General features: G+C 38.9%; 1 protein-coding gene across 1 annotated transcript; it reads left to right on the top strand.

Annotated features, from left to right (window-relative positions):
- The first annotated feature begins 47,317 nt into the window (after positions 1–47,317).
- On the top strand, positions 47,318–56,529 carry LOC138841396 (zinc finger protein ZFP2-like). The gene is given in 4 exon segments (XM_070042065.1): positions 47,318–47,513; positions 54,128–54,217; positions 55,141–56,488; positions 56,490–56,529. Coding segments are annotated over 4 exon segments (1,674 nt in total).
- The last annotated feature ends 3,331 nt before the right edge of the window (positions 56,530–59,860 follow it).

The following is a 59,860-nucleotide window of genomic DNA, read 5'->3' as shown; positions in this document are numbered from 1 at the left end:
TCTTTCTTCTGCAAGGCATATCTTACTAACCACCAGAGAACACACACAGGAGAGAAACCTTATGAATGTAACATGTGTGGAAAGTCTTTCGCCAGGATGGCATACCTTACTGTCCACCAGAGAACACACACTGGAGAGAAACCTTATGAATGTAACATGTGTGGAAAGTCTTTCACCAAGAAATCAAAGCTTACTGTCCACCACAGAACACACACAGGAGAGAGACCTTATGAATGTAACCTGTGTGGAAAGTGTTTCACCCAGAAATCAATGCTTACTTGCCACCAGAGAACACACACAAAGAGAAACCTTTTGAATGTAACATTTGTGGAAAGTTTTTCACCCACAAGGGATATCTTCCTACCCACCAGAGAACACACACAGGAGAGAAAATTTATGAATGTAACTTGTGTGGAAAGTCCTTTACCTGGAAGTCAACCCTCACTGTCCATCAGATAACACACACAGGAAAGAAACCTTATGAATGTAATGTGTGTGGAAAGTCTTTCACCCAAAAGGTGTACTTTACTGTCCACCACAGAACACACACAGGAGAGAGACCTTATGAATGTAACCTGTGTGGAAAGTGTTTCATCCAGAAGTCAAAGCTTACTCGCCACCAGAGAACACACACACAGTAGAGAAACCTTATGGATGTAACATGTATGGAAAGTCTTTCACCAAGAAGTCATACCTTACTTGCCACCAGACAACACACACAAGAGAGAAACCTTATTAATGTAACATGTGTGGAAAGGCTTTCACCTGGAAGTAAAACTTCACTGTCCATCAGAAAAAACACATGAAAGAAACCTTATGAATGTCATATGTGTGGAAAGATTTTCAGCTAGAAGCTCCACCTTACTGTCCACCAGAGAGCACACACAGGAGAGAAATTTTATGAATGTAACCTATGTGGAAATTCTTTCACCCAGAACATACACCTTTCTGTCCATCAGAAAAAAACCCACCAGAGAGAAATGTTATGTATGTAGTAGGCATGGAAATTCTTTCATCTGGAAGGCAAACCTTAACATCCATCACAGAACACAAGGAGAGAAACCTTATGAATGCAACCAGTGTGGAAAGACCTGGAGGTCACAGTTTAACACACATAAGTTGCTTCACACAAATGAAATAACTTAGGATTGTACCAAATGGGGAAAGTCTTTGATCTGTAAGAAAATTGAAATTGCAATACTGAACCAATACAGGATAGAGACCTTATGATATAGCAGATGTGGAGTCCTCGAACTACAAGACACAGCTCAGAGTGCATCACAGAACACCCAAAACACACAGAAACACAGACACATACTCTCACACACAAAGAGGAGAGAAATCATATGTAGGAAAAAATGGAAAGGTTTTCAAGAAAAAGTCCTAACTCAGTTTGCATCAGAGAACAGACACAGATGAGAAAATACAAATATATCAAATGTGGAAAGTCCTTTACTAAGTATTCATAGATCCAAGTTCATATAACACACAGCAGAGAAATCTTAAAAATATTACAAATGTGGAAGGTCTTTGACCTGAAAGGAATATCTCAGTGTTCATGAGAGAACTGACTCACATAGGAGAAAAGGAAGTAGTGCATGGAAATACACACTACAAATAGCATTAATAACAAACACACATGGACAAAAATACAAATTATTATAATCTGTGTAGGTTTTGCAGATGATTTCACTGACTATTGCTCAAATGTGTCACATATTCCTGAACCATTTCTTCCACTAGATTCCCGAGGATACATTGCCACACATGCTATTTAGTATTGAAGTTCCTGAGATTAAAGTTTACTACTTAGCAAATGTATGTCAGAATTTGCCATTAGTGATATTTCCAATACGAAAACCATAGTCACTGTACGTTTATTTTCACAACCAGCTTCTATCTTTTAATGTCAGTGAGTGCAAATATGCAAGCAGAGCAAGAAGAAAAAGGAAAACTGCAGGAACCACATCAAATGAGGTTAAACCAGAGAAAGATAATAGAATCTGGGAAACTCAAATTATTTTATGTTTAGCAACAATTTTCCTGTATAATGAGTGAGAAAAATGTCAATTTTCAGAGACACGTCACCAAAAGAAAACTGATCAGTAAGAAAATCTACTTCCCAGATAAACCATTTGAAGAAAAGTAAAAATAAGAGAAAAAATGGAGGAAAGAGAAGCTGAGAGAATGAAAGAGAAAAAGAGACAGAGAGAAAAATAGACAATGAGAGAAGAAAGAGAGAAATAAAGCTAGTGAAGCCACATGGTGGTGGCTCATGCCTGTAATACTAGCTACTCAGGTGGCTGAGATCTGAGCATAGAACTTCAAAGCCAGCCCAGGCAGGACCATCTGTGAGACTCTTATCTCCAATTAACCACTAGAAAACTGGAAGTGGCAATGTAGCACCACTGGTAGAGTACTATCCTTGAGCTGCAGAGTTTAAGTATAGCGACTAGGCCCAGGGTTCCAGACCTACAACTGAGAAAAAAAAGAAGAAAGAAGGATGGTAAAGGGAAACAAAGAAGGAGGCAACAATGCATGATAAGAAATGTTCTCACTATCTTGCCCATGTAATTGTAACCTCCCTTTATGGTATTTTCACAATAAATAAATGTAATACAAAAGAAAGAAAAAAAGCTAATAAACATGAAAAATAGAATGAATTGGGAAAATAGGAAAGAGAACTCCTATGAGAGCACCATAGAGAAAAACAGAGATTTCTATAAATACCATCAAACTCAGCCTAAGTTTCAAGTAAAACAAAGAGCACAAAGCAGTCCAAGAGTATTTACAGAGATTAAGTGAAGTACTTTTAGCTCACTCAGTCCTGTAGAATATTTGAAGTTATGTTTGACCACACTATTTCAGCAAATCCAGTAAAATTTCATTAGGATAGTTTAATATTACATATGAGGGTGTGATGTCTGAGCAGTTGCTAGCCATCCTTCACCTTCTATGAGAAGTCATCTCCTAGGTGTCACTGAATCACATAACTAGTGGGACAACTTTCTCTCACACTAAAAAAAGTAGAAACAAACTGAAGCATATCTGCACTTAACTTAGAATGACAGATTTTATAATCTGCTAAATCTCCAAGCCATCTTCAGCTTTTTTTTTTTTTTTTTTGTCGGTCCTGGGGCTTCAGCTCTGGGCTTTGGTTCTGTCCCTGTGCTCTTCAGCTCAAGGCGAGCGCTCTATTGCTTGAGCCACAGCACCACTTCTGGTTTTCTAGTGGTTTATTGGAGATAACAGTCTCACAGACTTTCCTGCCTGGGCTGACTCTGAACCCTGATCCTCAGCTCCCAGCCTCCTGAGTAGCTAGGATTACAGGTGTGAGCCACTGGTGTCCAGCTACATCTTTAGCTTTTTTAGAAACATGTTCCTGAATCTGATTCTTTTTTCTTTTCTTTTCTTTTCTTCAATCTTGCACACCCTTAGGTTCATAATATGGAATGTCAAACCAAGTGAGAAATAAAAGAATCTCACTAGAGATGCTTTCATTCTTTCTTGCTGTTGACAATGAATAAAGATTCTGGTACCATGGCTAGGAGCGAAGGCAAATAAGGGAGTCAGAAAAGAACCTGTGGGATTTTACCCTAGATGTTCCTGCTCAAAACATGATATGTGGGCTGGAAAAGCCTTCCAATGGGATAAGAATCATTCCTGTCTTAAGAAGAGGATTAAAGTGTCCACTAAAGATATATGCACGGGGGCTGGGAAGGTGGTTCAGTGGTAGAGCACTTGCCTTGTATGCCTGAGGCCATGGATTCGATTCCTCAGCACCACATAATCAAAAAGAAAAAAAGCTGCAAGTGGCACTGTGGCTCAAGTAGTAGAGCGCTGGCCTTCAGCCGAAGAGCTAAGGTACAGGGCCCAGGCCCAGAGTTCAGGCCCCACGACCAGACCCCCCTCACCCCCCCCCAAAAAAAAGAAATAAAAAACGAAAGCTCCTACAAAAGATTGTTGAAAAATTGAACCCAAAAAAGAAAATATGCCACTTGTTCATTAAAAGTAATTATCACTGAAATACATCTAGGGATATATAAACTATTTTTCTATTAAGGTAAAGATATCTTAGGATTCCATTGATTATTTGTACTCTACCTCATTTATTTACATATTCAAACACATGTATGTTATGAACAGTATTTTCACACAAAGTTATAGAGATAAAATATATACAACACATATTTTTTGTTTTATAAATATTTCAGTAATAGTTGTCATATGGCACATTTCCCTTTATGCAAATAACTAGCATACCTTGTACAATGACTTGCAATTTGAGTTTGAACCTGCTTTGGCCAAAGGTACATCAGTAATGATCACATAAACACAGATTGAGAAGTCCATCACTTGCCTAAGCAGTCATATTAAGAATCATGTCCATTCTGCTGGAGATACAGGGCCTAATAAAGATGCAACATAAAATGCTGGTCAGAGGAGTGACAAAATCCCAGTCAACCATCCCCAGCCAAGGCACCAGTAGATTGAAGTCTTATGTGTTACTACACAGTATTAACAGAAAATACACCCCAAAATGTAGATCCATCAAAATTAAAACCAACAAATTATATCCCTATGTGCTTTTCTTGTACTTATTGGTTGATTACACAGGATATTCTGTTATCGAGTAGTGATGTAGTTTTTACAATTATGTAGAATGGTAATTGTTAATATAAAATACATCACCTTTACAGTGACATATACAAAAAGTGAAAATCTATTCTTTTTTTTTAAATTTAATTTAATTTTATTTGAGAACATACTGTACCGAGGGGTTACAATTACATTGGCAGGATAAGGCATACATTTCTTACCAAGCATTGCAGCCTTCTCCTTTGTTTACCCTTCACCTCGCTTCCCAGCCTCCCCCCTCCCCCCCACCCAATCATACCCCCTCCCCCCCCACCTTACTTCATTGTTGGTGGGAATGAAAATCTATTCTGTATACATCATTGAGGTTGTTTTTGCTCAGAAAGACACTATGAATCTTTTAAAAGCAATACTTGCGCATTACTACTGGGTCTTTCTGTCACAAGAATGTTTTCTTACTTTGAAAAACTTAAAAGAATTTATTATAGACTAAGTGTTCACATTCACAATTCTTAAGATCAGGAGTGTTACAGATTTCAAGGTGGGGGCATTTTCTGTGTGTTTTGGGATTTGGAATGTCCTCATACACCTTAGTGACTGAACATTGTGCCTTAAAACTTTCAAGTTTTCTATTTCATATTATTTCATTAGAATATAATCTGAATTTTAAAAAGACAATTGTAACTGGGCTATCATGTCTAATAGCTGCAATCTATGGTATTCAGAAGGCTGAGATCTAAGGAAAGTTAGTATTATCCTCACTTTTAGTCCTCAGCTCCACCCAGGCCTGAGCTCCTCCCAGACCTAGAGTTCCCTCAGTACAGCTGGCCACTCCCTCTCTCATCTCAGACTCACCTGAGCAAGTACTTAACTCACTTCCTGCCCCCCAGATCCTGTTGCAACCAGAAGAGGGACAAATGCTTGTGCTCCCTCTACTGGGAAATATGGTCCTTCTAATAAACCTTATAATAATCTTTCTCCTGTGCCTGCTTGTGGTCCCCTGAGATGGACATGAAGAAACCCTACAAGGATCACAGATTGAAGCCAGGGGGATAGGAAAGTCTGAGAGACTTATTTCCAATATACTACCAAAGTAGTGGGAAGTGAAAATGTGGCTTAAGTGGTAGAACATTAGCATTGAACCAAATAATTTCGAGGTCAGTTTCCAGACCTTGAGTTCAAGAATCAGGACAGGCAGACACATATCAAGGGCATTGTATTGTATTCAAATTATATTTTAACAATTGTTTTTGGTATACATGTATAGGAAATCTCTCACATTGTTTTTGTTGGTGTGGGGTCTAAACTCTGACCCTGGGCACTGTCCCTGGGACCTTAAGCAATCTACTACTTGAGCCACAGTGCACTGCTGGCCTTTTCTGCTTATGTGGTTCAGAGGAATCAAACCCAGGGCTTCATTCATGCAAGGCAAGCACTCTACCACTGAACCGCCTGCCCAGCCAGTCTCTCTCATTTTAAGTGATGTAAAATACGCTAATTAAATTAGTGGAGAAATTGTAATTTGTCAGAACAGACACATCAATTGGAGTATATCCGTGCCAGCAGCATTTTGAAAGTTTCTAAAGTCATTGGAAGTGCAGAGGATGAAAAGAGGATCAATATGTTTATATAAGACATTTTCAAGGAATGTTTACCGTTCATTGGCTACAATGCACAAAAAGGAAGCTCATAAAGTCTGGTGAGTACCAGAATCTCTAGGTTCAGAAGTATAAACGCACAACTCCTGACTGTCCTTGTCAAGAAGACCAGAGGTTTGTGAGCCACTCTCTGGCACCTGGAGGAACAAGTGCTAATGGCAAACCTATGAGCCCATAAAATATCATCCACCGCAGAATGGGGAAAGATGGGAAGGGCAGACTCTGGCTAGGAGCCTCAGATTGCTACATGTTTCAGCTCCCAAGTTCCCCTGAAAAAGAGAAGCTGGGCTTCTACCTCTTGGCTCTGACTATGGAGTGCAAAGCTGTACTTCAGAGCACTTCCAGCAGCAAGGGAAAAGCAAAGTAACCCAAATTTGCAAACTAAAAACACGAACAGTGGGAAAAGCGGCACTGGTGCCTCTTCCCCTCACCCCCACCTCTCCTGATTTACCCCTTGAGATCTCCCCCCACACACTTTCAAAGGTCTATGCCCCGATAGAAACTACAATTCCCAGAATGCATGCACAATTCACCTAGAGAAAGTGGGCTTGTTACAGGGTTTTGACTGGCACAAGGCACTTGGTCCTAAGTGTGCAAGGATTCATGGGGACCTTTCTCTCCCAGCTGCGGAATCTTAGGTAAGTTTCTTGAAAATTCAGTTTACCAACATAAATATTGTGAGACCATTGAAAAACACAAATGTATTAGGAGCATTGCATAATTTGGCTTTTTAATTCTTAGTTATTTTAATATAATTAAGGTTATGAAATACGAAGTTTTTTTTGTTTTTGTTCAAAAAGTACGTTCTGCTGAATGTAAATTATGTCTCTGTTTTTCCTTAAAGTTTTGAGTATCTCCCCAGTCACTTTACAAAGGTATTTGCAGCTGGGTGCCAATGGCTCATGCCTGTAATCCTAGGTACTAAGGAAGCTTCGATATGGGGATCCATGTTAAAAGCCAGCCTGGGCAGGAAAGTTCATAAGTCCTATCTCCATGTAACTACCAAAACAATGGAAGTGGCCTTGTGGCTCAAGTGGGAGAGAGCTCACTTTGAGCTGAAAAACGCAGGTACACTGCTCAGGCTGGGTTCAAGCCACAAGATCGACCAAAAAAAAAAAAGTTCTTGCAGACAGTAAAATGATTGATTCTGGCATCATCTTCCCCTGTTCTAATATATATATTGGAATAAAATAACAGAATGTAAAGACAGATATACTTTATAATCTTTGAATTAAATTGATTTGTCAAATTCTACTCATGACTTTTCCAGAAACTCCCAAATTCCATCTATGAAATTTTAAGCAGTGTTTGGTTATTTGTGTCTGAAATTTGCCTTTCCTTATAAAGTTTTCCCCTTGTTTTGTTGTTGGTCCTGTGGCTTGAACTCAGAGCTTGGACACTGTCTGTGAGCATTTGCTGTAATGTACTTGCCTTTCTTTTATTAATTGCTTCAGGGGAGTAGTGAAAAGTTTCCTCCCAGGTGATTTTTAGAAAATGTTACTCCTCCTCCAAGACTCTTAAAAAAAATAGTTTTCTAGGTAGATCAGAATGAATGTGGGAGGAGGTAGAGTTCAGGGCAGGTCCATGTTCATATGAAGCTTCATTACTTGCTCCAAACCAATGTGTTTTTACTTTTCTCTTTTGCATATCCTATTTTGTTTTGATTGTCTACCTCTTCTCTGAACCTAGAAGTTCCTGTCAGCTAGTCTAGGCCACATATCTAGGGGTCCTCAGACTTGTCTTCCCAGACTGCATCCATTACACTGTGGAATAAATCTTTTGCCTCCCTCCCTCATATCAGACATTCTAAGCTTGTCTCTTAAGGGTTTGTTGTGATTGTTGATGATCCTTTCCACACATCATGATTTGGAAGGATTGTGTAGGAAATTTTCATGCCTGATATTCAGTCCTCCAGTGTAAGGGTTTTCCATCCCTTTTTTAGTGGACCTTAGCTATTCCTCCTGAAAATGGAGGTCGTGAGGCACATTTGGATGTATAGATGGCAACATTGGAGCACCTATAAAATATGAAGGAAGAATAATTCTTTCTTTCTGTAAAAGTTAAAAGTAAGTTCCTGGGAGGCAAGGACATCAGGATCAGGTAAAAATGGGTGCTTTCTAAACTAGCTTTGTCCCATAGTTGTCCTTGTTCTTGGTTACATTTTTCAAACATTCATTTCCAAGTATTATGTTTATTATACTAGTATAAATAGAATTTACTTCCTACATTATTTTTGAATTGTTCATTGCTCACAGACATAAGACTCATTATTATACAAATATTATATCCTCTTATTTCATTGGTTACAGTTATTGACTATTGCAGATCCTGAGGTAGAAGGTACAAGTATGGTAAGGTATTCAGGGATAGATTATGGTTCTGACTTCCTCTGGAGGAAAAGGTGAACCAATGGAAAAAGATGGAGCTTATGCATAACAGTTGTAGGATTCCTTTGGCAGGAGATGTTGTGCATCTCTCTTGGGTTCCACTATGCTCAGCGATTCCCATGGTTGTGATGATCCATCGCCCTGGAGGGCCTGTGGATTTCACATCTTGTCCACAGTTCTGGTGGTAGGAGTCTCCCAGTATGTAAGGCAGGACTGGTCTCAGAGGAGTGTTGTGATTAGTGGTATCTTGCTGGCTCCCATGTTTGTCTGTTTGTGTGGACAAGCTCACCCTGACATCTTGAGGCCTATTTGAACTAATGCCTCTCACCATCCCATACCTCTGTTCAGAGACCTGTCCTGTTTCATGGTTTTGTATCATTTACTGTGCAAGCTTGTGTTATGCATCCATACAGGCTAATAGTGGGCTGGGTATGGTTTTCAAGGGTGGGGTGGTGTTTCATGCCTCTTGCAGGAACAATTATGTTCTCACTAACTGCATGAGTAATCCTAGCTTACTATGCAATCTCCTTAACTTACATTGCATGTTCAGTTGATAGAACCATGGTATAATAAGTTTGGGTCTTGGTTTGCTTTTGAGGTTCAGAGGACTCTTAGCCATTGCTGCAGATTTTGGGGAATATTGGTTGCCCTCATTATTGCTACCCTGACTCTTCTTGCTAGCACTACTGCTTCTCCTGTGATCCTTGTAGAAACCATATAAACAGCACAACATGTTAATGCTTTAGTTTGAAATGTTTCTAGACCCTTAGTATTCCGGTGGGAGTAGATAAAATGATTGTGATATGTTTTATGATTTGGAAACAGCAATGATGTATGTTGATAATCACATAGACCTGCTAAAGAGCCAGTTAAAAATGATGTGTCATGCTAATTGTCAATACATCTGTGTTATCCTTCTTAAATATGATGGAAATATGACTTGTACCAATATCCAGTTACATATTTGAGTAATCTTGCCCTCTGATCATTTAAGCTTAGGCATTATGCAGCTTCAGGGTCAGATATCTGGTATTGGTCACTCCACCATGCAGGCTTAGCTGTATCACTTCTCCATTACCTGCAGGGATTCACCTGGGGAACTAGCACTCTTTTTGCTATTTCTTAGGCATTTTCCTGGCTCTTGTTTTGGTATTTCTTTTTTCTTCCATTCTTCCTGAGATATATGATCTGCTGATTTTCCAGGTTCAGGCTGATAGACACTTGCTCAATTTACAAAATGAAAAAGGGGGAAGTGGTGCAGAACCTGAGGTGCCAGGAGCTGGCAAGGTGTGAGCAAAAGCTCCACAACCACGGACTCCAACCTTCAGGCTATAAGTACTTGCCCTTTTTGTAGGAGGGAGTGTTCCTTTTAGCTTCTGGGCCTGGAGGCTTACCTCTAGGTGTTTGGTGGACAAAGGTTGAAATAGAATGAGGAAAAATGCATACGGTCTGCACTTGTTGGCACAGTGAGTCCTTCAAAAATGTGATGCAAGCACTGGACATATCTAGAAAGTGTCTATAGCTAAGGTTATTGCTGGAATAAAGAGAGATTCATCATTGTCCTTCTCTCAGTCTGTTCCATTATCATCCTATTGCCCTTCCAGAGCACTGCTGGTGTTTTGGCTGTCCTGAAACAGTGGTAGAGTGCTTACCTAACACGCATGAAGCCCTGGTTCAAGTCCTCAGTACCACATACATAGAAAAAGCCAAATGTGGATTTGTGGCTCCAGGAGTAGGGTGCTAGTTTTGAGCAAAATTTTAGGGACAGTGTCCAGGCACTGAGTTCAAGCCCCAAGGCTGGGACATAAAAGAAAAGAAATGCAAGCTGGGTGCTGGTACCTCATGTCTTTAATCCTAGCTATTCAAAAGTCTGAAACCTGAAGATCGCAGTCCAAAGTCAGCCTGGGCAGCAATGTCTGTGAGACACTTATCTCCAATAAAAACCAGAAAACCAGAATTGGTGCTTTAGCTCACAATGTAGACCACTTCACTTGAGCTGAAGTGTTAAGGGATGGTTCCTAGGCTCACAGTTCAAGTGGCATGACCCAAAACAAAACAAAACAAAACAAAACAAAAGGATAAAAGAATAAAGAAATTCATCACAAATGTAGGCTTGAACAATGAAAACTATATTTCAGGGATGGGAAGGTGGTTCAGTGGTAGAATGCTTGTCTTGCATGCATGAGGCCCTGGGTTCGATTCCTCAACACCACATAAGCAGAATAAGCCAGAAGTGGCGCTGTGGCTTAAGTGGTAGAGCACTAGCCTTGAACCGAAGAGCGGAGGAACAGTACCTAGGCCCAGACTTCAGGACCCATGACTACCCAAAAAAAAAAAGAGGGCTGGGAAGGTGGCTCAGTGGTAGAGTGCTTGCCTTGCATGCATGAGGTCCTGGGTTTGATTCTTCAGCACCACATAAACTAAAATAAAGGTGGAAGAGGCGCTGTGGCTCAAGTGCTGGAGCTCCAGCCTTGAGCTGAAGAGCTGAGGGACAGAGCCCAGGTCCAGAGTTCAGGCCCCACGACTGAACCCCCTCCCCCCAAAAAAAAGAAAAAGAAAAGAAAACTACATTTCACAGGTACTCTTGGGAGCACCCCAGTTGTTACCTGATCCTTATCTCTTTTTGTCTCAGGAATTAAGTTTTAGGGAGGATTTTTTTTTTTTTTTTTTTTGGTCCTGGGGCTAGAACTCTGGGCCTGAGCACTTGTCCCTCAGCTCTTCAGCTCAAGGTGAGTGCTCTACCACTTGAGCCACAGTGACATTTCCCAGGAATTTAGTTTTAAAGAATGAAATTATTTTTTCTTCATATTGTTAGAGGTGCTTTTAAGTTGAAGCCTATACATTCAAATATGCTCTTTGATTCCCATTTTCATGAGGAAGAGTTCTGGTCCACAATAGAGACATGGAGAACCCATACACTGAACAACTAAAATCATATGTTAAAGTCTCCAATCCAATCTTTCCCAATTATTTTTTATGGAAGGGATTACAAAAAATCACAATAAACATCTAAGAGACAAGTGTAGGTTCTCTGATAAGAGAGAGGGAGACTGTTGTAGACCCTGGGGTGCCTGCCAGGAGCAGATAAAATGTGAGCAAAGGCTTCAGGGCCATTGACTCCCACCCTCAGGACTGCAAGTCCTTGCCCTTTCTTGGTTTGAGGAAGTGTGTGTTCTAGCTTTTGGCCTGGGGCTTTAATTAACAGGAGGCTTGGGTGGAAAAGATGTATTGAAATAAAATGAGAAAAGATGTGTGCTGTTTGCACTTTTGGGCACAGTGGGTCTAGACCAATATTACACAAGCATTTGAGAAATATAGCAGAATTGTGCCATCAGCCATCTCTCTGTCTCCTTAATTATCATCCCATTTGGCTCTCAGATCCTTGCTTGTGCTCTGATGGGATTGTGGCAGGAGACAAAGATTTACTGCATACTTTAATGGATAAGGTCTGAGAAGACAAGTCTGAGGTCCCCTAGATATGTAGCCTAAAGCTACTGAGAGGAACTGTTAGGATCAGAGAAGAGGTAAGAAGTCTAAAGAGATTTTCACATGCAAAATGAAAAGACAAAAACAGACTGGTTTGCAAGTGATTAAGCTTCACAACATAGCCTAGCCTAAACTTCACTCTTCTATCTCTCCTGCATTCATCATGACCCCCCTAACCACTATCTCTTTGAAGGGAAATGGAGGTGATGTGCCAGGTTCATAAGAATCCCTGTGTGGGAACTTTTCACTAGTTACCTGAAGAAAGTATTAAAGGAAATGCAAATAGAGCACAGCAAATGCTCACAGATAGTGCACAAGCTCTGAGTTCAAGCCATAGGACCAACAACAGGAGAAAACATAAAATCCTTAAATGAAATGCAAAATTCAGAAAAGAACAAAAACTCATTTGATTTAATAGATACAATTGGAGAGTTTCTGGAAAATTAATTGTTAGCTTTTGTGAAATCCAAATCACCAGAAGTATTATTCTGCATATTTACCTAACAATCTCACTATTTTATGCCAGTGTATACATTACAGCAATGGGAAGTGACCCAGGTATAAGTTTAGTGGCTGTGAATACCTTTGTAAAGTAAGAGGGGATGTATTAAAAGAAATTTAAGACAAAACAGAGATGTAATTTACATTCAGCAGAAGGTAGGCATTGAATAAACAGAAAGGTATAAGCAACGCAGTCACATAACCTCAATTTCATCATTAGAACTAAGAATCAAAAAGCCAATGTAGCCAATTCTCCCAATATATATCCATTTTCTGGTTGGTCTTATGTATTTCAAGAGGAAACAGTGGTTTTCAAGAAGAAACTGAGCTTAACTCCCACAGTAGGCAGAGAAAAGTCCCAATGCACACAAGCCCTCTTCTGACCAGGGAGTAGCAGGGTGGCACTGAGCATTGTGGGAATTGTAGTCAACATGGAGGATATTTTCTTTGAAAGTCCTGGGTTGTTTTTGTTTTTTGGAGGGTGGAGGTGGGGCAGAAGATGCTTTTGCACATGCGTCTTCCCGCCCACCGCATTTTAAGTCTGCCTCTTCCGGATTCTTTTCCTTTGTCTTGCTGCTGGAAGTGCCCTGAAGTACAGTTTGGTCTTCCATAGGTGGGAGCCAGGAGCCCTGCGCCCAGCTCTGTGCAGTGGAGCTTGGGAGCTGTAACTTGAAGGAATCTCAGGCTTTGGAACTGAAGTCAGGTAGGAACTGTGCAATTGCTGCGGGAGTCTCCCCTCCACGGGTTTCTGTTTCTTTTTCTTTTTCTGTTTGTTCGGTGGGGCGTGAACTCTGGGCGTGCAAGCAGCATTCCTGAGCTCCTCAGCTCTGAGGGAGAGCTTTATACTTGAACCAAAGGGCCTACTTCTCTCTCCAGTCTGGGGTTGATAATTTGCTTGAGGTTCAAATGTCTGAGAGCAAGCTGGGTGATTCTGCAGATGAGGAGAGCCCAAGAGCTGTGCATTAGTACTCCAAGACCAAGGGATTCTTCTATTAACCCATGTGACTGTATTTGCTTTGTCCAGATATAAGAGGAGTACAAGAAGAATTCTAGTGAAAATGTGAGGTATGTGCCTGCCTTGAGTCCTCTTACATTGAAGTTGTATTTGGCGATTTTGTGTTTTTTCTCCTAGAGATATTTTAATCTGTTTGGCTTGAGTTTTTAATCTCCTGGTTGAGTTCACACTTGTTTGTATTCGACCCTGTTTCTAAAGACAGTTGTACATGGGATATTGGAGTAGTGAGTGCTGGTCCTGTGTTTTTAGGAATGAAGCCTAGCAATGTTTGAAGCAGAGCACCCTATGAATAGGAATCTCCATCCTAAATGGACAGACCTTGTCAATTCTGAGAAGCCCTAAAGGGAAGAAGCAGAAAAGCACAGGAAGGGGAAGATGTTGCTAGCTTCCCTTGCCTTCTGCAAAAATTGTTGCTACTTCCCTGAGCAGCAGATTCACGTGGTACTCTTTCCTACACCACTCTCAATCACTTTGTGTTGTTGCAAGATTTAAACTAATTTCCAGGAATTGTGATGCCCTGGATTGAGAAATAAGCCAGAGCATAGTTATGAGAGGGTACCTGAGGCTGTTGTTTGGGATGGTGGGGTAATTGTTATGACTGAAAGTATCTATTCATGTAGTAATCCCTAATCCTCTTGCTAATTTATTCAGCCTGTTAACACTGTGATTTTTAGTATGTAATCATGCGAATTTATATTAAATGTGCCATCTATTGATTTGCTAATGCTAGCTCTAATCAGTTGATTGTGCCTGGTAGTACAGAAAGTGTTGGTCTAGAACATGTGGCCTAAAAAGAAAATTCACAGGAGAAACTTGAGGTAATATGTCTTACTCAAAGTTGTATGCTCTGTAGGTGTTATTTATCTTCAGGTTTGTCACACCTATATCAATTATTTTATGTTGTATCTTTAGGATGGGCAAGGTTCTTCGCATGACTGTTTAGGGAAATGAACGTTAGGGACTTCTCAAACCTGGGTTTACCTCATCTTTACTCATATCTCTTTGGCCAAAGCATTTTAAATGCAAATTGCTAATCATTGCATATGTGTGCAATGGGTAGAGTGAAATGTGCCATTAGACACCCATTATTGAAATAGTATAACATAAGAAATATATTCTATATACATTTTTCTCTCTAACTTTTGGTGAAAATTACTGAGTTACATCATACATGCTTTCCATGGTGTTTAAGTATGTAAATGAATGAGGTAGAACACAAAATACAATGGATGCCTAGAATACTTTTGTATTAAAAAAGCAGTTCATGGGCTGGAAAGGTGGCTCAGTGGTAGAGTGCTTGCCTTGCATGCATAAGGCCCTGGGTTTGATTCCTCAGCACCACATAAGCAGAAAAAGCTGGAAGTGCTGCTGTGGCTCAAGTGGTAGAGCACTAGCCTTGAGCTGAAGAGCTGAGGGACAGCGCCCAGGCCCAGAGTTCAAGCACCATGACTGGCAAAAAAAAAAAAAAAAAAAAAAAAAGGAAAAAAAAGCAGTTCACATATCCTGAAGTATATTCAGTAATAAGGAATGACTTTTAGTGGAAATATATGTTTTTGCTTTTAATTATTCAATAATTTCAGTGGGAACATTCATTTGTTCGAATTTAGTGTGTACATAAACATAAAAATTAGTTGGTTTAATAATATCTATCTATCAGGAATTGGACTGGATTTGTGTTTATTGGACACTTTAATGCTATGCCTGAGAAATTAAAGATTCTTTGCTTATAAGAAGGCTTTACGTTTTCACGATAAAAATAAATAAAAATTAAAAAAAAAGTTTATGGTTTTCCAGCCCATGTATCATATTTGCAAGAGGAAATTCTAGGTCAAAATCTCACAGATTCATTTCTGACTGCATCATTTCCTTTTATCCCAGTCATGCTTACAGAATCTTCTGCTCATTGTCAGCAGCAAGACAGAATGAATGGATCTCTGGTGAGTTGATTTTTTTTATTTTTCATTTATTTTGCATTCCATTATATGAACCTAAAGATGTCCAAGAATTAACAACAATACCAACCACACAGATTCAGCCTCAGGAACATATTCATAAATCAGGTAAAGATGGCTTGTAAATTAGCAGATAAAGATTGCTTGTAGGTTTAGCAGATTGAATATTCTAAGTTGAATTCAGATTGGCTTCAGAATGTCTAGGTTTCATCTTGTCATAAAATGTAGTCATACCTGTTATGTGATGTAATGCCAAAAAGCAGGTTACTTCTCATGGAAGGTGAAGGATAGTTTGCCACCAGATCACTTCCTCATGAGTAACATTAAACTATCTCAATAAAATTTTCCTGGAATTGCTGAAATAGTGGGGTCATACATACCTTCATGTGTTCTTAAGGAATGATTAACCTATATGTACTTACATTACTCTCCATATATAGTTCTTGGACTGCTTCATGGTCTTGGTCTTACTTGAAACTTCACCTGTATTTGTTGCTAAGCTTTATGGTCTTTCTACAAATTCTTGTTTGTTTTCTAAAGTATTCTCACAAGATTTCTTTACTCTATTTTCTCTCTCTATTTTTGATTTTCTACTTGCTAGTGTTATTTTTCTCTTTCTCTCTCTTTGTATCTATTTTTCTATCATTTTTTTCTTTTCTCGTTCCCTCTTTCCTCCATATGTGTCTCAGTTGTTTCTTTTCTTCAAATGATCTATCTGGAACAAGATTTTCTTAGTGATCAGTTTTACGTTGCTGACATGGCTCTTAGGATTGGCATTTTTCTTACCCATAGTATAGGAAAATTGTTGCCTAGAGAGTTCTACAGGATTCCAGAAACAAAAAAAATTAGAGAAACACAAAATCATAAACAGACTTAGGGGAAACCAGGGTTCTGAAGGCTCTCTGGCACTTGGTCCCTGGGTGCCATCAAGCTAGCATAGTTCCTTGAGTGCACACAGGGAAGATTACCATTGATAACATGCAAAAATGAAGTATCTACATTAATAGTACAATCAGAGCCACAATAGGTTGTGAGTAAAACATGTTTCCTTATTCTCCTGACACAGAAGACTGTTGCCTAGAGAAAATGCAGACATGCAGTTCACCTTACCTAGCCTTCAAGGTCAACAGCACCTCAGTTTCAGATGCTATCTTTCCAACAGTAAGGAAAAGGCCTGCACTCCAGTCTCTTAACCCTCTCCCGAATTCTCTTTTAAGCCTTTTGCAGCCAGCTCTCAGTGCTCTCATTGCTGTCAGGTTGGAAGTCCAACCTCTCAAACATTTTTCCCTTCAACTCAACTTCTGAGTTCCCAACAGAAAGTACTTCCTTCTACCAATTGATACACTACAAGAAAATCTGTTTTCTCCTGATTTTGTGTTGGTCTAACTTCATTTGATGTGCTATTCAGTTTTGTTTTTCCTTCCCACTACTTTTGAATATTTTAATTCACTGCCAGTATAAGATTGGAACTAGTGTTGAAAAAAAATAATACAGTGACGATATGTTCTCTATTAGAAATATCACTTGTCGCAAAATCTCACAGATGTTTACTCACTAATTGATTTTGATCTCTGAGGAATTTCACTATTAACTAACACAAGTGAAAATATATCCTTAGAGATCTACTGGAGAAAGGACTCAGGAATATGTGACGCATTTTAGCATTTGGTCATATTGAGCATTTTTGTCATCTTGAGTGTTCCTTGAGCCTCCCGATATTTGCCTTCACCTTCCATGAAGGCCTATTAAAATGAAAACCTTGTCCAGGAACATTTTTTTCTCTCACCTATATTTTGTATTGTAGAATGTAGGCAAAGTTTACAAAATTTCATGGTAGCAGTTCTTTTTTACATAGGAAGGAAATATCAGGGTATTTATGACCACATTTTAATATTTAGTATTTAATTCAAATATGGTAAACCATGGATATATTTATGTGGGAACTCAATTAAATCTTATAAGGGCCCAATCAATCATTAGTTACTTTCTCGAGTACTGTTACTGTTTTTTGAACATTCATGTGGACACTGCTTTTCATAGATCTAGCAATGTTCTATATTCTGTATTTCATGTGAAATCCTGAATGTGTGCTGCTTGCTTTTGAGAGTACTTGTTAATAGAAGGTCTAAATAGGATTTATGGTGAGGCAGTATGTGTAAATGAAGGAAAAATATTGGTTTAATTCATTTTTACCATGGTATGTACTGAATTTTATCAAAAATGATAATATAATTTTTCAGACACCTCCTTAGACTTAATATTATCATGCCAGAATATTGTCTCCTTAGAGTTTTTATCTTGTCTCTATTGCTAGCTGCAGAAGTGTGCTTGCATGCATTATGGAAACTGTAATTTTTTTTATTGGTCTTGGGGCTTGAATTCTGGGTCTGGTTGTTTTCCCTCAGCTCTTCAGGTTAAGGTGAGTGCTACCACTTGAGTGACAGTGCCACTTTTATTTTCTGGTGGTTTATTGGAGATAAGTGTCTCATGGACTTTCCTGCCTGGGCTGGCCTTGAATCTTGATCCTCAGACTTCAGCCTCAACTCGGATTACAGGCATAAGTCAACAGTGCCCTGTAAATCTGAGTATTTTAATGACCAGGTTTATGTATTGTCAAATATTTCTAGTTTGGTATTTAATTCTCCCAGTGAATAGATAACAAAGCTAGCTGCAAACATTGTATGTAAGACCAAAGCATACCTGCAGCATAATGAATTTCCAGGTTGGAATTCTCATAACCCAGGTCTAATTTCTTGATGGAAATATGCCATTACAGAAGCTGATCTCATTTGAGGATGTGGCTGTGTACTTCACCTGGAAGGAGTGGCAGGATCTGGATCCTGGTCAGAGGACCCTTCATAGAGATGTAATGCTGGAGACCTATAGCAACCTCATGTCCTTGGGTGAGCAAAGGTTATTTTTACTTGGAAGATCAAGTGCTTTTATTTTAGTAGATATTAGACTATTTATCTTATTTAGGGAGAAGATTCCAGTCCATTCCCAGGTAAAAAACTGCTAGTATATAAGCCAGTCAAATTTAAGTCTGAGAGCTTGGTGTTGTTTGTCTTTCACACTAGTGCGTGAGCCACAATTCTATTTTGACTTTTGTTTTGGGGTATATTCTGTGTTTACATGCCCAGGTTGGTTTCAAGCCTGCCTCTTCTGATCTCACCTACTAAATGTAGGATTACAGATGTAAGCCTTTGGACCACTACATTTTCTAAAAAAAAAAAAAAGAAAGATTCTAGGCCATGGGAAGTGTCATTTTTTTAATAAGGAAAACTTCAACTTCATTGTATGTAACTCAAGAGCTAATTTTATTCTCATTCTTTAAGAAGGCAAATCAATAGTTGGACAAAAGTTCTAAGCTATGATCCACTAATAGGAGACTGACTTCCCAGACTTGGGTAATTATTATAGGTGGATCTACAGTCTAGAATAGAACATATATTACTACGGACAGTATGCTCTGGAAATCAGTAGGTGAAAGTGTGTATTTGTAAGCCAAACCTGCTACAGCGTTTAGTGATTCAAGCTACAAATCCTAGATAGTCCAGAGGCTGACATTTGAAGGTTTCAATTTGAAACCAGCAGCTGTAGAAAAATACCATGAGACTCTTATCTCCAATTAACCATTCAAAAACTAGAAATATAGAAAAGACTCAAACTAGTAGAATGCTAGCCTTTAGCAAAAGAGCTGAGTTCAAGCTACACAGTTGGCAAAATAAACCCAAAGGTGGATGCTATTCCACCATGGAGCTCTTAAGAATTGAGAAACCATGGGCTGGGAAGGTGGTTCAGTGGTAGAGGAATTGCCTTCCATGCATGAGGCCCTGTGTTTGATTCCTCAGTACCACATAAGCAGAAAAATATTGGCGATGTGGCTCATGTGATACAGTGCTTGCCTTGAGCTAAAGATCTGCTGGACAGTGCCCAGGCCCAGAGTTCAGGCCCCAGAACTGGACCCCAACCTCCCAAAAACAATTGAGGAACTAGATTTAGGAGCAACCTTATGGACAGGATGTCTGAGACCTTACATTAATGATGACCCAGCAAGAGCAATTGTTCTCCACTATTTCTTAATCACAGGGCACTGTGTTCCTAAACCCAAATTGATTGTGATGCTGGAGCAAGGTGCAGATCCATGGATAAGAGAAGCCTCAGACAAGAATTTTACAGGTGAGTTAAAGCATCTTGAATGGTGATGATGGGTCCTGAGTCCAGTTGGTCTGTTTATCTTGAGCTGTACAGAGCGATAGTATTCCTAGTGCCCCTGAGTCATGTGTGGCAGAGAACTAGGTGATCCTTTGTCTCAAGGAATTGTCAATCCAGAATTCACGTGGAGAAAAAAAAAAAAAAGAATTCACGTGGAGACAAACTAAATTTGTTAGCAATTCTCTTTGCCTGTAGAGAAGTCATTCTTTAAGATAAAAGACAATAATAAATATATAAAAGGAGATCTCATTTTCTTTTAAAATAGTATTATGCAGGTAGGAGGAAAATAGGAGAATGGTAGTGCTGCTATTCTCTGATCAGGACAATATCTCATGAATTGTGCTGGGCATAGAGTGAGATTCAGAATGGAACCATTAAGAGTACATAGATGAATAATTTCAGTAAATATATCCTAGAAAAATGTGAAATACAGAAAAACATTATTTTCCATTGTAAAATATCAGGACTACATTCATAGTAAGTTGCAGAAAAAAGTTTATATTCTGCACGAAACAATGCTTTGGTATTTGAAAATCATGTAACAGTTAAAATGTGAGAAAATACCTTTACAGTAAGGAATGTGTGGATCTCATTTATGTTTTTGTCTATTTTTCTGTTATGCATTTTAGATGTCCAAGAAATGGAGGATGTGATTAGCACCTGTCAGGAACGTCACAATAAATATCTCTCTGACATAGCAGTCATGAATAGTAACCCAGGGGAGGAAAAATTGAGATTTATAAAAAGTTTTAATTTGAGCTCAAAACGTAAGTCAGAACTGATTAAGAGTAATGGGAACTCCTTAGGAATGAGGACAGAAAAGGTCACTGGGTGTCAGAACATGAGTGTTTTCAGTGAACTTGGTAAGATGTGTGCTGTATATAGTCCTCATGTGTCTTCTGTAGTTGAAGAATATAAACAATGTAAAAGGTCTTTCACTGAGAAGACATACCCTGTTGTCCCTCAGAGAATACACACAAGAGATAAACCATATGAAAGTAAAATGTGTGGAAAGATTTTCACCAGTAAGGCATACCTTACTGTCCACCAGAGAAGACACACAAATGAGAAACCTTTTGAATGTAACATGTGTGGAAAGTCTTTCACCCAGAAATCAAAGCTTACTGTCCACCAGAGAACACACACAGGAGAGAAACCTTTTGAATGTAACATTTGTGGAAAGTCTTTCACCTGCAAGGCAAAGCTTACTGGCCACCAGAGAACACACACAGGAGAGAAACCTTATGAATGTAATATGTGTGGAAAGTCTTTCACGAAGAAGTCAACTCTCACTGTCCACCAGAGAACACACACAGGAAAGAAACCTTATGAATGTAATGTGTGTGGAAAGTCTTTTACCCAGAAGCTACACTTAACTGTCCACCAGAGAACGCACACAGGAGAGAAACCTTATGAATGTAACATGTGTGGAAAGTCTTTCACCAAGATGTCAAACCTTACTGACCACCAGAGAACACACACAGGAAAGAAACCTTATGAATGTAACATATGTCAAAAGTCTTTCACCACGAAGTCAAACCTTACTGTCCACCAAAGAACACACGAAGGAAAGAAACCTTATGAATGTAACGTGTGTGGAAAGTCTTTCACCCAGAAGCTGAATTTTACTGTCCATGAGAGAACACATACAGGAGAGAAACCTTATGAATGTAACATGTGTGGAAAGTCTTTCACCAAGAAATCATACCTTACTGTCCACCAGAGAACACACGCGGGAAAGAAACCTTATGAATGTAATGTGTGTGGAAAGTCTTTCTCCCAGAAGATACACTTTACTGTCCATGAGAGAACACACACAGGAGAGAAACCTTATGAATGTAATGTGTGTGGAAAGTCTTTCACCAAAAAGTCATACCTTACTGTCCATCAGAAAGCACACAGGAAAGAAACCTTTTGAATGTCATATTTGTAGAACATATTTCAGCTAAGATCTACATGTTACTGTCAACCAGAGAGCACACACAGGAGAGAAATTTTATGATTGTAAGCTATGTGGAAAGTCTTTCACCCAGAACATACACCTTTCTGTCCATCAGAAAAAAAACCCACCAGAGAGAAATGTTATGTATGTAGCAGGCATGGAAATTCTTTCACCTGGAAGGCACAACTTAACATCCATCACAGAACACAAGAAGAGAAACCTTATGAATGCAACCAGTGTGGAAAGACCTGGAGGTCACAGCTTAACACACATAAGTTGATTCACACAAATGAAATAACTTAGGATTGTACCAAATGGGAAAGTCTTTGATCTGTAAGAAAATTGAAATTGCAATACAGAACCAATACAGGATAGAGACCTCATGATATAGCAGATGTGGAGTCCTCCAACTACAAAACACAGCTCAGGGTTCATAAAACACACAAAACACACAGACACACAGAGACACACCCTCACAAACAAAGAGGAGAGAAATCCTATGTAGGAAAAATAAATGGAAAGGCTTTCAAGAAAAAGTCCTAACTCAGTTTGCATCAGAGAACAGACACAGGCGAGAAAATACAAATATAATAATTGTGGAGAGTTCTTCAAAGTAGTCATGGATCCAAGTTCATGGGACACACAGCGGAGTAATCTTAAAAACATTACAAATGTGGAAATCCTTTGATCAGAAAGGAATACCTCATGTTCATCAGAGAACTGACTCACATAGGAGAAAAGAAAGTAGTGCATAGAACATATGTGAAATGACTTTCAATCAGAACTGAGTCCTCAGCCTTATGTGAGAGCAGAGACAGGAAAGAAATTACGAGTACAGAAAACATTTTGCCAGAAGTCCCATCTGTACAGGTATCAGATACCTGGACACATGACAGAATCTCTGTAAATATAAACATCAGAGGAAGTCTTTCAACCAGAAGCCAACCTTCAGCAAGTATTAGAACATTCACCCAGGAAAGAAGCCCGATGTAGGAAAATCTTTGTCAGAAAACCTCTGTAAATTATACAGAGAAATCCTTCATGGCAGAGGTAAGCTAGGTGTGTTAGGAAACCATTCTTCATTCTTCAGCTTTCTTTGAGCCAACATTTCTCAGACTTTCATCGTGTTGAGTGGGGATGGTATCTTTCAATATTATCCAAAGTGTGTGGAAACAACCAGTTATAACATGTAATTCAGAGATTAAAGTTATTAACTTGCATCTTTTATACTAAGGAATGGTGTGTCAGAGTAATTTGATAAACTCTTCTTAGAAATATGAGGTCTGTCCCTTTGGGACTGGATTCAGATCATCTCCCTCATGGTTAGGGGAACAATAGTTGAGTGAAGACTGTTATGATTGGAGGCAAGAACATGAGAACAACTTTTTGTCTATTGCTCCCTTAAGTCCCCCTCTGTATGTGTGATCCAGCATTACTGTACAAATGACTAACTTATTCCAGTTCAGTTATTGAATGGAAGATCTACTGGAAGATATTAGTCCTTATTGCAGTACATACATAGTAGTAAAGTCTTTCTCAGAGGGGTAACAATGCTCGATAGGAAATGTATTCATAACCTAATTCATATAATAGTATAACCAATTTATACAGTATCTTTACAATTAAATATATATTCTAAAAAATATGGTGGATTAATAAAGACAAGAGTCTCAGCATTTTGCTTTGGGGGGGAGAACTTCAAAATGTCTTCAGTGCTTGGTCATTTCTTTAATTAATCACTGGTGATGAGCAACTTATGATTGATTCACTCTGAGCCCATTTAGTTGTTCTGCTGAGTGAGCTATAATAAAACACTAGTGTTAAAGATGTGTTATACCTGTGTTATCTCATAGAGGGCCAAAGTAGATTTGACATTAGAGGAAATAATCAAGCACACGAAGATATTGATTAATCTCTCTCAAAAATTGAAGTTAACAAAAAAATAAAACCATCTGCCACTTGAGCTACAGCATCACTTTTAGGCTCTGAGAGGAAGGGAAGAACGAAGGATGGAAAGAAGGAAGGAAGGAAGCAAGGCAGCAAGAAAGGAGGGAAGTGAGAGAGGGAAAGAGGAAGGAAGGAATGAGGAAGAAGGAAGAAATAAACTTTTCAAAAGAAGAATGTTTAATTTTTGGTGAATGTGAAAATTATTCTTTCAGAGGTGGGCCTCAAGAAAAATGGCTTTTATAAAAAGCAAATTCTTGAACTGTTTACAAAATGATAAAGAGGATGTAACAGTTTATAAATTGATTTAATAATTCAGTTATATTAACTAATGAGGTCAGGTGTGGCTGGTGGGTCTGGCATCTTGTCTTCATGCAGGGGGAAGGAAATTCCCCCATCCATCACTTGCCACCCAAATGATGGTTGTGGCTGGTTCCCTGGAAGCAGGGGTGAGCATTTGGCTGATATGTTACTCAATCTGTTAGTCCAGTGCCTCGGACTGGAATTTCCTGTGGACCTGCCTCCTGCTTAGGCCCTATTTAGGCTGGAACAGCAGTGGCACTAGATGCCATGGTACATGTCTCTGTGATCATGTCCTGTGTCCTGTCTCCTGGCTTGTCTCTGGTCATTATAGAGTGTCAATTCAGCACTCTCTCGGAGCTGATTGGTTTCTTTCTTCTTTTAGATTTTCACTGTATTCTTTTTTTTTCTTTTTTTAATTTATTTTTTATTGTAAAAATACTGTATAGAGGGGTTAAAATTACATGGGAAAGATAATGAGTACATTTCTTATCAAGAATTGCAGCCTCCTCCTTTGTTTCCCCTTCCCATCCTTCCAAGCCTTCTGGCCTCGCACTCAATCCTCCGCCCCCACCCCCAAAGTTGTAAAGTTTGTTTCTGACATGACAATGTGTACTTATTGTTGCAATGGTTCCACCTGTATCCGTATTTTGCTGATTGGATTCTTAGTGTTGTTTTTATTTTTTTTCTTCTGTCCTGTTTCCAAGCTGTCTAAGTGTTTTTGTGGACTGCAAGTCTTTGTTACATCAGGCTGCTTGCAGACTGCTAGCTGTGTAATAAAGACTCCAGTATTCCATCTTCCCAAATGTGGCTTCCAACAAATATACTGTCTTCTTTTACAGAAACACAAAGGTTGACCTAAATTTAGAATTTCTAGAGCCAAGATAGATGCCACAGTATAGTTATGTAATTAAAGATATCCTGGAGGCATTTAGAAAAAATATCTGTTACATCAGAAAGTGCTTAATTAGTAAACCAAGACCAAGACTCCAGATCCTATATAAGCCAGTCATTCTACATATGTCTAGAGCAGTTTCGTTACATGAAGAGCTCTACTTTCACACTTTCATGAAGAAATGTTTTTGTGCCAATATGAGGTGTTCAACACAGGAACTGAGTTGAGGCCAACCAGAGCTGGCTTCAAAGGAGATTCTCTCATCTTGGCCTCCATAAAAGCTAGGAATCAAAGCATGAGCCCTGTGGGCTTCTCTGAAAACATCTCTCTCTGGGAATAAGAGGTTTCATTCAGTGCTTTGCCCCACGATTCCTGTCCTTTCAACAATTTTGGTATTTATTTTAATTTTTCAAAGAGAATCCTTAAATCCTGGCCAGGATTCCATTTACAAGATAAGGACAGTGGACTTCACATTGCCAGATTTAGCTAGGTTGCTAGCTTAACCCCTTCCGTCACACTGTTCACTCTTCTGCTTATCTACTGAGGCCTAGTTAAATATAATAGGGAGATTGGCAGGCCCTTGGCTTTCTACTTGTAACACACACACACACACACACACACACACACACACACACACACACACACACACACACACCGGCCATTGGATATAGCTCATTCTCCCACATGGCTTCCTACTTGTAACACACACACATACACACAAACACACACACACACACACACCGGCCATTTGGATATAGCTCATTCTTCCATTTTTACAAACTGGATGCTTTCTGGTAAAGGATGGTTCATGGACTGGAGTCCCTTCTACCTAGGTCTGTCATATAGCTGTAATTGAAAGACATGAACCAACATACCACATTCATTCAAAGTAGCCCTGATGATAACATTTTATTTTTGATTTTATTATTTTTGTTATTATCATTTGGCCAACACTTTTGCTTGACCTCAAAAGGTAAGGGACTTACTGGTCACTGAATTGGTAAAGTACCCTTTCCTTCTTTTAATTTAAAACCAGTTATTTCAAATGAGCAATTACACTCCCTCATGTGTGGAATCATAGCTACTCAGGAAGCTGAAATTAGAAATATAGTATTTGTAGGCCATCCCATGCAAAAGCTTCATGAAAATGGTATCTTAGCCAATAAAAGGATGGATCTGGTCATATGTGCCTATTTTGTTTGCTACTTGTGATATGTAATTATAAAATTAGTGTGTTGAAAGGCCCAGACACAGAAGCAAGACCCTAAGGTGAAAAATCAATGATACAAAAGGGCATCTGGAATAGAAGGTAAAGGAAGCCTCACAAATTTTGCCCCTGAATTCAACCTGACCGCCACTAATATGATCTGTGCAAAAAAAAAAGATAACTTTACTGAGATTGCAAAAGGACCTTTGCCTATGTCTATATGATGTTATTAATTTTATATCCTATTCTGTGGACACCATGAGTCCTGCTTGGATCAAATAGTTAAGATCTCCTGATCTAACAGGGTACTGGTACTTCATATTGGAATTAGTTGCTCAAGAGTATGAGGTTTAAAATCACAATTGAAAGACCAACTAGGTAGGAAATGCTATGAGACTGTTATCAACAATTTTCACCAAATTTCCCACAAGTAGTGCTGTGAATCATGTGGATAGACTGTCATCACATTTGTTCCTTTATTACAAAATCTCAAGGACAGTACCCAGGCCCTGAGTAGAAAGAACTTCAAGGCCAGGAAAGATATTTTGTAAAAATGGGTTCTTTGGCCTTCCTGTAGGAAAGTTTCCATTCCTATAGAAACCTAAAATACTCCATAGGGTATAGTCATGGTCCATCAATTGAAGTTGAATTGAAATATCTTATAAGCCTGGGTAATGATAAATTGTCACAAATAGTTTGGTATCTTTTGTCATGTGAATGCACATGCATATACCTTTATGTTTCTGACTGGTTCATAGGTCCTTGCAGAGGATCAAGTTACTATCTAGGACAATGTGGTCCCCATCTGTAAGGTATGGAATTAGACATTCCAAGAGAGATCTCAACATATAAAATGTGGCCAAATATTTCAGTATACTTGAAACAGTATCATAAGGAATCAATAATGATTATTTAAGATCTCAGAATACCAATATATTTGAACGAGAACACAATGGTCTTCTACTGTGTGCACACAGATGTAGGAGACATACTCTTTTCAGTCTTTTCTGTCCAGATGTGTAGAAGCATTTTTGCTGTTCTTCCCTTATGGATTGCACTTTATTTCAAGGCCACTCCCTGGGGTGAATGAGTGGATGTTTAGTTTCTGCTCATTCTAAAAGCTCCTATGTCCTGAAAAGAGAAGTGGTGAACCATGACTTGGGTACATGTTCACCCTGGACCTAATGACTAAGAGTGGGTTAAGTTATACAATTTTTGAGAATATCAATGGTCCTACCACAAGTTTCATCCTGTAGCAATAACCAAAGTTAGGCTTTAGAAGAATTCTGCCTTTGTTCAAAGATTTCAACTCTAAGTTAGATTATTTTCAATAGCCATTCATTGAATGTTACTGGATAAAGTATACAAACATAGTCATATCATCAGCAGGGGCAGTTCATATGACCCAAGGTCATGACCCTGAAGAATCTGCTCTCCAGAGATCTAAGTATTTAACCAAAACCCTCCAGTTCCCAAGCAATCTTGGTCCCAATGAGAGAGCAGGATATTCGGTGAATCCTTGTTTCTTCCTGAGGTTAACCTGGAATGATGCATCTCACAGTGACTGGAATGGACAGAAGCTGGGATACTGAGCACAGTGGGTACTGAACAAGGCTCTCATAGGATTTTCACTAGAACCTCAGGGACCACCCAAGGCCTCCTTCCATTACCTTGACCACTTATATCTTTAGTGTTGTCCACCTCTAGGTCATTTTTCCTCCCATAATTAGCATAGTATTAAGTGTACATTTTTCCCGCTCCTTTGAGAAACATCTTACCCTTAGCTCTCTTTACAGTTTCCTCAATGAATTGTGAGGTTCTTTTACATTTTTTTCTTTCAGTTTTCTTGATCAGAAACATCCTTGTATAAAGTCCCTGTTATAGAGTTGTCAGTACTTTGAGAAAATCACTACCTGGGGCATCCACAGCTAACCATCTTTTCTTCACTTGTCCATGGGGTCTGAGCAAAACCAAGCCAAATCTTTATATGTGAATTCTAATTTAAATGTTTGTTACCAAAAGTTTGATGTGGAGACTTCATCAGGTGTGTTGGAAGTTGGCTGGGCTCATAGTCTAGGCCAGAACTCAAAATGGAAGGTACAGGAAAGAAAAGATTGGTGAGGAGCCAGCCGAGGAGAGGAGCACAGTGCCAAAGTCTTCATGTAATATGCAAGCCTGGCAAGCCCCTTGGGACAGGAGTAAGGAGCCCAGATCAGGGCCTGTGCTACCCATCAGTACACCACCAGCACCACATGGCACCTCCAGCATGGGACATGGTGTGCCCAGGTTTCAGGAGGGCTGACTGTTGACACAGGGACCTGTTAGTCAAGTTAAGCCAGTGGCCTAATGTAATTGTCTTGTCTTATGTAGATGATACAATTGCTGTGGACAAGAAGAATTGCTAGTAAAACTATTGTCTGATGAACTAGTTAAAATTCTTCAGGATATTTGTGTGTGTGTGTGTGTGTCCTAAAAAGAAATTGAAAAGTAGTTCAGAGAGAACTCAAATGACAAGAGTGTCAGACTTAAGTCCTCAGCAAGATAGATCCATTACAATCACAACCAATAAGTGAAAAGGAAAGGTTTCCTTCACTTATTTTCACCTACCTTCACAAAGCCCATTGTGTGCAAAATAATAAGAACAGAAATGTATGTGTTGATGCTTACTGTTGTACAACAGCTAGTTTACAAGTGACAGCAGAGGCAGAGAGTCTCTTCCGTGTGCGGCCCCTGCACTCAGTGGAAAGGAGGACAGTAGTATTGAAAGTGAACTAAAGTCACCGGTAAGTTTGTCTTTTAAATTGCAGGGGAAGCATTGACTAAATGAGCACATGTTTTGTTTTGCTGGTCCTTAGGCTTGAACTCAGAGGCCAGGTGCTGTCCCTGAGCTGCTTTTGCTAAAGTGTAGCATTCTACCACTTGAGCCACAGCACCACTTCCAGGTTTTTCTGTGCATGTAGACCTGAGGAATAGAACCCAGCTCCTCATTCATGCAATGCAAGCCCTGTTCCACTTCGCTACCTTGCTTGTCCTATAAGCAGACTTTTTACGTTAAAAGAAGAAAGATTAGGCTGGTATATAGTATCCACCTTCCATGTACAAGTCCCAAGGTTCAATCCCCCAAAGTGAAAGGAAGATAGTAGAAAATGGGATAATATGAAGTATACAGATACAAGAACAAAGAAAAATAGAAGAACAAAGGCAATGAGCAAGTATTAGTTTTTGTTTGTTCATGATTGTTTCTTTTTTCTTTTAATTGTTGGTTGTGGGGTTTAAACTCAGGAGGGCCTGGCATATCTGTTTATCTTTTCACTAAAGGCTGGCATGCTACCACTTCCAGCCAGAATGTCACTTGTAGTTTTCTGGCATTTAATTGGTGATAAGTCACAATGAATTTTCTGCTGATGTGGTGCTGAGAAATGGAACCCAGTGCCTCATGTATACAAGGCAAGCTCTCTACCACTGAGCCACACTCCCAGCCCTGCCTCCTTTCTTAACACAGTGTGGATGGGGCTGGCAATGTGGCTTAGTGATAAAGTGCTTGCCTAGCATGCATGTAGCACAGGTTTTGATTTCTCAGTACCTAATAAACAACAACTACCAAACACCCCTAGAAGCACTGGTGTTGTAGCTCTAGTGGTAGAGTGGTGCTAGCCTTCAGCATAATGAAATTCAGGAACTGTTCTCACACCTTAAGTTCAAGCTCCAGGAATGTCAAACAACAACAACAACAAATGAGCAAATGAAAACAAAAAACCCAATGTCAGCAAGTTTCATTGATAAACACACCACACACACACACACACACACACACACTTTTTAAAACCATGTTCACCTCTTATATACCATGTCTGCTTACCCTCCCTGCTCCAAATGCTACCTACATCCATAGGAGAATTTATTCTATGTTTCTTTTGCTTTTGCATTCTCAAAAAATTATTGTGAAGGTGATATATATACATATGTATGTATACATACATACATATATGTCTATATATACACATGTGAGTATATATATACATATACACATATATGTATACATACACATGTGTATGTATACATATATACATATGAGTATTTATACATATATATGTATGTCAAATTTCCATAAGCCAGGTATTCATTTCATTACTTGATTGATTCCTCAATTGATTTCATTACTTATTGAACAATATGCATTTTTGCACAATTCCACCCACTTTTTAAAAAGCATTTATTTCTATATATCACAGAAAAACATACTAATATTAGGTATTGATCTCATTGTCCCAGTGCTGTCCCTGACCATCTTTTATCTTAAGGATTTATCACTTGAGCCATTTATCAATTTCTACTTCTGGATTTTTAGGTGATTAATTGTAGATAAGAGTTTCTGAAAGGGCTACATGAAATTAAGTCCTCAGGTCTCAGGTTTATCAACATGAGACGCTTGTGTCCAGCAACTTTAAATATTATTATATGCACTATGTTATTTGTGGTATGATTTTTCTTTTCATGATTCACATGGCTTGATCTCTGGGCCTGGGCTCTGTCCATCAGCTCTTCAGCTCAAGGCTACTGCTCTACTACTGGAACCACAGCTCCACTTCCAGATTCTTCTGTTATGTGGTCCTCAGCAACCTAACCCACGGCCTCATGCATGCAAGGCAAGCACTCTCCACTGAGCCACCTTTCCAGCCCCTACAGTAGCATTTTCAAAGTAATATATTAGGTCTTAGATATTTGTTTGTTGCACAGATTCAACAAACCATAGAACCAAAATACTTGAAAAAGTATGGCACCTATAGTAAACATGCAGCCTTTTAAAAAACTGGCATTATCCAATGAACAATGCATTGTAACAACTATTTAGTAGGATTTAAATTGTAATAGGTATCAGAGGTGATTTAGAGTGTATAGAAGATTCCCTGGAGATTATATTAGAGGTGATTTGCACTGTATAGAAGGATGTGTGCAGGTTACATGAAAGCAAACTAAGAAATACATATCAGATGAGACAAACATAATAAATAGCAAAGTAATCACTAAAATGAAACCATGTTCATATTGTAATATAAAAATAGTAAATATATCAGGTACTGTCTGATTTGAACAGAAGAAAACATACTCAAAAACTCAATAAACCAATGAGACATACATTAATTATCAAGAAATAAAAGTAAATCAATATAAACATACCATAAGCAACAATCAATATTGAAAAATACAAGTAGTCATAATATGAAAGGAAAAGAACCTCAGCACAAATTGTGTTACCAAAGATATAGAGCATTGATAATAACAGGCAAATTATAAATCTGTATAACAAAAGTTCTATGCTGAAAACCAAAGTCTACAATGACATGATTAAAAGGCCAAAGAATGATAATTTCTTTAATCTATCATTATGATTGGAGAAGTAATATTCCTCTAATGACTGAATAACTAGACAAACGGTCACTAGAAACACACACATGGATGGCATTATCTTTACTAAATGCTGCTTATAAAGCACTATGCAGTTATATTTACCAAGACAGACACACTGAGAATAGATCTGAAGAGAAATTGTCTAGAAATCAGTATGACAAATAAATCTATGATATAAATACAAAAAAATCCAACAATATGTTTCTAATAATCTAACAGTAAAACAAACAGAAGGAAACTAGAATGGATATGTAAAAATCTATGTATGTGATCATTGTGATTTATTCAATATTAAAGGGAGCTACTTGTGAAATAAAAACAGTTGCTTTCAATTATGTATGGTGTATTCACATGTATATCTTCTGGTGGGTGTGGCAGAGCCATAGAATGTGAGGGAAATAGGGTGATGAAAGTAAAATATACAACTCAAGAGTAGAGATAGGAGGGAGAGTTTGGGAGAGAATGAAGGCATGGAAGACACTGTATGAAAAGAAGGGTATTTTTACCTCACTCATATCATTATATCTCTCTATACATCACCTCCACAATAACATTAAATTGCATTAATTATAAAACAATACCTCCAGCATAAACGATTTGCTTAGTGAAGAAATTCAACCACAGTTAGAACAGTTACAATTGTTAGAAACACATTACAACACTTAATTTGAAAGATAAACTATTTCAGTTTAGGTTGCATATTAATTCTACATAAACCAGTAACAATAAACTGTTTCATTGTAGTATCCAATTAAGTGTTAATGTTAAATGTTGAGGTAAGAAAAATCAAGGCAAGTACTTCTTGCTCAAGACTGTCATTTTAGCCTAGCTACTAAGGAGGAAACTGAGGTCTGCAAGCCAGCCTGGATAGACAACTCAAACTAAGCAGCTAATGAACAGGTTAGAGGTATGGCTCAAGTGATAGTGCCAACAGTGAGTGAGGAAGTTGACTGACTGTGAGACCTGCAGTTCAAGCTCCAATAGTAGCTCAAGAAAACCATGAAGTATGTGTATTACATGTGTTTCTAAGTTAGAAACTTAATTGTAGTGATACTAGCAAGTCTTCATCTCAGATATAAAGGGAAAAGAAGATGAGTGGAGAAGGTGGGGAAGGGAAGCAAAAGGTTAGGGAAAAGAAGGAAGAAGAGAGAACAAGAGAGTAGTGGAGAGGAGGGGAACAGAGGGAAAGGGAAAAGAAGAGAAGAAGAGAGAAGGGGAGGAATACTTCATGGCATCAGATTTGACAGTAACTGGTCTGGGAAGATTGCTCAGTGGTAGAGTGCTTACTTAGCATGCATGAGGCCCTGGGTTTGATTCCTCAGCACCACATAAGGAAAAATGTTGGAAGTGTTCTTTTGCTTCAATTTGTAATGTACTCTCCTTGAGCTGAAGAGCTGAGCGAAAGCACCCAGGACCCACGACTGAGGAAAAACAAATAAGAAAGCAAGATTTGACAGTAACCCATAAATAGAACTCCAAAAGTACATCATGGAAAAAACAAAGAATCAAACAAACAATGTGAGTCTCTGGTGGATCACACCTGTAATCTTAGGTACTGAAAAGGTGAGATCTGAAGATCGGGTCTCAAAGTCAGCCTGGGCAGGTATAGCTGTGAAACTCTTACTTGCAGTAAATCACCAGAAAACCGGAAGTAGTGCTGTGGCCAAAGTGGTAGAGTGCTAGTCTGGAATTTAAGAGCTGAGGGACAGCATTCAGGCCCAGAGTTCAAGCCCCATGTCCTACAATATATAAATAAGTAAATAAGTAAGTAAATAATTAAATAAATAAATGAGTAATAAATACAAAGGAAAACCTTGTATGTTGAAAAACACTACCAATAAAGGAAATAAGCATGGTATGAGAGAAGTATTTGCATATATTTCTAAGTGGATTTTTAACCAATATGAATTAGAAAATACTAGGATAATCCTTCTAGAAACACCTACACAAAAAAAAATCTAATTTTAAAATGGGAAAAAGATTGAAGAGACTTTTCTAAAAATGACATACACATGTAGTACATTAAAATATAAAAGTAGTTGAATGTCAGTAGTCATGAGAAAAATTCAAATCAAAATTCAATAAAATAACTATTATATACATGCTAGTATGGATATAGTTTTAAATAAAAACAACAAAAATACCCTCAAAGTCTAAAAAAAGCTAGGAAAGATGTGAAAAGAATGTGAACCTTGGTGCATTTCTCTTGGGTATATAAAATTATCAAAGATGAAGCCAGTTGCCTGTGGCTCACACCTGTAATCATAGCTACTCAGATAGCTGAGATTTGAGGATCGCCGTTTAAAGCCTTTATTGGCAGGAAAATCTGTGAAATTCTTATCTCCAATAAAACCACCAGAAAACCAGGTAGCTCCAGTGGTAGAGCACTAGCCTTCAGCTAAAGAGCTGAGGGAGTCCACTCAGGCCCGGAGTTCAAGCCCCTGATCGACCAAACAAACAAACTATGAAAGATGGTATGAAGAGTCCTAAAAAGAACTAAATATAGAATTATATAGGAATATGGTCCAGCATTTCTATACTTGTGTGCAACAGCAGATAAAGCAGGGAGTACAATAAATGCTTGGAGAATCACTTCTCAAAATCTACTCACAATAAGCAAAACATTGAAGCATTTATAACAATAAATGTGTTCAAAGGAAGAAAACTTTACTACATTTTATGGCAGGGATGGACTTTAAGTAAAATAAGCTAAATAAAACACACCAGTCATAAAGGAACAGGCATGGTATAATTTCCCTTACTGAGCTTCCAAGGATCAACAAACTTGTGGAGCCCAAATATAGGATGATTCCAGAGAGTGGGATAGAGAGGAACAGGAGCTGCCTATTCAATGATCAAACAGCTTCACAGATGGAAGATGAAAAGTGTTGTAGCTGTATGGATGGAATGGCCTCACAACAGTGTGGCCCAGTGTTTTATCAATGAACTGTACACATAAGAATGGCTAATGTAGCCACACACAGTCTGAAACACAAGTATTCTCCCTGGACTTGGGAAACACAAGAAAGATTGGTTGCCAGCCTAGGCTACATAAGAAGATGAAGAGTTTGCTGGAGGTGGGTGGGCTGGGATGGTAGGGGAAAAACAAAAAGGAGGAGGCAACAATGCTTAATACCAAATGTACTCATTACCTTGCTCATCTAAGTGTAACCCCTCTGTATGGTATTTTCACAATAAATAAACTTATTTAACAAAAAAGAGCTTGCTGCACTATATAGCAAGACCTGTTATCAAAAGGAACATGGAAAAATCAAATTTTGGATTCTGTGAAGACATATGGGTGACAAACACATCTATTTTACCTACTAAAATAACAAACAAACTGAAAGTGTTTGAACGCATGCTAAAACAGTGTTTAGTTGGAAATACACACTACGAATAGCATTAATAACAAACACACATGGACAAAAATACAAATTATTATAATCTGTGTAGGTTTAAAAGATGATTTCACTGACTATTGCTCAAATGTGTCACATATTCCTGAACCATTTCTTCCACTAGATTCCAAAGGATACATTGCCACACATTCTATTTAGTATTGAAGTTCCAAAGATTAAAGTTTACTACTTAGCAAATGTATGTGAGATTTTGCCATTAGTGATATTTCAAATATGAAAACCATAGTCACTGTATTGTTTATTTTCACAACCAGCTTCTATGTTATAATGTCAGTGAATACAAATATGCAAGCAGAACAAGAAGAAAAAGGAAAACTGCAGGAACCACATCAAATGAGGAGGTTAAACCAGAGAAAAATAATAGAATCTGGGAAACTCAAATTATTTTATGTTTAGCAACAATTTTCCTGTAAAATGAGTGAGAAAAATGTCAATTTTAAGAGCCATGTCACCAAAAGAAAACTGATCAGTAAGAAAATCTACTTCCCAGATAAACCATTTGAAGAAAAGTAAAATTAAGAGAAAAATGGAGGAAAGAGAAGCAGAGAGAATGAAAGAGAAAAAGAGACAGAGAGAGAAATAGACAATGAGAGAAGAAAGAGAGAAATAAAGCTAGTGAAGCCACATGGTGGTGGCTCATGCCTACAATCCTAGCTAGTCAGGAGGCTGAGATCTGAGCATAGAAGTTCAAAGCCAGCCCAGGCAGGACCATCTGTGAGACTCTTATCTCCAATTAACCACTAGAAAATTGGAAGTGGCGATGTGGCCCCAGTGGTAGAGTACTAGCCTTGAGCTGCAGAGTTTAAGTATAGCGCCTAGGGCCAGAGTTCCAGAACTATGACTGAAAAAAAAAAAGAAAGAAGGGATGGCAAAGGGAAACAAAGGAGGAGGCAACAATGTGTGATAAGAAATGTACTCACTATCTTGACCGTGTAATTGTAACCTCTCTGTATGGTATTTTCACAATAAATAAATGTAATGCAAAAGAAAGAAAGGAAGCTAATAAACTTAAAAAACAGAATGAATTGCAAAAATAGGTAAGAGAACTCCTATGAGAGTACCATAGAGAAAAACAGAGATTTCTATGAATACCAGCAAATAGAGCATAAGTTTCAAGTAAAACAAAAACCACAAAGCAGTCCAAGAGTATTTCCAGAGATTAATTGAAGTACTTATAGCTCACTCAGTCCTGTAGAATATTTGAAGTTATGTTTGAGCACACTTTTTCAGCAAATCCAGTAAAATTTCATTAGGATAGTTTACTATTCTATATGAGGATGTGATGTCTGAGCAGTTGATAGCCATCCTTCACCTTCCATGAGAAGTCACCTCCTAGGTATCACTGAATCACATAACTAGTGGGACAACTTTCTCTCACACTAGAAAATGTAGAAACAAACAAGCATACCTGCACTTAACTTGGAATGTCAGATTTTATATTCTGCTAAATCTCCAAGCCATCTTTAGGTTTTTGTTGTTGTTGTTGTTGGTCGTGGGGCTTGGGCTCTGTACCTGTGCTCTTCAGCTCAAGGTGAGCGCTCTACTGCTTGAGCCACAGCACCACTTCCTGTTTTCTAGTGGTTTATTGAAGATAAGAGTCTCACAGACTTTCCTGCCCGGGCTGGCTCTGAACCCTGATCCTCAGGTCTCTCCTCCAGACTAGCTTGGAATACGGGTGTGAGTCACCGGCACCTGGCTACATCTTCAGCATTTTTAGAAACATGTTCCTGAAGCTGAATCTTTTTTTTTTTTCTCTTCTTCAATCTTGGACACCCTTAGGTTCATAATGGAATGTCAAACAAAGTGAAAAATAAAAGAATCTCACTAGAGATCCTTTCATGCTTTCTTGCTGTTGACAATGAATAAAGATTCTGGTACCATGGCTAGGAGCGAAAGCAAATAAGGGAGTCAGAAAAGAACCTGTGTGATTTTACCCTAGATGTTCCTGCTCAAAACATGATATGTGGGCTGGAAAAGCCTTCCTATGGGACAAGAATAATTCCTGTCTTAAGAAGAGCATTAAAGTGTCCACTAAAGACATATGCACGGGGGCTGGGAAGGTGGCTCAGTGGTAGAGCACTTGCCTTGCATGCCTGAGGCCCTGGGTTCGATTCCTCAGCACCACATAAGCAAAAAGAAAAAAGTGGTAGAGTTCTAGCCTTGAGCTGAAGAGCTAAGGTACAGGACCCAGGCCCAGAGTTCAGGCCCCACGACCAGACCCTCCCCCAAAAAAAGAACAGAAAAAAAACTAAAGCTCCTACAAAAGATTGTTGAAAAATTGAACCCAAAAAATGAAAACATGCCACCTGTTCACTAAAAATAATTATCACTGAAATACACCTAGGGATATATAAACTATTTTTCTATTAATGTAAAGATATCTTAGGACTCCATTGATTATTTGTACTCTACCTCATTTATTTTCATATTCAAACACATGTATGTTTTGAACAGTATTTTCACACAAAGTTATAGAGATAAAATATATACAACACATATTTTTGTTTTATAATATTTCAGTAATGGTTGTCATATGGCACATTTCCCATTATGCAAATAATTAGTATACCTTGTACAATGACTTGCAATTTGAGTTTGAACCTGCTTTGGCCAAAGGTACATCAATAATGATGATATAAACACACATTGAGAAGTCCCTCACTTTCCTAAGTAGTCATATTAAGAATCATGTCCATTCTGCTAGAGATACAGGGCCTAATAAAGATGCAACATAAAATGCTGGTCAGAGAAGTGACAAAATCCCAGTCAACCATCCCCAGCCAAGGCACCAGTAGATTGAAGTCTTCTGTGTTACTAAACAATATTAACAGAAAATACACCCCAAAATGTAGATCCATCAAAATTAAAACCAACAAATTATATCCCTATGTGCTTTTGCTTGTACTTATTGGTTGATTAAACAGGTTGATTATCCAGAGTAATGATGTAGGTTTTCAATTACATAGAATGGTAATTGTTAATATAAAATACATGACCTCTACAGTGACATGTACAAAAAGTGAAAATCTATTCTGTATACATCATTGAGGTTGTTTTTGCTCAGAAAGACAATAAGAATCCTTTAAAAGCAATACTTGCACATTACTACTGGGTTTTTCTGTCACAAGAATGTTTTCTTACTTTGAAAAACTTAAAAGAATTTATTATAGACTAAGTGTTCACATTCACTATACTTAAGATCAGGAGTGTTACAGATTTCAAGGTGGGGGCATTTTCTGTGTGTTTTGGGATTTGGAATGTCCTCATACACCTTAGTGACTGAACATTGTGCCTTAAAACTTTCAAGTTTTCTATTTCATATTATTTCATTAGAATATAATCTGAATTTTAAAAAAAGCATTGTAACTGGGCTATCAAGTCTAATAGCTGTAATCTTAGGTATTCAGAAGGCTGAGATCTGAGGAAAGTTAGTATTATCCCCACCTTTAATCCTCAGCTCCACCCAGACCTGAGCTTCTCCCAGACCTAGAGTTCCCTCCACACAGCTTGCCACTCCCTCTGTCATCTCAGACTCACCTGAGCATGTACTTAACTCACTTCCTGCCCCACAGATCCTGTTGCAACATGAAGAGGGACAAATGCTTCTGCTCCCTCTCCTGGGAAATATGGTCCCTCTAATAAACCTTATAATAATCTTTCTCCTGTCCCCTGGGATGGACATGAAGAAACCCTACAAGGATCACAGATTGAAGCCAGGGGGATATAAAAGTCTGAGAGACTTATCTCCAATAGTCTACCAAAGTAGTGGGAAGTGCAAATGTGGCTTAAGTGGTAGAACATTATCATTGCACCAAATAATTTCAAGGTCAGTTTCCAGACCTTGAGTTCAAGAATCAGGACAGGCAGACACACATCAAGGGCATTGTATTGTATTCAAATTATATTTTAACAATTGTTTTTGGTGTACATGTATAGGAAAACTCTCTCATTTTTTTTGTAGGTGTGGGGCCTGAACTCTGACCCTAGGCACTGTCCCTCTGACCTTCAGCTCAAAGCTAGCACTCTACTACTGGAGCCACAGTACACTGCTGGCTTTTTTTGCTTATGTGGTTCTGAGGAATCAAACCCAGGGCTTCATTCAAGCAAGGCAAGCACTCTACCACTGAACCACCTGCCCAGCTAGGCTCTCTCATTTTAAGTGATGTAAAATAGGCTAAGTATATTAGTGGAGAAATTGTAATTTGTCAGAACAGACACATCAATTGTAGTATATCTGTGCCAGCAGCATTTTGAAATTTCAAAAGCCATAGGAAGTGCAGAGGATGAAAAGAGGATCAATATGTTTATATAAGACATTTTCCAGGAATGTTTACCATTCATTGGTTTCAATTCACAAAAAGCAAGATTATAAAGTCACATGGTTGAGTACCAGAATCTCTAGGGTTAGGAGTATAAACGCAAAACCCCTGACTCTCCTTGTCTCGAAACTCAGTGGTTTGTGGGCCACTTTCTCGCATCTGAAGGAACAAGTCCTAATGGCAGCACTAACCTATGAGCCCATAAAATATCATCCACCCCAGACTGGGGAAAGATGGGAAGGGCAGACTCTGGCTGGGAACCTCAGCTCGCTTCCAGTTACAGCTTCCAAGTTCCCCTGAAAAAGAAAAGCTGGGCTTCTACCTCTTGGCTCTGACTATGGAGTGCAAAGCTCTACTTCACAGCACTTCTAGCAGCAAGTGAAATATTGTGAGACCAATGAAAATCACAAATGTATTTGGACCACTGCATAATTTGGCTTTTTAATTCTTAGTTCTTTTAATATAATTGAGGTTATGAATCTACGTAGTTTTTATTTTTGTTTTTGTTAAAAAAGTACGTTCTGCAGAATGCAAATTATGTCTTTTTTTCCCTTAAGGTTTTGAATATCTACCCTCTCAGTTTGCAAAGGTATTTGCAGCTGGGTGCCAATGGCTCATGCATGTAATCCTAGGTACTCAGGAAGCTGAGATATGAGGATCCCAGTTCAAATCCAGCCTGGGCAGGAAAGTTCATAAGCCTTATCTTCAACTAACAACCAAAACAATGAAAGTGGCCTTGTGGCTCATGTGGTAGAGAGCTCACTTTGAGCTGAATAAAGCAGAGACAGTGCTCCGGCGGGGTTCCAGCCACAAGATCGACCAAGAAAAAGAAAAAAGTACTTGCAGACAGTAAACTGATTGATTCTGGCATCATCTTCTCTGCTCTAATATATATACTGGAATAAAATAACAGAATTTAAAGACAGATATACTTTATAATCTTTGAATTAAATTGATTTGTCAAATTCTACTCATTAGTTTCCCAGAAACTCCCAAATTCCATCTATGAAATTTTAAGGAGTTTTTGGTTATTTGTGTCTGAAATTCGCCTTTCCTTATAAAGTTTTCCCCTTGTTTTGTTGTTGGTCCTGTGGCTTGAACTCAGAGCTTGAGCACAGTCTGTGAGCATTTGCTATGCTGTAATTGCCTTTCTTTTATTAATTGCTTTAGGGGAGTAGTGAAAAGTTTCCTCCCAGGGGTTTATTAGAAAATGGTACTCCTCCTCCAAGACTCTTCAAAATAAATGGTTGTCTAGGTAGATCAGGATGAATGTGGGAGGAGGTAGAGTTCAGGGCAGGTCTATGTTCATGTGAAGCTTGATTACTTGCTCCAAACCAGCCTGTTTTTTTTCTTTTCTGTTTTGCATATCCTATTTTGTTTTGATTTTCTACCTCTTCTCTGACCCTAGAAGTTCCTGTCAGCAAGTCTAGGCCACATATCTAGGGGTCCTCAGACTTGTCTTCCCAGACTGCATCCATTACACTGTGGACTAAATCTTTTGTCTCCCTCCCTCATATCAGACATCCTAAGCTTGTCTCCTAATGGTTTGTTGTGATTGTTTTTTTTTTTTTTAATTTAATTTAATTTTATTTGTGAACATACGGTACAGAGGGGTTACAATTACATGGGCAGGATAATGCGTACATTTCTTACCAAGCATTGCAGCCTCCTCCTTTGTTTACCCCTCACATCCCTTCCCAGCCTCCCCCCTCCCCCCAATCCAAATCCTTCTCCTTCCCCTCCCCCCCCCGCACCGAAGTTGTAAAGCTCATTTTTGACATGACAACTTGTACTTCTCATTGTTGCAACAGGTCCACTTGTATCCTTAAGCAACTGGTTTTTCCCTATCTCCTCCACAAGTTATACTGACATCAAATATAATGAAAGCAGGAGTTATAATGTGGGGGAGGGACATACAAAGCAACAAACAGTTAGAAACACATGCATAAAAGAAGAAAACATTAAAATACATATCTAAGGGTTCATTTTCCTGACATCACATTATCTGACCTTTTCCGCTTGACTAATACATATACTATATATAGCAAATAAGGGAAACCATGGGACCTATGTTTCTTTGGGCCTGGCTTACTTCACTTAATATAATTTTTTCCAAGTTTTTCCATTTCCTAACAAATGGGGCAATGTCATTCTTTCTGATGGAGACATAGAATTCCATTGTGTACTTATACCACATTTTCTTGATCCATTCATCTACTGAGGGGCATCTGGGTTGGTTCCATATCTTAGCTATGGTAATAAATGCTGCAATAAACATAGTTGTGCTGGTAGCTTTAGTGTGGTCTTGTTTGTATACATTTGGGTAAATGCCCAAAAGTGGGATTGCTGAGTCATAGGGGAGTTCTATGTGAAGTCTTTTGAGGAACCTCCATACTGCTTTCCAAAGTGGTTGAACAAGTTTGCATTCCCACCAACAATGAAGTAAAGTTCCTTTCTGTCCACATCCCCTCCAGCATCTGTTGTTGTTAGAGTTCTTGATTTTTGCCGTTCTAACTGGAGTGAGGTGATATCTCAATGTTGTTTTGATTTGCATTTCTTTTATGGCTAGGGATGTTGAACATTTCTTCATGTGTCTATTGGCCATCCTTCTTTCTTCTTCAGAGTAGTTTCTCTTTAAGTCTTTCGCCCACTTATTTATTGGGCAGTTGTTTCTTTGAGGATTTGTTGTTGGGGGGTTTAATTTTTTGAGTTCCAAGTATATTTTAGATATGAGACCCTTGTCCGTTGTATGGCTAGTAAAGATCTTCTCCCAATCCGTGGGCTTTCTATTGATCTTGCTAGCTATGTCATTTGCCCTGCAGAAGCTCTGCAACTTTATGCAATCCCATTTGTCCAACCTTTCTTTGATTTGTTGTGTTTCCGGGTCTCTATTCAGAAAATTTTGGCCTGAGCCAAGGAGACCTAGGGTTTCTCCTATTCCATCCTGTAATGTTTTCAGAATGTCTGCTTTGAGTTCAAGGTCTTTGATCCATTTGGAGTTGATTCTGGTGCAGGGTGATATATAAGGATCTAGCTTTAGTTTTCTACATGTAGTTAACCAATTTTGCCAGCACCATTTACTGAAGAGGCTATCTTTCTTCCATTCTATTCTTTTAGCTCCTTTATCGAAGATTAGATGGCTATAGGTCTGTAGGTTCATTTCTGGGTTTTCAATTCTATTCCATTGGTCCTGAGGTCTGTTCTTATGCCAATACCAAGCTTGTCTCTTAAGGGTTTGTTGTGATTGTTGATGATCCTTTCCCCACATCATGATTGGGAAGGATTGTGTGGGAAATTTTCATGCCTGATATTCAGTCCTCCAGTGTAAGGGTTTTCCATCCCTCTTTTAGTGGACCTGAGCTATTCCTCATGAAAATGGAGATCATGAGGTACATTTGGATGTATAGATGGCAACATTGGAGCACCTATAAAATATGAAGGAAAAAGTATTATTTCTTTCTGTAAAAGTTAAAAGTAAATTCCTGAGAGGCCAGGACATAAGGATCAGGTAAAAATGGGTGCTTCCTAAACTAGCTGTGTCCCATAGTTGTCATTGTTGTTCATTACATTTTTCAAACATTCATTTCTATGTATTATGTTTATTGTACTAGTATAAATATAATTTACTTCATACATTTTTTTGAATTGTTCATTGATCACAGATTTAAGTCTCATTATTATACAAATATTATATCCTCTACTTCATTGATCACAGTTATTGACTATTGCAGATCCTGAGGTAGAAGGTAAAAATATGTAAGGTATTCAGGGATAGATTATGGGTCTTACTTCCTTTGGAAGAAAAGGTGAAACAATGGAAAAAGATGGAGCTTATACATAACACTTGCAAATTTTCTTTGGCAAGAGATGTGGTGCATCTTTCTTGGGTTCTACTATGCCCAGTGATTCCCATGGTTGTGATGATCCATTGTCCTGGAGGGCCTGTGGATTTCACATCTTGTCCATGGTTCTGGTGGTAGGAGTCTCCCAGTATGTATGGCAGGTCTCAGAGGAGTGATGAGATCAGTGGTAGCTTGCTGACCCCGATGTTTGTCAGTTTGTGTGGACAAGCTCACCCTGACATCTTGAGCCTGGCTGCTGCCATGAGGCCTATTTGAACTAATGCCTCTCACCATCCCATACCTCTGTTTCAGAGACCTGTCCTGTTTCATGGTTTTGTATCATTTACTGTGCAAGCTTGTGTTATGCATCCATATAGGCTAGTAGTTGGGCTGGATATGTTTTTCAAGGGTAGGGTGGTGTTTCATGCCTCTCGCAAGAACAATTGTGTTCTCACTAACTGCATGAGTAATCCTAGCTTACTATGCAATCCCCTTAACTTACATTGCATGTTCAGTTGATAGAACCATGGTATAATAAGTTTGGGTTTCCGTTTGCTGTTGAGGTTCAGAGGACTCTTAGCCATTGCTGCAGATTTTGGGGAATATTGGTTGCCCTCATTATTGCTACCCTGACTCTTCTTGCTAGCACACCTGCTTCTCCTATGATCCTTGTAGAAACAATATATACAGCACAACATGTTAATACTTTAGTTTGAAATGTTTCTGGTATTTGGGATGCATATAGGAATAGATAAAATGATTGTGATATGTTTTATGATTTAGAAACAGCAATGATGTGTGTTGATAATCACATAGACCTGCTAAAGACCCAGTTAAAATGATGTGTCATGCTAATTGTCAGTACATCTGTGTTATCCCTGTTGAATATGATGGAAATATGATTTGGACCAATATCCAGTGACATATTTGAGGAATCTGGCCCTCTGATAATTTGAACTTAGACATTACGCAACTTCAGGGTCAGATATCTGGTATTGGTCACTCCACAACGCAGGCTTACCTGTATTAGTTCTCCATTACCTGCAGGGATTCACCTGGGGAAATAGCACTCTTTTTGTTATTTTGTAGGCATTTTCCTGTTTCTTGTTTTGGTATATCTTTTTTCTTCCATTCTGCTGCTTTTTCCAGGTTCAGGCTGATAGACACTTGCTCAATTTACAAAATGAAAAAGGGGGAAGTGGTGCAGAACCTGAGGTGCCAGGAGTTTGCAAGGGGTGACCAAAAGCTCCACAACCCCGGACTCCAGGCTTCAGTGCTAATATGTACTTCGCTTTTTGTTGGAGGGAGTGTTCCTTTTAGATTCTGGGCCTGGGGGCTTACCTCTAGGAGTTTGGTGGACAAAGGTTGAACTAGAATGAGGAAAGATGCATATGGTCTGCACTTGTTGGCACAGTGAGTCCTAGAACAATGTGATGCAAGCACTGGACAGATCTAGAAAGTGTCTATAGCTAAGTAATTGCTGAAATAAAGAGAGATTCATCATTGGCCTTGTCTCTGTCTCTTCCATTATCATCCCATTGCCCTTCCAGAGCACTGTTTGTGTTGTGGCTGTCCTGCAACAGTTACCACTTGCTTACCTAACATGCATGAAGCCCTGGTTCAAGTCCTCAGTACCACATACATAGAAAAAACTGAATGTGGAATTGTTGCTCCAGTACTAGGGTTCTAATGTGGAGCAAAAGTTTTGGGACAGTGTCCACACACTGAGTTCAAGCCCCAAGGCTGGGACATAAAAGAAAAGAAATGCAAGCTGGGTGCTGGTACCTCATGTCTTTAATCCTAGCTATTCAAAAGACTGAAACCTGAGGATCGCAGTCCAAAGTCAGCCTGGGCAGCATTGTCTGTGAGACACTTATCTCCAATAAAAACCAGAAAACCAGAATTGGTGCTTTAGCTCACAATGTAAAGCACTTGACTTGAGCTGAAGGGCTGAGGGGTGGTTCCTAGGCTCACAGTTCAAGTGACATGACCAAAAACCAAACCAAACAAAACAAAAGGATAAAAGAATAAAGAAATTCAGCACAAATGTAGGCTTGAACAATGAAAACTATATTTCAGGGATGGGACGGTGGTTCAGTGGTAGAGCACTTGCCTTGCATGCATGAGGTCCTGGGTTTGATTCTTCAGCACCACATAAACTAAAATAAGAAAGCCGGAAGAGGTGCTGTGGCACAAGTGGTGGAGCGCCAGTCTTGAGCTGAAGAGCTGAGGGACAGAGTCCAGGTCCAGAGTTCAGGCCCCATGACTGAACCCCCTCCCCCCCAAAAAGAAAAAGAAAAGTAAACTACATTTCACAGGTACTCTTGGGAGCACCCCAGTTTTTACCTGATCCTTATCTCTTTGTATCTCAGGAATTAAGTTTTAGGGAGGATTTTTTTTTTTTTTGGTCTTGGGGCTAGAACTCTGGGCCTGAGCACTTGTCCCTCAGCTCTTCAGCTCAAGGTGAGCGTTCTACCACTTGAGCCCAGCCCCATTTCCCAGGAATTTAGTTTTAAAGAATGAAATTATTTTTTCTTTATATTGTTAGAGGTGCTTTTAAGTTGAAGTCTATACATTCAAATATGCTCTTTGATTCCCATTTTCATGAGGAATAGTTCTGGTCCACACTAGAGACATGGAGAACCCATACATTGGAGAACTAAAATCAAACGTGAAAGTTTCCAATCCAGTCTTTCCCAATTATTTTTTATGGAAGGGATTACAAAAAAATCACAATAAACATGTAAGAGACAAGTGTAGGTTCTCTGATAAGAGAGAGGGAGACTGTTGCAGACCCTGGGGTGCCTGCCAGGAGCAGACAAAATGTGAGCAAAGGCTTCAGGGCCATTGGCTCCCACCCTCAGGACTGCAAGTCCTTGCCCTTTCTTGGTTTGAGGAAGTGTGTGTTCTAGATTTTGGCCTGGGGCTTTAACTGACAGGAGGCTTGGGTGGAAAAGATGTATTGTAATAAAATGAGGAAAGATGTGTGCTGTTTGCACCTTTGGGCACAGTGGGTCTAGACCAATATTACACAAGCATTTGAGAAATATAGCAGAATTGTGCCATCAGCCATCTCTCTGTCTCCTTAATTATCATCCCATTGGCTCTCAGAGCCTTGCTTGTGCTCTGATGGGATTGTGGCAGGAGACAAAGATTTACTGCATACTTTAATGGTTAAGGTCTGAGAAGACAAGTCTGAGGTCCCCTAGATATGTAGTCTAAAGCTACTGAGAGGAACTGTTAGGATCAGAGAAGAGGTAAGAATTCTAAAGACATTTTCACATGCAAAATGGAAAGACAAAAGCAGACTGATTTGCAAATGATTAAGCTTCACATCAACATAGCCTAGCCTAAACTTCACTCTTCTATCTCTCCTGCATTCATCCTGACCTCCATAACCACTATTTCTTTGAAGGGAAATGGAGGTAATGTGCCTGGTTCATAAGAATCCCTGTTTGGGAAATTTTCACTAATTACCTGAAGAAATTATTAAAGGAAATGCAAATAGAGCATAGCAAATGCTCACAGACAGTGCCCAAGCTGTGAGTTCAAGCTACAGGATCAACAACAAAACAAAACATAAAATCCTTAAATGAAATACAAAATTCAGAAAAAAACAAAAACTCATTAGATTTAATAGATAGCATTGGGGAGTTTCTGGAAAATTAATTGTTAGCTTTTGTGAAATCCAAATCACCAGAAATATTATGCTGCATATTTACATAACAATCTCACTATTTTATGCCAGTGTAAACATTACAGCAATGGGAAATGACCCAGGTATAAGCTTAGTGGTTGTGAATACCTTTGTAAAGTAAGAGGAGATGTATTAAAAAAATTTAAGACAAAACAGAGATATAATTTACATTCAGCAGAAGGCAGGCATTGAATAAACCCAAAGGTATAAGCAACGCCGTCTCATAACCTCAATTTCATTATAAGAACTAAGAATCAAAAAGCCAATGTAGCCAATTCTCCCCATATATATCCATTTTCTGGTTGGTCTTATGTATTTCAAGAGGAAACAGTGGTTTTCAAGAAACAACTTAACTTCCACAGCAGGGAGAGAAAAGTCCCAATGCACACAAGCACACTTGTTCCCAGGTATGTAGGAGGGTGGCACAGAGCTTTGTGGGAATTGTAGTCTCCATGGAAGATATTTTCTTTGAAAGTCCTGGGTTGTTTTTTTTTTGGAGGGTGGAGGTGGGGCAGAAGATGCTTTTGCGCATGCGTCTCCCCGCCCACCACTGGCGTTTTAAGTCTGCGTCTTCCGGATTCTTTTCCTTTGCCTTGCCCCTGGAAGTGCGCAGACATACAGTTTTGCCTTCCATAGGTGTTAGCCAGGAGCCCTGCGCCCAGCTCTGTGCAGTGGAGCTTGGGAGCTGTAACTTGAAGGAATATCAGGCTTTGGAACTGATGTCAGGTAGGAATTGTGTGATTGCTGCAGGAGTCTCCCCTCCACGGGTTTCTGTTTGTTTGGTGGGGGGTGAACTCTGGGCCTGCAAGCAGCATTCCTGAGCTCCTCAGCTCAGAGGGAGAGCTTTATACTTGAGCCAAAGCGCCTACTTCCCTCTCCATACTTTTCTCCAGTATGGAGTTGATAATTTGCTTGAGGTTCAAATGTTTGAGAGCAAGCTGGGTGATTGTCCAGACCAGGAGAGCCCAAGAATTGTGCATTTGTACTCCAAGACCGAGGGATTCTTCTATTAACTCATGTGACTTTATTTGCTTTGCCCAGGTATAAGAGGAGTACAGGAAGAATTCTAGTGAAATTGTGAGGTGTGTGCCTGCCTTGAGTCCTCTTACATTGAAGTTGTATTTGGGGCTTCTGTGATTTTTCTCCTAGAGATATTTTAATCTGTTTGACTTGAGTTTTTAATCTCCTGGCTTGAATTCACAAGCGTTTGTATTCGACTCTGTTTCTAGAGACAGTTGTACACTGGATATTGGAGTAGTGAGTGCTGGTCCTGTACTTTTAGGAATGAAGCCTAGCAATGTTTGAAGCAGAGTACCCTATGAATAGGAATCTCCATCCTAAATGGACAGACCTTGTCAATTCTGAGAAGCCCTAAAGGAAAGAAGCAGAAAAGCACTGGAAGGGGAAGATGTTGCTAGCTTCCTTTGCCTTATGCAAAAATTGTTGCTACTTCTCTGAGCACCAGATTCACATGGTACTCTTTCCTACACCACTCTCAATCACTTTGTGTTGTTGCAAGAGTAAACTAATTTCTAGGTGGCGTGATGAGGAATAAGCTAGAGCATAGTTATGAGAGGGTACCTGAGGCTGTGGTTTGGGATGGTGGGGTAATTGTTATGACTGAAAGTATCTATTCTTGTAGTAATTCCTAATCCTGTTTTTGCTAATTTATTCATCTTGTTAACACTGTTATTTTTAGTATGTAATCATGCAAACTTACATTAATTGTGCCATCTATTGATTTGCTAATGCTAGCTCTAATCAGTTGGTTGTGCCTGGTAGTACAGAAAGTGTTGGTCTGGGACATGTGGCCTAAAAAGAAAATTCACAGAAGAAAATTTGAGGTAATATGTCTTACTCAATATTGTATGCTTTGTAGTTGTTACTTATCTTTAGGTGTGTCACGCCTATATTGATTATTTTGTGTTGTATCTTTAGGATGGCTAAGGTTCTTCGCATGACTGTTTAGGGAAATGAACGTTAGGGACTTCTCAAACCTCGATTACCTCATCTTTACTCATGGCCCTTTGGACAAAGCATTTTAAATGGCAAATTGTTAATCATTGCATATGTGTACAATGGTTAGAGTGAAATGTGCCATTTGACACCCATTATTGTAATAGTATAACATAAGAAATATATTCTTTTTTTTTTTTTTTTGTCAGTCATGGGGCTTGAACTCTAGTCCTGGGCGCTGTCCCTCAGCTCTTCAGCTCAAGGCGAGCGCTCTACCACTTGAGCTACAGCGGTTTTCTGGTGGTTTATTGGAGATAGGAGTCTGATGGTCTCTCCTGCCCTGGCTGGCTTTGAACCGGGATCCTCAGATCTCAGTCTCCTGAGTAGCTAGGATTACAGGCGTGAGCCACCAGCGCCCGGTAGAAATATATTCTATATACATTTTTCTATCTAACTTTGGGTGAAAATTACTGAGTTACATCTTACATGCTTTCCATGGTGTTTAAATATTTGAATGAATGAGGTAGAACACAAAATCCAATGGATTCCTAGGAAACTTTTGCATTAAAAAAGCAGTTCATGGGCTGGAAAGTTGGCTTAGTGGTAGAGTACTTGCCTTGCATGCATGAGGCCCTGGGCTCGATTCCTCAGCACCACACAATCAGAAAAGGCTGGAAGTGTGCTGTGGCTCAAGTGGTAGAGCACTAGCCTTGAGCTGAAGAGCTGAGGGACAGCACCCAGGCCCAGAGTTCAGGCACCAGGACTGGCAAAAAAAAAAAAAAAAAAAAAAAGGAAAAAAAAGCAGTTCATACATCCTGAAGTATATTCAGTAATAAGGAATGACTTTTAGTGGAAATATATGTTTTTGCTCTCAATTATTCAATAATTTCAGTGGGAACTTTCATTTTTTCCAATTTAGTGTGTACATAAATATATAAATTAGTAGGTTTAATAATATCTATCTATCAGGAAATGGGCTGGATTTGTGTTTATTAGACACTTTAATACTCTGCCTAAGACATTAAAAATTCTTCGCTTATAAGAAGGCTTTACGTTTTCACAATAAAAAATAAATAAAAATTTAAAAAAGAAGGATTTACGGTTTTCCAGTCCATGTATCATGTTTTCCACAGGAAATTCTGGGCCCAAAATCTCACAGATTCATTTCTGAATGCATCATTTCCCTTAAATCCCAGCCATGCTTCCAGAATCTTCTGCTCATTGTCAGCAGCAAGACAGAATGAATGGATCTCTGGTGAGTTAATTTTTTTTTATTTTTCATTTGTTTTCCATTCCACTATATCACTCTAACGATGTCCAAGAATTAAAAACAATACCAACCACACAGATTCAGCCTCAGGAACATATTCAAAAATCGGATAAAGAAGGCTTGTAAATTAGCAGATAAAGATTGCTTGTAGGTTTAGCAGATTGAATGGTTATATTCTAAGTTGAATTCAGATTGGTTTCAGAATGTCTAGGTTTCAACTTGCATAAAATGTAGTCACATCTGTTATGTGATGTAATGACACCAAGCAGGTTACTTCTCATGGAAGGTGAAGGATAGATTGCCACCTGATCACTTCCTCATGAGTAACATTAAACTATCTCAATAAAATTTTCCTGGAATTGCTGAAATAGTGTGGCCATGCACACCTTCGTTTTTCTATATGTACTTAAATTACTCTCCATATATACTTCTTGCACTGCTTCATGGTCTTGGTCTTACTAGAAACTTAGCCTATATTTGTTGCTAAGCTTTATGGTCTTTCTACACATTCCTGTTTGTTTTCTAAAGCATTCTCACAAGATTTCTTTCCTCTATTTTCTCTCTCCATTTTTGATTTTCTACTCACTAATGTTGGTTATTTTTCTTACTCTCTCTTTGTATCTATCTTTTATCATTTTTTTCTTTTTTCAATCCCTCTTTCCTCCATATGTGTCTCAGTTGTTTCTTTTCTTCTAATGATCTATCTGGAAGTAGATTTTCTTAGTGATCAGCTTTATGTTGCTGACATGGCTCTTAGGATTGACATTTTTCTTACCCATAATATAGGAAAATTGTTGCCTAGAGAGTTCTACAGGATTCCAGAAACAAAGAAAATTAGAGAAACACAAAAACATAAACAGATGGATTTAGGGGAAACCAGGGTTTCGAAGGCGCTTTGGCACTTTGTCCCTGGGTGCCAGCAAGCTAGCATAGTTCCTTGAGTTCACACAGGGAAGATTACCATTCATAACATACAAAATTGAAGTATCTATATTAATAGTACAATCAGAGCCACAACAGGTTGTGAGGAAAACATGTTTCCTTATTCTCCTGAGACAGAAGACTGGCTTCAAGAGAAAATGCAGATATGGAGTTCACCTTACCTAGCCTTCAAGGTCAACAGCAGCTCAGTTTCAGATGCTATCTTTCCAACAGTATGGAAAAGGCCTGTACTCCAGTCTCTTAACCCTCTCCAGAATTCTCTTTTAACCCTTCTGCCGCCAACTCTCAGTTCTCTCAGCGGTGTCAGGCTGGAATTCCAACCTCTCAAACCTTTTCCCCTTCAGCTCAACTTCAGAGTTCCCTACAGAAAAGTACTTCCTTCTACCAATTGATACACTACAAGAAAATCTGTTTTCTCCAGATTTTTTGTTGGTCTAACTTCATTTGATGTGCTATTCAGTTTTGTTTTTCTTTCCCACTACTGTTGAATATTTTAATTCACTGCCAGTATAAGATTGGAACTAGTGTTGAAAAAAAATAATACAGTGACGAGATGTTCTCTATTAGAAATATCACTTGTCACAACATCTCACAGATGTTTGCTAACTAATTGATTTTGATCTCTGAGGTATTTTGCTATTAACTAACACAAGTGAAAATATAACCTTAGAGATCTACTGGAGAAAGGACTCAGGAATATGTAACACATTTGAGCATTTGGTCGTATTTATCATTTTTGTCATCTTGAGTGTTCCTTGAGCCTCTCTATATTTGCCTTCACCTTCGGTGAAGGGCTATTAAAATGAAAACCTTGTAAGGAACATTTTTTTCCCTCCACCTTTATTTTGTATTGTAGAATGTAGGCAAAGTTTACAAAATTTCATGGTAGCAGTTCTTTTTTACATGGGAAGGAAATATCAGGGTATCTATGACCATATTTCAATATTTAGCATTTAAACCAAACATGTTAAACCACGGATATTTTTATGTGGAAACTCAATTAAATCTTATAAGGGCCTAATCAATCATTAGTTACTTTCTGGAGTACTGATACTATTTTTTTTTTAATATTCATGTGGACACTGCTTTTCATAGATCTAGCAATGTTCTATGTTCTGTATTCCATGTGATATCCTGAATGTGTGCTGCTTACTTTTGAGAGTACTTGTTAATAGAAGGTCTAAATAGGATTTATGGTGAAGCAGTATGTGTCAAACAGGAAAAATATTGGTTTAATTCATTTTTACCCTGGTATGTACTGAAATTTTATCAAAAATGATAATATAATTTTTCAGACACCTCCTTAGACTTAATGTTATCATGCCAGATTATTGTCTCCTTAGAGTTTTGATCTTGTCTCTATTGCTAGCAGCAGAAATGTGCTTGCATGCATTATGGAAACTGTAATTTTTTATTGGTCTTGGGGCTTGAATTCTGGGTCTGGTTGTTTTCCCTCAGCTCTTCAGGTTAAGGTGAGTGCTACCACTTGAGTGACAGTGCTACTTTCATTTTCTGGTGGTTTATTGGAGATAAGTGTCTCATGGACTTTCCTGCCTGGGCTGGCCTTCAACCTTGATCCTCAGACCTCAGCCTCCTGAATAGCTAGGATTACAGGCATAAGCCACCAGCGCCCTGCAAATCTGTGTATTTTAATGACAGGGTTTATTTATTGTCAAATATTTCTAGTTTGGTATTTAATTTTCCCAGTGAATAGTTAACAAAGCTAGCTGCAAACATTGTATGTAAGACAAAAGCATACATGCAGCATAATGAAATTCCAGGTTGGAATTCTTATAACCCAGGTCTAATTTCTTGATGGAAATGTGCCATTACAGAAGCTGATGTCATTTGATGATGTGGCTGTGTACTTCACCTGGAAGGAGTGGCAGGATCTGGATCCTGGTCAGAGGACCCTTCATAGAGATGTAATGCTGGAAACCTATAGCAACCTCATGTCCTTGGGTGAGCAAAGGTTATTTTCACTTGGAAGATCAAGTGCTTTTATTTTAGTAGACATTAGACTATTTATGTTCTTTAGGGAGAAGCTTCCAGTCTATTCCCATGTAAAAAACTGCTAGTATATAAGCCAGTCGAATTTGAGTCTGATAGCTTGGTGTTGTTTGTCTTTCACACTAGTGCTTGAGCCACAATTCTATTTTCACTTTTGTTTTGGGGTATATTCTGAGTTTCTGTGCCCAGGTTGGTTTCAAGCCTGCCTCTTCTGATCTTACCTCCTAACTGTAGGATTACAGGTGTAAGTAAGCATTTGGACCATTACAATTTCTAAAAAAAAAAAAAAAAAAAAGATTAGAGGCCATGGGAAGTGTTATTTTTTTCTAAGGGAAACTTCAACTTCATTATATGTAACACAAGAGTTAATTTTATTCTCGTTCTTTAAGAAGGCAAATCAAATCAATAGTTGGACAGAAGTTCTAAGCTATGATCCACTAATAGGAGACTGACTTCCCAGACTTGGGTAATTATTATAGGTGGATCTACAGTCTAGAATAGAACATACAATACTACTGACAGTATGCTCTGGAAATCAATAAGTAAAAGTGTGTATTTGTAAGCCAAACATGCTACAGGGTTTAGTGCTTCAGGCTACCAATCCTAGATACTCTGGAGGCTGACATCTGAAGGTTTCAATTTGAAACCAGCAGCTGTAGAAAAATGACCATGAGACTCTTATCTCCAATAAACCATTCAAAAACTAGAAATGTAGCCACGACTCAAACTAGTAGAATGCTAGATTTTAGCAAAAGAGCTGAGTTCAAGCCACACAGTTGGCAAAATAAACCCAAAGCTGGATGCTACTCCACCATGGAGCTGTTAAGAATTGAGAAACCATGGGCTGGGAAGGTGGCTCAGTGGCAGAGGAATTGCCTTCCATGCATGAGGCCCTGTGTTGGATTCCTCAGCACCACATAAGCAGAAAAAATAAAAAGCCGGAATTGGCTATGTGGCTCATGTGATACAGTGCTAGCCTTGAGCTGAAGATCTGCCCGACAGTGCCCAGAACCAGAGTTTAGGCCCCAGAACTGGACCCCCAACCCCCAAAAAACAATTGAGTAACCAGATTTAGGAGCAACCTTGTGAACAGGATGTCTGTGACCTTACGTTAATGATGACCCAGCAAGAGCAATAATTCTCCAGTATTTCTTAATCATAGGACACTGTGTTCCTAAACCTAAATTGATTGTGATGCTGGAACAAGGTGCAGATCCATGGAGAAGAGAAGCCTCAGACAAGAATTTTACAGGTGAGTTAAAGCATCTTGAATGGTGATGATGGGTCCAGAGCCCAGTTGGTCTGTTTATCTTGAGCTGTACAGAGCGATAGTATTCCTAGTGCCCCTGAGTCATGTGTGGCAGAGAACTATGTGATCCTTTGTCTCAAGGAATTGTCAATCCAGAATTCACATGGAGGCAAACTGGCTTTGGTTTGCCAATGTATTTAATGTTAGCAATTCTTTGTCTGTAGAGAAGTCATTCTTTTTTTTTTTTTTTTGTCGGTCGTGGGACTTGAACTCTGGGCCTGGGTGCTGTCCCTCAGCTCTTCAGCTCAAGGCGAGCGCTCTACCACTTGAACCACAGTGCCACTTCCGGTTTTCTGGTGGTTTATTGTAGATAGGAGTCTCACGGTCTCTCCTGCCCGGGCTGGCTTTGAACCGCGATCCTCAGATCTCAGCCTCCTGAGTAGGTAGGATTACAGGCGTGAGCCACCACTGCCCGGCAGAAGTCATTCTTAAAGAGAAAAAGACAATAAGAAATGTACAAAAGGAGATCTCATTTTCTTTTAAACTAGTATTATGCAGGTAGGAGGAAAATAGGAGAATGGTAGTGCTGCTATTCTCTCATCAGGACAATAGCTTATGAGTTGTGATGGGCATAGAGTGAGATTCAGAATGGAAGCATTAAGAGTATGTTGATGAATAATTTCAGTAAATATTTCCTAGAAACAAATAGAAAAATCTGAAATACACAAAAACATTATTTTCCATTTTAAAATGTCAGTACTACATTCATAGTTAGTATGTTGCAGAAAAAAGTTTATATTCTGCATAAAACAATGGTTTGATATTTGAAAATCTTGTAACACTTAAAATGTGAGAAAATACCATTACAGTAAGGAATTTATGGATCTCATTTATGTTTTTGTCTATTTTTCTGTTATGCATTTTAGATGTCCCACAAATGGAGGATGTGATTAGCACCTGTCAGGAGAGTCACAATAAGTATCTCTCTGAAGTAGCAGTCATGAATAGTAACCCAGAGGAGGAAAAAGTGAGACTTATAAGAAGTTTTAATTTGAGCTCAAAACAGAAGTCAGAACTGATTAAGAATAATGGGAACTCCTTAGGGATGAGGACAGAAAAGGTAACTGGGTATCAGAACATAGGTGTTTTCAGTGAACCTGGTAAGATGTGTGCTGTACATAGTCCCCAGGTGTCTTCTGTAGTTGAAGAATATAAACAATGTAAAAGGTCTTTCATTGAGAAGAAACACCCTATTGTCCCTCAGAGAACACACACAGGAGAGAAACCATATGAAAGTAAAATGTGTGGAAAGATTTTCACCAGTAAGGCAGATCTTACTGTCCATCAGAGAACACACACAAAAGAGAAACCTTTTGAATGTAACATTTGTGGCAAGTCTTTCACCTGCAAGGCATATCTTACTGACCACCAGAGAACACACACAGGAGAGAAACCTTATGAATGTAACATGTGTGGAAAGTCTTTCACCAAGAAGTCAGACCTTACTGTACACCAGAGAACACACACAGGAGAGAAACCTTATGAATGTAATATGTGTGGAAAGTCTTTCACCAAGAAGTCACCTCTCACTGTCCATCAGAGAATACACACAGGAAAGAAACCTTATGAATGTAACATGTGTGGAATGTCTTTTACCCAGAAGTCACACCTCACTGTCCACCAGAGAATACACACAGGAAAGCAACCTTATGAATGTAACATGTGTGGAAAGTCTTTCACCCAGAAGACAACTCTCACTGTCCACCAGAGAAGACACACAGGCGAGAAACCTTATGAATGTAACATGTGTGAAAAGTCTTTCACCAAGAAGTCAAACCTTACTGACCACCAGAGAACACACACAGGAGAGAAACCTTATGAATGTAATATGTGTGGAAAGTCTTTCACAAATAAGTCACCCCTTACTGTTCACCAGAGAACACACATAGGAAACAAATCTTATGAATGTAATGTGTGTGGAAAGTCTTTCACCCAGAAGCTGCACTTTACTGTCCACCAGGGAACACACACAGGAGATAAACCTTATGAATGTAACATGTGTGGAAAGTCTTTCACCAATAAGTCAAACCTTACTGTCCACCAGAGAACACATGCAGGAAAGAAACCTTATGAATGTAACGTGTGTGGAAAGTCTTTCACCCAGAAGCTAAACTTTACTGTCCATGAGAGAACACACACAGGAGAGAAACCTTATGAATGCAACGTGTGTGGAAAGTCTTTCACCAAGAAGTCATACCTTACTGCCCATCAGAAAACACACAGGAAAGAAACCTTATGAATGTCATATGTGTTGAAAGTATTTCAGCCAAGATGTATACGTTACTGTCAACCAGAGAGCACACACAGGAGAGAAATTTTATGAATGTAAGCTATGTGGAAAGTCTTTCACCCAGAACATACAACTTTCTGTCCATCAGAAAAAAACCCACCAGAGAGAAATGTTATGTATGTAGCAGGCATGGAAATTCTTTCACCTGGAAGGCACAACTTAACATCCATCACAGAACACAAGAAGAGAAACCTTATGAATGCAACCAGTGTGGAAAGACCTGGAGGTCACAGCTTAACACACATAAGTTGATTCACCCAAATGAAATAACTTAGGATTTTACCAAATGGGAAAGTCTTTGACTTGTAAGACACAGCTCAGGGTTCATCATAAAACACACAAAACACAGAGACACACAGACACACAGACACACACACACCCTCACAAACAAAGAGGAGAGAAATCGTATGTAGGAAAAATAAATGGAAAGGTTTTCAAGAAAAAGTCCTAACTCAGTTTGCATCAGAGAACAGACACAGGCGAGAATATACAAATGTAACAATTGTGGAAAGTCCTTTACCAAGTATTCATGGATCCAAGTTCGTAGGACACACACAGCGGAGTAATCTTAAAAATATTACAAATGTGAATAAGGGAAACCATGGTACCTATTATTTGCAATATCTAGTATATGTATGAGTCAAGCAGAAAAGGTCAGATAATGTGCTGTTAGGAAAATGAACCCTTAGCTATGTATTTAAATGTTTTCTTTTTTTTTTTTTTCGGTGGTGGGGCTTGAACTCTGGGCTTGGGCGTTGTCCCTCAGCTCTTCAGCTCAAGGCGAGCGCTCTACCACTTGAATCACAGTGCCACTTCCGGTTTTCTGGTGGTTTATTGGAGATGGGAGTCTCACGGTCTCTCCTGCCCGGGCTGGCTTGGAACCTCGATCCTCAGATCTCAGCCTCCTGAGTAGCTAGGATTACAGGAATGAGCCACCAGTGCCCAGCTGTTTTTTTTCTTTCATGCATTTCTTTCTAATGCATTTATAAGATTATTTCTTTGTTGCTTTGTATGTCCCTCCCCCACAGTATAATTCCTGCTTTTACTATATTTGATGTCAGTATAATTTGTGGAGGAGAAGGGGAAAAACAAGTCATTTAAGCATACAGGTGGACCTGTTGCAACAATGAGAAGTACAAGTTGTCAAGTCGAAAATGAACTTTACAACTTTGGGTGGGGGGGAGAATAAGGTGGTGGGGCGGGGGGAGTCTGGAAAGGGATGTGAAGGGCAAACAAAGGAGGAGGCTGCAATGCTTGAAAGGAAATGTACTCATTATCTTGCCCATGTAATTGTAACCCCTCTGTACAGTATGTTCACAAAAAAATAAAATAAAATGAAAAATATTACAAATGTGGAAATCCTTTGATCAGAAAGAAATACCTCATGTTTATCAGAGAACTGACTCACATAGGAGAAAAAAAGTAGTGCATAGAACATATGTGAAATGACTTTCAATCAGAACTGGGTATTCAGCATATGTGAGAGCAGAGATAGGAAAGAAATTATGAGTATAGAAAACATTTTGCCCAAAGTCCCATCTGTACAGGTATCAGAGACCTGGACACATGACAGAATCTCTGTAAATATAAACATGAGAGGAAGTCTTTCAACCAGAAGCCAACCTTCAGCAAGTATTAGAATAGTCACCCAGGAAAGAAGCCCAATGTAGGAAAATCTTTGTCAGAAAACCTCTATAAATATACAGAGAAATCCTTCATGGCAGAGGTAAGCTAGGTGTGAAGGGAAACCATTCTTCACTCTTCAGCTTTCTTTGAGCCAACATTTCTCATCCTCTCATCGTGTTGAGTGGGGATGGTGTCATTCAATATTATCCTTTGGCAAATACTTTTGCTTGAGCTCAAAATTTAAGGGACTTACTGCTCACTGAGTTGGTAAAGTACCCTTTCTTTCTTTTAATTTAAAACCTGCAATTAAAATGAGCAATGACACTCCCTCATGTGTGGAATCTTAGCTATTCAGGAGGCTGAAATTAGAAAGGTAGTATTTGTAGGCCATCCAATGCAAAAGCTTCATGAATATGTTTTCTTAGCCAATAAAAGAATGGATCTGGTCATATGTGCCTCTCTTGTTTGCTACTTGTGATATGTAAGTATAAAATTAGTGTTATGTAAGTATAAAATTAGTGTGTTGAAAGGCCCAGACAAAGAAGCAAGACTCTAAGGTGAAAAATCAGTGATACAAAAGGGCATCTAGTATAGAAGGTGAAGGAAGCCTCACAAATTTTGTCCCTGAATTCAACCTGAGGACCACTAATATGATCTGTGCAAACAATGCATTCTTTCAAATATTTAGTGAAAGAATTTGGATGTGGTTTACAGAATGATAGGTAAACAGACCTCAACTGAGATTGCAAAAGGACCTTTGCATATGTCTATATGAATTTTTTATCCTATTCTGTGGAAACCATGAGTCCTGCTTGGATCAAGTAATTAAGATCTCCTGATCTAACAGGGAACTGGTGCTTCACATTGGAATTCTTAATTGCTCAAGAGTATGAGTTTTAAAATCACAATTGAAAGGCCAACTAGGTAGGAAATGCTCTGAGACTGTTTTCACCTAATTTCCCACAAGTAGTGCTGTGAATCATGTTGATAGACTGTCATCACTTTTGTTCCTTTATTACAAAATCTCAGGGACAGTACCCAGGTCCTGAGTAGAAAGAACTTCAAGGCCGGGGAAGATATTGTTTAAAATGGGTTCTTTGCCCTTCATGCAGGAAAGTTTCTACTCCTATAGGAATCTGAAATACTCCATAGGGTATAGTCATGGTCCGTCAATTGAAGTTGATATTGAAATGTCTTAAAGCCTGGGTAATGATAAATTGTCACAAATAGTTTGGTATCTTTTGTCATGTGAATAGACATGCATATACCTTTATATTTCTGACTAGTTCATACATCCTTGCAGAGGTTCAAGTTACTATGTAGGTCAATGTGGTCCACATCTGTAGGAATTAGACATTCCAAGAGAGATCTCAACATATAAAATGTGGCTGAATATTTCAATATACTTGAAACAGTATCATAAGAAAAGAAGGAGTCAATAGTGATCATTTAAGATCCCAGAATACCAATATATTTGAATGAGAAAACAATGGTCTTCTACTGTGTGCACACAGATGTAGGAGAAAGAATCTTTTCAGTCTATTCTGTCCAGATGTGTAGAAGCAATTTTGTTGTTCTTCCCTTATGGATTGCACTTTATTTCAAGGCCACTCCTGGGGGTGAATGACAGGATGTTTAGTTTCAGCTCATTCTAAAAGCTCCTATGTCCT

The sequence above is a fragment of the Dipodomys merriami genome, unplaced genomic scaffold, assembly GCF_024711535.1.
Source record: "Dipodomys merriami isolate MVZ:Mamm:240054 unplaced genomic scaffold, mDipMer1.0.p SCAF_319, whole genome shotgun sequence".
Taxonomy (NCBI): domain Eukaryota; kingdom Metazoa; phylum Chordata; class Mammalia; order Rodentia; family Heteromyidae; genus Dipodomys; species Dipodomys merriami.
The sequence above is the reverse complement of the archived record's forward strand: the minus strand, read 5'-3'. Positions and strand labels throughout refer to the sequence as shown.